This window comes from Paramormyrops kingsleyae, chromosome 10 (genome assembly GCF_048594095.1).
Source record: "Paramormyrops kingsleyae isolate MSU_618 chromosome 10, PKINGS_0.4, whole genome shotgun sequence".
Classification (NCBI taxonomy): domain Eukaryota; kingdom Metazoa; phylum Chordata; class Actinopteri; order Osteoglossiformes; family Mormyridae; genus Paramormyrops; species Paramormyrops kingsleyae.
In genome coordinates, this window is record NC_132806.1 from 33,589,660 (window position 1) to 33,661,748 (window position 72,089).

The window sequence follows — 72,089 nt, forward strand, 5'->3', positions numbered from 1 at the left end:
TTTATTATTTTATTACAGTGGTACCATAGAACTCGAAATTAATCCGTTCAGAACTCCAGACCGAATCCTAAAAAGTTCGAGTTCTGATGGGAATTTCCCCCATAAGAAATAATGGAAAACCAATTAATTGGTTCCTGGCCCCAAAAAATTACACCAAAATGTTTTTTTTAGCATTTAAACGTAAAATGAACTGGACAAAACAACAGGAGCATATACTGCACTAAACACATCTAAGCACATTTATCAAAACAGTAATTTTTAAAGTAAGAAAATAAATGTATCCAAACAATGTGTAAAGTTAAAAAAAAAAAAACCAAAACAGTGTATCATGCCCCGATCGTCCGCTCCTTCCGTGTGCCACGCCCCCTCGTTAACCCCGTGTGGGATCCCCGTGTGATCAGCTGTTTCTGGTTGTTGTCATTAGCCCTCTGTATTTAGTCCGCGTTTCAGTTTGTTTCCCCAGTCCGGTCATTGTATTGTCCGTCTGCGTTTTGCCTGCCTTACCTGTAATTAAACCCCGTATTCCCCGATACCCTGACGTCTGCGCCTTTGTCTCCGTTCTGTCCCCGCTCAGGATGACAATATTATTATAATTAAATGTATTAATGGTTTATTATTATAATAAGAAATCTATTTTAAAATGTATTTTATTATATAATTAGTTACTGTCTATCATTGTCTAAATGTGTTTTTACTGTCTAAATATATGTATTCAGCTAGTGTAAACATGCACGGTGCCATCACAGCGAATGTGAGGCTGAGACTGAAGCGTTACCCTTTGTTTCCGCTGAGAGACGTGCCGCGTGACTCATTTCCCCGCGCGTACAAGTTATCTTAGGTCGGCGTTCACGGTTTGACATCTGAGATTCAGATCGAATTCTAGGTATATTTTTTTTTCTCAAATTGGTTGCTCCAACTTTTAAGAAATTTGAGTTCTAATGAGTTTGAGAACTGAGGTACCACTGTATTTATTTTTTGTTTAACTCGATATCCTTTCAGTGACACATAAAAAGGCTTTCTCACCGCCTGAATCTGCCGTGAGTTGTTTCCAAGGATCCTATTAAATAAACCTTCTGTTTTAGGCTGCAAACCAAGGTGCCAAGTTCAAAGGTCGCAGTCTTCAGATGTCATGGTACAAGCCGAAGACTCCGTCCGTGTCCACGGAGCCGGAAGAGGAGGAGTCCAAGGAGGAACTGAATGTACGTGATCGGGGGCCAAACCGGGGACATGCCCAGCTTCTGTTGGCCCGAGAGTCGGTTGTTTTGGAGAATTTGGTGTAAGAGCCCCTTTGGCCAAAGGGAACAGGCCCCCAGCACGTTACAGCCATGGGCCCCCCCAAGCCATGAATATGTCCCCAGAGCTGAGCTGTTTAAAGCATTCAGGGCCAGGGACAGATTATGGGTTGTGTGGGCCCCTGGGCAAAAAGTTCGCGAGCCCCCCCCCACCACCACCACAACCACCACAATTCAAGGGCCCTTGGCAGCGAAACGCCCTCCCTCCATGTTTCCATCAGAGGCCCTATAGGGTCAGGGGCCCTTGTAGGCAGAGGATGAAAGAATGTAGGCCCTCTAAAATAGACAAACGAAAATACATTGTTGATAAGCGTTGCAAATTGTTTTGGGCTAGGGGCCCCACGGGCCCCCTGCACCCCAAGGGCCCCTGGGCAGCGGCCCTGCTGGCCCGGTCCGTAATCCGTCCCTGTCCAGGGCTCCATACTCTAAACCAGTATACACACTCATCAAATTTTTTTGGCCGTTTGGAGGTATGTGCTTTTTGGCACGGCGGGTTTCCCAGCGGCTGCGGATAAGGGAGTCGGCCCTGCCGAGCGTGATTAAGAACCAAGCGCCTGCTTTAAGCGCTTCAGGGGCGTGATGATGCCGTCGTCATGCCTTCTCAGTGTCTTAACCCTTCTGCCGTCTAACGAGCCGCTGCGTGACTCTGCCTCCACAGGAGGCCGAGAGCTCCCTGCTGCTCCCAGAGGAGGACGAGGAGGACGAAGACGAGGAGGACGAGGATGAGAGCCGCTCCTGGAGGAGATGAATTGGCTCTGAACGTCGACCTTTTTTGTGAAAAGGACTCGATTATTTTTTTAAAACTTTACCTGTATTTAATAAGGTGGAAATCACTTTTTAAAGTTTCAAGTTTTTTGAGACGCGAAGGGCGGGATATACTGTAACGGCTGAGTGCGTCTCCCGGAAGCGGCGCTTTAACTTCGTACTAAAGCAGTCTGCAAGTAACCTCCGAGTTTTTACTGTGTCCGCAGATACAGATAAAGCAGAACTTTTTTTATTTTAGTCTGGGTCCGAATTTTTCAGTTTACCCTCAGTTTTCAAAGAGCCCACGTTCCCTGTAGTTTGGTTTGAGTCTCACCCAACATCTGCCACTATTGTCACAGGTTTTATTTTAGAAATTAAAACTTGTTCAAATGTATATAAAGGTTAAATACACAAACTGAGTCGTGATATGTAGTTCTGACTGGATGTTCTATTGGGCCAGTTCCTTGTTGCCCTAGCAGTCGTGTAAGTGGAGCTGTGGATGATTCGTGGATCTTACATCCCGATCGACAGGCTGCATAAAACTGTAACCTGATGCTGTATCTAACGCGTTTGGGCCCCGACAGGAAATGAGGTCACTAGCGCGAGCCGTGGCAGCCTGAGACGGCTTTAAATACGTAAGCTAAACCCCGATGTGTACTGGAAATTTGAACCTTCTCCTGTTTAATTGTACTCGCCACTTTACATACATATCAAGACCTGATCCAAATGTGGGAGAGCTAGTTTTTTGCCAGTATTTTTAAACATTGAATGCATATGTCAATTGTATTCATTGTGACCCCTGAAATGTATGTTTCTATTAATAATCACCCAAAGAGAACTTTGGCCTTAGAAGCAAGTGGGCTTGATGAGGAGGGGGGGGTGGGCGGGGGGTGGGGTTGCTTTTTGGCCTTTCTTATGCCCCTGTTACAGAGACTGGAATACATTCCAGGGATTATCTTATACACATCTGCAGCATGCAGAGATTTGGATTATTATGGTTTTTTGTATATAGGTTTTGCCTTATTCCCAGTTTACCAGGAGTCAGTTGCTTTTTTTATATATATTTTTCCTGTATTTTTCTGTACAGACCTCTGCAATAAGAATAACTACATTGTAGATATGTTTTATTTTTAGACTAGCTTAGAATAATGTTGGATTTACATGACAGCAAGAAGAAATTTCCTTTCATGTGACCTGGGGGCTGAAGGTCTTGTTAAGGGTCTCTAGTGAACGGTGGGTCTTAAATGGGAGACTCCAGTGATGCCGGGTGTTGTGGGAGTGACAGGACCAGGTCGGACCCCCCCGCGGGACGCACTGGTTCCCCTCAAAGCCAAAGCATGCTTGGTGTTAATTTGCTCGCCTTGATATGATTTGAATATTAAGCTGGTTTTCCTTTTCTAAAGATTGGACAGTTGGAAAATCCCTTGCTGTGTCTGGCCAGATACAACAATACTTGTAGTTTGAGTTCCTTCCAGTTGATCTTAATGTTGCAATCTGGCTGACATTTTTTGATTAATGGAGAAAGAAATTTTCCACCTGGTATCCTGCGGTCCGGTGGTTGTTCCTCCCTAAGTTTGACCTTCTCTGACACCCCAAGTCACATGCGGTGATGTTTCTTCATTCATTTAATGGCAGGCTGTGCAAATGTGTGTTATTTGGTAGTGATGTGAAATCTAAGTGCTCAGATTTGTTACTGTTTATACACGGGGAGCTGTGGATGTAATTTTCTCTTTGATTTGTTGTTTATATTATCAATTTCTAACACAAGCATGTTGGCTTTTACCAATAAAGACAATGGAATGGCAGCAATGGGGGGGGGGAGGTAAAAAAAAATAATAATAATAATTTGAGGAAAGAACAGAGAAAAAGCAGACTAAAAAAATCTAATTTGGAAAAAAGGAACCATTCCAATATATATCCCACATTTTTGTCTTTCTGTTTTTTGTGTGTTCTTGGTGTGCAAGTTGTCGGGATTTCTGGATTTTGCTCAATTTAAATGTGATGAAGTGACCACCTGGGGGCGCCACAGTACCTGCATGTGTAATACAGGCTGACATGGGGTCGCAGGTTTGAATCCTGGCCCAGCTCTGCATGCATGTAATTCACATATTTATTAACCATTGCATATTTCCTCAGAGAAGTTACCACATGTATTTAGACACAATTGGTCTTCCATTGCAGTGCCTTTGTCCTACGTTGGACTGGCATCCTGCAAAAAGGTGCCATCTTGCCCATGTCCCTTGGGATGGGCATCTCAGCCAATCTCTACTGGCTAAGTGATTGGAAGGTGGATGAATGCTAACCAACCATCTTGCTGTGCTTGTTTAGCGCATGGTGATGCTCTTCAGTGTCAGTACCTGTTTTCCATATGCTGAGTTGTTAATGGGCAATTTTAAACTCGTATGACGACTCTCCAAATGTTTGTCCAGCTGATGGACTGATGCTGCAGTGCCGTCTCCTTGCACTGTTCCAGTATTTTTTATTGCTGGGGGGCTTGGAACTTGATGTATAACCCATCCTGGACATCCCCTGCATTGTGTCCTGTGATGGAAATAATTTGTTCGGGGCTTTTGTTAAAGGATTACAAAGTATCATGATAATGTGTGTTCGGGTACATTCGGTATTGCTGTAAATTGTCATCTATGATAGGGCTGGTGTATTATAGCTGCAGGTGAGTTTTTATAAGGAGCGTTCAGACAGGACTATGAGGGCTACTGCTGACCACAGATTATGTGCAGATGTTTGGTGAGGGAGAGGAGCTTGTTATAGGGCAGACAAATAGCCCAGGATGGCAAGTAAACATTTTTATGTGGAATTGCACCTTAGCCTTAAGCCAAGAAGCTGGAAGCATCCGTGTAACATCAGCTCTCACCCGGCGCATCTCAGTCCCGCTTCAGAAATTTAATTTGACTCCTTGAAATACTGCTAAATTGTGCATCTGTTCTACTTCGGTAAGTCATGTGAGAAACTCACTTCGGCTTAATGCGGTGCTCTCTGGCCCTCATGCAAAAAGACACGTCAACAAACAACTTTATCCGTTATCTCTTCTGTCTTCATTGTCACGTCATTGTCATTGTCACTCCTGCTGCCTAAGTCTGGCTTCAAACGATAAAACTCTGGAAGCATGGCAAACTGTGATCTCGACTTTTCTCCTGATTTGAGGACTGGGAAGGGGAACCATTTCAGCCGGAGATCAGGAATAGTGGGGCGATACTGGGTACGTCCTTGACCATAGATTACAGCCGGGAAAACCTGTCGGGTACCAGCACTCCAGGATCAGAGCGGCCTACCCCTCGTTTGCCCCCTGTCTTAGCAAGCCAGCCCCCCCTCTCCCATAATGTTACCATACCTTGGGGGGAGGGGGGTTTGCTTCCTTTCCTCTGCTGTCTTCTGGCTTTTTTTTTTTTTTCTTCCTCCCCTCCATCCCTCCATTTTCATATTATTCTGTCTTAATGATGTATCACAGTACAGCCATGTAAAGAGCTTTGGGGTGACTGCTGTCAAACACACTATATAACTATTAAGCGAATTGAATAAGTCAGATTTTGCAGTATGTTGTAACATTACATGTGATCCATCAGCCAGTGGCACCAGCTCCCCGAGTAACTGTGCTGTTCCTGCTCCTCTGCTGCATTCTTATGAAGAACTTCCCGATTGTCGATTTCTTTCTTTGACTGTCCAGTTACTTCAAAGGCATTGAGGTCTGGAGCCTTGGCAGGTCTGGTGACTCGTTTGACTCCTTTCTTTGGAGGTATGTTCTGACTCGTTATCCTGCTAAAGCATGAAGGAGTTGCCCAGTCAGGGGTAACCCTCCCGCGATGGCCCGCCTTTCGAACCTGCTGCAATAGCCATGCTTCTCAGTATCAACGTGGATTTGGTAAAACCATCAATGTATGAGAACCACATACGCAGAACCCAGGCTGGACTGGGATTAAAAGTGGCCCAGAACTTCATGTCCTCTGCAGTCCACGGTGATCATACGCTTGCATCCCGTTCAGGGAGTCCAGACCTGTGCAGGAAGTACATCACCCTCAGCATCTTACAGATACATGCAGGCCAGGCCGCAGGCAACCCTGAGTGTTCTGGCACCAGGTGAGATTCTGTGCCCCCCCCCCCCACTGCCCCCAATTTAAAAAATTTCAGTTGCAAAGGGTATTTGGCTGTTAACTAGCTTGTTGGTGTTTGTTTCACGAGAAAAGCAGTGAAATATTAACAATAGTGTAAATAGCTAATATCACATAATGCAATCACAGGGCATCCCCTCTGATTTTTTCCCCCACTCGCTCTTTCGTGCTCCCTAATGTCGCCGTAGGCGATCGCCTGTCACCTAAAGCAGCGTCGGCCCTGAGAGACTGAAAAATGCGTTTGTCCATAACACTGACTTCCACTCCAGTTAATAGACAATGTATACAGATTAGAGCACAGATAATCATCAGTAAGTGCACCCTATTATATAGTTATCTGAATATTTCACTTTATCTGACATCTGAATGAAGGTTTGTGCTGTTGCAGCTGCGTATACTGATGTCAGTAATCAGTTTGTATTCATTGGCCGCATGCCCAAAATCATGTAATTCCGTATGAGCTGTCAAAAGAAGAAGATATCCCTACAATATTATACCTTTTTTCGAAGTTCCCTAACATTCTCTCGTTTCTACTTAAATCTGTGTTCTTAGTAAACTTCAAAGGCCTTTGGCGTGTATATTGTGCGATATTTTTCAGCCCATGTATCCTGTTCAGATTCTCCGTGACGCGTGTGGTTGTTGTATACTGAATATATATTTTGTTTTATTTCAGCCAAAAACGAAAGCCGTAAAAGAACCAAAATCTCTTTCTCAGTGATGTGTGGTCTGTGTGTGATAGATTTTCTACTCGGCTAGAGTGCACCGGTTAATCTTCTTAACGAATATAGAAATTCTACAAGGTAACGGATGCCTGCCGCACTCGCGCTGAATTATTCAGCGTCTGGGTAACCAGAGAGTCCGACTGGATCAGATTTTGCAATGGAACAATCGTCACTGGCCTGACCGACATCTTCATCTGTGCAATTCAGCGAGCATGGAAACTGCAGGAGCAATGCAAACAGGTGGTCACCTGGGGTAGACAGTGGCTGACCACAAGCTCTCTGTTCCCTGAAAGAAATACGGGTGACGCCGATTAGCCAGCTTCTAGTGAGGAATTCCTCAGCCAAGTGTTCCTGGAAATCCCACGCTTTGCACGAGATGCGCGGGTTCTAACAGCCTAGATTAATTGTAGTAAATGTTATTAAAACTTTTTTGTAATCGGGGAAGCGCTATGTATGACTGTATGTAACCGAATGAAATATTTATAAATCAGCACACATACTTACAAAGCTGATTACCGCGATGAGTCCGACTGAATACGGTATTCAGCCTCATTAATCCTTCAATGAACATATCCAGGCATGTTTGTGGGTAAAATAGCAATAATACAGTTTTGAATATGGGTGTTCTTTCTCAGCAACTAAGCATTTAACAATGACTCTTCAAACAGATGCAGGGTGTGGATGGACGGTCTCTTGGTATGCATTCTCACTTGATTTTATACATTACTTTGCACATTGCATTAAGTAAACACAACTATAGACCACTTAGGTTTACTTTTTGCATAGAAAACCTTTTAACGAGCGATAATCGACATTCTTGGATATTGGCATAGCCGGAATTGCATTGAATTAATTATTCAAAGGAAAGCTAATACAATTTATACTCTAGTTAATTACCTCCGAGCAAAGGCGGGCTTTAAATATGGTACCACTTTAAATAAAACTTTTATAACACTATTTAGGCCGCGTGAAATATAAATGATTTACTGTAAATGTTTTATGGAAATCGGCGCGTGTATATGCGACAAGAAGCGGATTTCCTTCCTTAGTTGAAGCTTATTTCTTGTAAGATCAACTCCTGTTTTTTACCATTCGCGGCTCGTCCACTACTTTTTGCCCAGCTTTCACTTGGGATCTTATGAATACTCTGTTGTTACTTCGCGGGCTGAGGAAAATGGTCGAGATTCCACTTTCTGAGGACTGTGCGACTTAAAACGCGCTTCTTCAAAACGTGAGCTCTCCACGGTCCTGAACTAAAACCACCGTGATTAAAACGTTAAGGGTAATGAGACTGTATATTATCTATTTTGTATAACCGGGAAGGAGCACGTGTTGATTACTTATCTTTATCTGAAGCTATTGGTGGTACTATCTCTCATTGGAGTATTTATTATAGTTACAGGGTTGGGTTATGAATCATGAACTTTCTGGACACCTATTAATTAAATTCAAGCATATTACCAGAATTATCATCTTATTAAATAGCATTGTTAACAACTAGTAACTAAGATATTATAGTACAATTTTTCAAACTATCCTATTTTATATGGTTTACTAACCATTTATTTTAAATTTGTATTGAATGCTGGTTTTAAGTAGTTGTACATAAATTGCCAGCAAATACTGATGGGATCCCATCCAACTGTAAATATGGTAATAATTATGATCCCTAAATGTGAAATGTGCTAAAACCTACTCACTGCATATAAATTGCAACTGAATGTAATTAAATATTGGGCTAACAATTCATAGCCTACCTGCTACATGCACGGCCCATTGTTAGAAAATGTGCAAGGTGGTAGTTAGTTATATTTAATGCGAACTTAATGCGTTGCTCATTTTAACTAGGCAAGTCTGTTGAGACGAGTATCAGTACCTGGACTTTAGTTGTGCAAACGACCCGCAAACCACCCCCGCGACGTACTCTGAATGAAATCTAACAGGAATCGTTTGTTACGCGGTGTCATGTGCCTCACTGTCTCCCCATGCGTACCCTTGTGATTAAAACAGTGTGGCTTGTACAGAAGCCAAGCTGCACAAAATGCTTGAAGCTAAATGATCTCGCATCCCCCGGTTAATTTCCCTGCCTCGTCGCGCGCAGCACGCTTGCGCACAGCTCCCAGTCCTATTCCTGGCGCGCGGCTTGTAAGATGAGTAAAGAAGCAGGTGGGGAGAGATGCATACAGAGAGGCTCTGTCACTGGAAATAGCTCAGACTGACAGCGGCGAGCCAGGGAGTCGCCCCAGCGCCTACGTATGTCAGGTATACCTACCCGCAAGGTGTGTAAAGCAAGATGATGGCCATGAACGGCAAGCAGAATTTCTCAATGCACCCAGCTCTACAGGAGCCCAAGTACTCCGGTCTCCACTCAAGTTCGGAAGCTATGCGTAGAGTTTGCTTACCAGCCCCGCAGGTACGTAAATCTCCATAATTACTGCTTAAAGGCACTTTTTTGACGGACATTAGCTTAATGTTTTTTTCATGGCGGTAAAACAATCAAACTCCGCTCTACCTCTCTCTCGTGCTCTCGTTATTTCCCTCCCTCCCTCGCCCCCCCCCCCCCCCCCCGCCCCTCTCTCTCTCCTTCTCTCACCCTGTCTCCCTGTGATCCACATGCCTATTGAGGCAATGCCTCAGCCTTCATATTAATTTTTATGACCTGTGCTTTGAGGAGGTTTCTCTCTGTGCTTGGAAATGTTTTTTAATCCAGAGTTGACAGAATTCCCCCCTGACTCCGATATGCGCATTCCTGCTTGCAGCTCCAGGGCAATATATTCGGCGGCTTTGATGAGAGTCTGCTGGCCCGCGCCGAAGCTCTGGCGGCTGTTGACATTGTCTCCCACGGCAAGAGTCATCCTTTCAAGCCAGACGTGACCTACCATACCATGAGCAGTGTCCCCTGCACGTCTACCTCCTCCACAGTACCCATCTCTCACCCATCCACTCTGACCTCCCATCACCACGTGCATCAAACTCTGGAAGGAGATCTACTGGACCACATTTCCTCAAGTTTAACCGTGAATGGTATGGGGGCACCAGATCCGTCGGTGATGTCCGCTCAAGTGCATCAGCATCACCTACAGACCATGGGTCACCTTCACCAAGCAATGAGTATGAGTCACCCGCACCCTTTGTCCACGCATAGCGGGATGTCGTGCATCAACGATGTGGAATCGGATCCGCGAGAGCTGGAAGCCTTCGCTGAAAGGTTTAAACAAAGGAGGATCAAGCTTGGGGTCACTCAGGCTGACGTTGGGTCCGCCCTCGCCAACCTCAAGATACCTGGGGTCGGCTCCCTCAGTCAGAGCACCATCTGCAGGTTCGAGTCTCTCACTCTGTCTCATAATAACATGATTGCTCTCAAGCCCGTCCTTCAAGCTTGGCTGGAAGAAGCAGAAGCGGCATATCGAGAGAAAAACAGCAAGCCGGAACTTTTCAATGGAAACGAGCGGAAGCGAAAACGCACCTCGATAGCAGCACCTGAGAAACGATCTCTGGAGGCGTATTTTGCCATCCAGCCCCGTCCATCCTCGGAAAAAATCGCTGCCATCGCAGAAAAGTTGGACCTTAAAAAGAACGTAGTTAGAGTTTGGTTTTGTAATCAAAGACAAAAACAGAAAAGGATGAAATACTCAGCAGTACATTAGATAATTCATTGGTGTTACTCGTGTCTTACATGCCGATAGCAGGGATCTTCCATGACTTCTAAGGATTCTAGTTAATCAATTAATGGATTCGCGATCATTTGCATTTAAAGTTTTCGTTCCCTTTTGTTGATTTTGTTCCGCGTATCATTTATCAAATGAAAATAATATAAAGTAGCCTACGTGACGTTCACAAAGGTAAAATGTTTGTCACTTTGATGATGTTTGATGCTCATTATGGTATTTGATTGTCTTTTTTCCCTTACGATAAATTACATATATAGCCTACATTTTTTACAGTTTAATCCGATCGGTATGTACAGCTCACTATACATTCTGTTTGTGGAAAAAATCTTTAAAAAATGATAAATTTACATGCATTTCTTTATAATTGCTTTATAGGTTTTTTTCCGTTTAAGCATAATAAGCTTCGTTTTTAAATGTATGTATTTAATGTATGTGTGTCTCTTCGAAGGGAGCTGTAATTCAGTGAATCACATTTTAACGACAAATACTCTAATCCGTTATGAAAATAAACAAGGACATGTTTTACTCACCATTAAAAGCTTTCGCTTTAACTTATTGGGTTTGCACCGAATGCACCAAATGCAAATAGTATATAGTTTTAATAAAAGTGCATATTTGACGTTATTCTATAAGAATGAAGGTCTGTCATCTTACTCTATAAGAGTGTATATGTATATGCATACAGGCCTATAACATCGAACATTTTGTTATGTATATTGAGATTTCACATCGCAAATTATACTTGACCAAACATGTATTAGTTTTGATGTCAATCAATAAAATAATTTTTCAAAAGCTACAACGTATTTATTCCTGTGAAATTCTGTTTTTTTTCTTCAGCAATCAGCTATTAATATTTTATCAAAGTGAAAAAAGCAATTTCTTTTCGTAAAAAGAGATCTTTTTAAGATTTTGAAAGAAAAGATAAAGCTGTTTTTGAAAGTCTCATCGTTATATTGACGTGTCACATGTTCACCTTTGATAGAAAATATGATACACTTTGTTACGAACTGTGCATAAATTATGCTGAATGAAAGTGAGAAAAGCAAAACACATTATGATGTATTTTATTTATGAATTCCTCGAGCGACAAAGATAAAAGATTAACGAAAAGTGCATTTTTTAATATTTTACAGAGAGGTATAGACTTGACTGACACATTTTAACTACTTCCAAACGCTAAATAAAAGGATATCAAATAGTGTTTAATCGCTCTCTTTGCTGAGTAGTTTTATTGTATAATAACTTTGTGCCTCACAGTGTGAATTGTCGCCTTTTAGTGCATTGTGTGATGATGCATAATATACTGTAATATTCGTTTATTGAATTATAGAACGGGGTTGTTGAGACGACGAAAGAGACAACGGCTACTGCTACTATTACGGTTTTTCTATTTGAAACTATAAGATAAACACATGAATTTATAAAGCCACTTATAGATGGTTGTACAACAACTTTATATCCAGTTAGTTATATGTATCAAGGATGTCATATTGATGGATGGATGGGCGGTAATGTTTACCGGTTAGGCCTGTTAAATCGAATATCAATGTATGAAAACACTATTTTTAGATAATTCTAGGGTCACAACAAAGTCATCTTACATTAATCGTTGTCTTTAAAAGCATACACATATTGAAAATAAAATGAACGTTCTGAAATTGAAATAGCTTGACCGGCGCTTCGACGTACAATAGGGAATTTCTGTTCATCCTGATTTACGAATAAAAATGGTTAGTGACATGTGAACGGAATGCCACACACATGGCATGTGTCCTCGTGATTACTTTATATGAAATTTGTTTTTTTAAATAATTGTTAAAACGAGCAGAATATATATAGGCCAACCCATTTTTTAAATCATAAAACAGCATTAACAACAGAAGTAAAACCGTGTGGTGACATTTGTGTTGTCACCACAAACTATTGAAGGTGTGCTTTAAAACGTTTAATTCGCAATCTACTGTAATACACAAAAAACATTTCATAGATGGCATTTTTCTCCAGAGTATCTCAGACATCACCGAACAAATCGTTTCTCCTACAGGATCATTAATATGTTAAGCATATCTTGCTTTTGAGACCAAACGAACCTGGTTTATGAATTATTCTCTTTGAGGTGTGAAGGAACGATTCAAGAGTGATTATCTAAAACTTACAATCGGTTTAGGCTGACATGCAATACACGCATAAGGGAGAGCATTAAAGTCTCCCGCCTGTGAGCTTCAAAGGGTAAACAACCGCAACGGGTATTGTCACAGAAAACGCCTCGTAAATGTTTCTTCCCACTCTTTTGACCAAGCTTTCAAAATTAAAATACAAAGGGACGCTAAATGTTCTAAAGACGAGTGATAATCTAGTCTCACAGTAAAAGTGCGTGTGTTCTACGAAACAGAAGGTGGAACTATATCAGGAACCTCTGCGAGATTTGGAAGCAATAGCAACAAACATACGATATTCAACACCAAAGAATGCGCTCCGCGCTCGCTGCTGCTGATGGGCCGGCAGTCACTGACACTTTGCCTCGTGCAGGGCCTTATTCTGCTGCGACGCTAATAAAATATATTAGACGTACTCACACAAATTATTTCTACACAAAAGGTACTGTAAAGGCACCGTAAAAGGCACTGATGACAAAAAAGACATCAATAATGAATGCTACAAACGATTGGAGGTGATACCAATAGGAAACAGTTTCAGGAACGTCGCAGAGGGATGAAACGCATGGTGTATGGCGCAAGATAGCATCACAGCTATCACATGATAGCCAGTGAAAGGTTTCAGGTCCGATCGGGGATGTTTTTCATCAGCCGACACCTGTTGCTGCAGTCCCAGGGGATCCCGCTGTCTTTGAGACGCTCCCAACACACACACACATCCTCATGGCTCACACTCCTTGATGGTTGTTAGGAACTAAATGCCACAGATGTACCACTGCGAAAAACGTGCGAAAATAATAAGCGTGATCATTAAGGGAAAGTAATTCATAGATCGCCAGTCGGTCTTGAAGTCAAAATGCTCTATAACCAAGCTTTCTTCTTCTTCTTCTACTTCTTTTTCTTCTTCTTCTTCTTCTTCTTCTCATTATTATTATTATTATTATTATTATTATTATTATTACCATCATCATCATTATTTATTATTATTATTTATTCCCAGCATTCCCTATTAACGCTGTCATGTATCTTTAGTTTCTGGTAGCAACAGTTAGACCTACAGTAACATCATTATGTGGGAAACTGCCTCTGATGACCTGGAGAGTAAATTAAATTAGCAATACTATAAAGATGGATAAAATGGGCCATACATTAGGAAGTGCAGGGTACCAACAGTACGGGCAGCCCAGCCCTGCGACAAAGGCACAGGGTGTAAGTTCATAGGTGAAGGCTTCCATTCAGGGAGGCAGCTATGCATTATTGATTGGTGGAATGCCCAGTGTGTGCGATGCCATAACACACTTGTTATAAAGGTAAGTTGAGAAGATTCCCAGCACAGAAGAGCAGCATGCGGGGAGTGAGAGCTGATCCATTATTCATGTCTGATTGGAGGGGTTGCTTCTTCACGTAGGCCTGTGCTATCATGAGTCCACAGGCTTTGGCCAAAGGGAAGGTGTGCATCTTTCATTATATGAAAAACTATTGTTCATTAAACTATCGTTTACGGTGATTCCATGTGAGTTCATGGGCTCTGCTCCGGAAGCACAACAGCAGAGATGTAGCACAGATCGCTCTTACATCGGCCCGGCAAGCAGAGAGGGGAATATGCCCCATATGCAGGCCCTGAGATGCCCACACCAAGCCTTATCGTGAGACTTTGCTCAAAACTGGGCAGAAATCCTTGACAAGTCAATGCTCCTCTTTACACAGAGGAGTTAATAAGTAATGGGGTGTGTGATGACTTTTTCAAAGAGCATCACCATGGGACGGACTGAAGCAATAGGTGCTGTGAGACGGGAAGTTTGCTTGAGATGTTTCTGGAGTGGAAACCATGCCTGACAGATTGGGGATGAGAGCACAGCTTAATTGCCAGGAACTGTCTCCTGGACTCTGCTGCGGCTCTCTCTCTCTCTCTCTCTCAGACAGGGTGCGTGTTAAGGCACCAGGAGTCGCTGTGTGGGGGGAGGTGGGAGGGGGGCAGCAGAACCAAGACACAGCCGTCTCAATTATTCATAAAATGCCAGCAGCGATGAATGAAATTGTGACCAATATGGAGGCATCCAGCCACTGCTCTGCATTTTATTAGTCCTCTCCCATTACCGTCACTCGCTCAGTCGAAGTCCCTCACTAACGTACACCAAGCTGTTGAAAGGGCCGTGCAACTGGTGCTGCCACACCAGCCCCGTCCACCAGGGGGCCCCATCGTCTAGGAAGCCCCACCCAAAAGGGGAACTTGCCTATATAATGATGCCCTAAATAATTTTATTAGATAATCTAATTTTTTTCATTGATTATATGCAGCCACAATTCATCTGAATACGTCATTTTAGCTACATATTAGGGGTTATTTGTTTTGTACAGTTCTTGTTTAGTAAGCACAACGAAACAATTTAATACAATTTGCAATTCGTGCTCTCTGATTGGTGATTAAGTCGAGCACATGAATTAGTCACCTGAGATCATGAATTACTACGAAATAATATATATTTTTTGTACCATGACAAGGGGCTCTGTGAAAATACAAGCAAACATGCCAACTCATTCAAGACGACATCATCCAAATGTGTGACGACATCATCCGAATGTGTGATGACATCATCCGAATGTGTGTAGGACGGAATCAAAGCAGAAACCACCTGTGCAATTATAGTCTCCTTTTGGCATTTAGAGCACTTTTACCTGAAAATTCAGACCATGCTGATAAATAATTATAGGCTATGAGTGTTTATCGCTACAGATAACCCCTCAAACTCAGTTGCAGAGAACATGCGAATTAGTTAATTACGATTGTTATTTTATTAGGTTTTTGTACTACTCCATATTTTTCATAACTGTTTTTACAAAGTGCATATAAGCGTCTCTTAGATTTTGTTATTCAGACACATCTACAGATGCTTTGTCTTTCGACTGGAACTGTTCCTCATTGTGATTACAGTTTTAATAATAAATAATTTCAAAACAAACACTGTTTTCTGTTACGGACTTGGGGCATGACAGGCAGGAAGAAAGTGACAATCCACGTATAGCTCCAAGACAAAGGAGTTTATTAAAACAAAACAGATCACGCTAACAAAAAGCAAAAGCACGCAGAAACACAAACTGAAATGACTGACTGGAGAACAGAGCAGGGCAGACACGTAAATACACAGAAAACTGGAGCAAACAAGGAACGGGTGCAAGACATAATCAATTAACCAATCAACTGAGGCATAATCAATTAACCAATCAACTGAGGCATAATCAATTAACCAATCAACTGAGGCATAAGAACAAGGAGAAAGAGGTGTAAGCAGTATCACTAAATAAACAAAGAACTAAGAGACAAAGAAACTAAAACTAGGAACACTAATCATAGACTAGCAATTACTACACTTGGAAACTACAAAAATACACACAGGGAAAACCTTAGATGAAGGAAACCAAAACAGACCAAACGTGGGGGAAACAGAAACCCAAATAAATACTAATAATCAGATAAGGCTAGCCAGAGGCCAACCCTGAACCCATGACCAGCTAGGTACTCGATACTAATAATCAGATAAGGCTAGCCAGAGGCCAACCCTGAACCCATGACCAGCTAGGTACTTGGTTCTGAGCCGCACACTTGGCCCACTGAGTTATACAGCAATCTGGGTGGCAAAGGAAAACACACTAGGGGCTTCAGGGACAAGTGACAGGGAGGCGGACAGGATGACCAGTGACACCTGCTGGCCAAACGGGGAGGAGACACGAAGGGCAGGGAAATTGCACCGATCTGTGAACCGAAAACTGAGGTTTGTACCGAACTGTGAATTTCGCGTACCGTTACACCCCTATTAAATATGGACTGAAATATACACTTATTGTGAATCCTACCTTAGACATGTGATCACATAGCCTAGGCTAACATGACCTGTGTGGCTACGGTCCTGTTTGGTGCTGGCTGCTCCATAAAGTCCAGAAAGGTCACACTGTAGACTGTCACCCATTATTCTTCATTATAGTTGCATCTGTATTACAGTGACCAAACAGTAGTAGGCGCAGTGATGTCCGTTGCTTGGCTTATGTCGGCCTCAGCTGGCTCACCCTGGACCACAGCTCTCCTCAGACAGGCCTGAGGGTGCATCCCTACCCTTGAAAAGGTTGGTCCTTCTTGAATGAATGAATGTCACATTTATATAGCACTTTTCAAGATACCCAAAATATTTTACAGTACCGGGGGGAATCACTTCAACCCCCACCATGCACTATACAGTACAAGTACATACACTAATCCCCAGATCACCATCTGCAATGCTGATTTTTATTTGTTCACTGTGAGAAGCAGGAATGTTTTTAAAACTTATTTTTCTGACTTTCAGTCCTCAGGGATCTGCAGCAGTCCACGTTTTTGCTCCCTCCCAGCTCCCAATAGAGGAAAAAAATGTGGACTGTCTGGCAGGGAGCTGGCAGGGAGCAAAAACGTGGACCGGTTGTTGGTCCCCGAGGACCGGCTTGGGAAACACTGATCTGTCACTTTTGCTGCTCGCTACAATCAAGCTCTCTGGCTCAGTGCGATAAAGTGGGATCCCCTCATGAAAGATGGATAGAAGAGATGCAGGTAATTAGACACTGCATTGAAGTGCAAATACATTTTACTCGCCTTCTGCAGCGTGCAGATGCATGCCAGATACCTCTTCTTATCTAAATAATGGATGTTAACAAAGAGGACTGATGCCTTTAAATGTTTTCACCTCTTGCCAGCATTACCCCTTAGCGAAGCACCTGGTTTAGGGATGGCGCAGGAAGAGATGGGGGTGACTCAGCAGAGTCCTTTAGGGTCCTCTGGGTCAGTCCCCCATCTGCATTCACCAACTAACCATATACACATTTCAGACCCTGACAACCTCATTTGCTGTACCGAGCTTTGATCCATATTTCCTGGGAGTTTTTGATAATATAATTTATCAGAACGCATTTTTGGTGATGTGCTGGTAACTCTATTTGGGTAGAGTTATATATAAAAGGTTACCTCAAATTTTGAAATAGTACATTAAATCTACTATCAACTAAATTTATGACTGAAATAGACAGTGCTAAGCTGATAAAGTCCAATGTGAGGGCCATCTGTTTAATTCAATGCCTTGACGGACAGCATAATAGAATACATGCATAATTCAGGTATGCTGTACAATAAGAATACCTGGAGAGATAATGGGGAGACAGACAGCGGACTGACTACTTTAGGAGAATTTTTGAAGGACACACAAGGCTGATGATAATATCAATGTATGGAAGTTAATGTTTTCAGTCTTCTTCCGCTTAATTAGCTGACATTGTCTATTATGATTATGCTGTGAAATGACCTGAAAATAGTTATATACAGTCAAAAGTTCTTAAACACCACAGGTTTTTACCACTTTTCCATTTATTTCATAAACTGCAGATTTTTAATTTTAGTTAAGCACTGGAAAGTTGAGTGAACAACTATACATGAAAATAAAAATAAATAAAACAAGTTCCCTTTATAACACAGACAGGGTAACTAACAGTGCATGTCTGAAATCCTATTAACTGGCTGTGTTGTGATGGTAGTCAAATTCTGGGCAGTTCTTTAACTTTAAATGCGCTAGTTAACCATTTCATGCCATGAAACAGAGCAGTATTTAATGCCCCTTGTAGAAAGAATGCCTCACATTTTCTCTGCTGCTATAACTTCTAGAGGAGGCTATACTTTGTTGACTCAAAGATATGACATTTTCTTGTTAATAAAGGTACTCAAATGGCGAAAATACTGTACATTTATTTATTAGCAAAGAATATTGAGTGTATTTTTAGTAAATGTTAAGTGCGTAACATGCAAATGTAGCAAATCTCAGTGTGTGCAAAAAACCTTTGACTGGTAGTGTATGTATTTGCTGTCCTAATGCAATTTACTTATGGAACATAAAGGAAAACAGGAGACATATAGAAGACAGAAGATAGCAGGCCTAATATAATGTGGATGTTCAATATCTGCTCTTGATATCAATCAGTATTTATTATACAACTTCTATTGAGTGATAGCAGTACAAACATAAAACAAACACGTAATCAATTTAAGTTACTTTGGGAATGAACACGCCACTAAATTGCTTATTCAATTTAACAGGTTAAAATAATTTCCAAATTACAGTGGTATACAGTGATTTTGGTGCAAATGATGTCTGAATGATTTTATATTAACTTTATGGTGCTGATTAAGAATATGACTTCGGTTTTGCCAGACTGACACAAGTTTCTGATATGTTTAATAGTTAATTAATTAATTAACGCAACACGTTTGATCATCATCAAAATCATTCAGAATTGCAAGAATATTTTTATTTTAGTTACAACTAGTAAGTAAACAGTCTAACATCATACAAAAAAGAAATTAAAAATATCTAACAGTGACAAGAAAAAGTTATGTATGATTTGATTAATTAATACAGTATTAATTAGTTATTAATTGTTATTAATGTTAATGCTTCAAAAAAATGCTGTTTATGCGATTTCCTTTTATGTGTGTCATCACAATCACGTTGGAGACCCCAACAGTAGTCTGTCATCATGTGTATGTCCCATCTGCCTTGATATCTCTCCTCCATCACCTTCATATCCTGGTGGAACCTCTCGCCTTGTTCCTCGCTGAAGTCTCCAAGGTTATCTGGAAATCCGTTTAAATGGCTATGGAGATGGTGCATCTTTATGCTCTGAAGTTAGCAAGCATATCTTGCACCAATTCTTCATAATTGTCTGCTCTGCGATTACCCAAGTAGTTCTTCACAACAGAGACAAAACTCTTCCAGGCCAAAGCCTTAGTGTCATTCATGCATTTGGTAAAACTGTAATTGTTCATGAGTATATGAATCTGAGGACCATCAAAGATTCCAGCTTTTAGTTTTTCCATGCTCAGTCCAGGGAATGATCTACAAATGTACTTGAAGCAATTGCCCATTTTGTCCAAAGCCCTAACAAATTGCTTCATAAATCCTAGCTTAATATCAAGCGGTGGGAGAATGATTTTGTTCTTGTCCACCAGCGGCTCGTGGATGATATTCGGAGCGGCAACAATCATTTCTTCCCGGTAGCCATGACACTTTTGTCCAGTGATCTTGCTTTGCCCTGCTATCCCAGAGGCACATGAAGCATGGATATTCTGTGTATCCAGATTGCTGTCCAAGCAACAAGTTCACCATCTTCAGATCAACACAGATCGACCACTGATGTTCATGATAATGGATTTTCTGTAATACGATTTTTACATTTTCATATTCTTCTTTAAGTTTTGTTGAGCGAAAAATGGGAAGAGACGCATAACGGTTACCACTGTGCAAGAGAACACATTTCAAGCTACAAATTGAAATACACAATAATTATATGGGATATGTCATTACCTAAGACACTGTTAAAGAGTCAAAAGACAGACCAAAAGCTATTGCATTTATCACACACAAGTCACATTGGGGGAATGGATTATGTTCATGGATGTCCATTATCTCAAAAATTTCAGCAAAAGTAATGGAATTTTTTAATTCAGCACCCTCAAAATACCCTAAATCCATTGAAAAAACCTCGGCACCTGATAATTTTTAATTAATTTTTTGTAGAGCTGTTCGCAGTTCATTTTACAGAACAGTGCCATCTATTGGCATCAAAACAAGCAAAGTCCGCGAGACATTAAACCTGTAGTACTTATTAGCACTATTTATCCTAGTTGGTATTACTGAAGTAATGCCATTTGTCTATAAATTGTATAGCCATATGCTGTCAGACTTTACACTTAGGCCTATTGGATGGCCATTCAAGTTCACTTTTAGAAATATATATATTTATGTTACATCTTAAGACAGCCAAGGCCAGAAAAAGGTGGCATGCAAGCCACGCAGAGAAGCTGGTGTATACATTCATTACCTTAAGACCAAGTTATAATGTCTTACTTTCATAATACATCAATGAACTACTGCACATCAGATCTATTCATTTTAATATAACTATGAATGCTTTTGTTATAAATAAATGAAGGGTTCCCCAATATATATAATCCACATAAAATAATCCAATAAAACGTTAAACGAAATATTTCCATTTCAATTCACGATCTGTATTGAAATATAGCTAGAAAACATATTAAATTTACATCAAACAAAACAACAAATGATTAAACAGAAATACTAATGCGGGGAATGGGGATTGAGCTCATTAGCAGTGAAATAATTTGCCTGACACCAGTTGGTCAGACAGAGGATATGCGGTAATAAAAATCAGGAGCAAACCCACAAAAGCCGGAACCCATATTCCCCTATACCCCCTAAAATAGCAACACTATAAAAAATATAACACTGGAAAATGGGCCCGACTTCGGCGTGATGTCATAGTCCCAGCTACGTGCGGTATGATTGGCTCGCTGAGGGTGCGACGTCGCAAAGTCCCCTCCTGTGATTGACTACGTTCTGCGTCCGTCAGATGGTTACGAACCAACAAAACAGCGCGCATGCGCAGACGTTTGTGTCAGTGTAAATGATCAGGTAGTAATGGAGCTAAGCCACGATTTTTCCGGATAACGTTCAGTGCGCTGTTTTATTAGTACCGACATATTTCGTCATTTAGAATATTTCTGACCTCTTAATAACTGTAGAAGATGCCGGTAAGTTATTTTCTTCATTAAGAGGACTGTTGTTCTCGCGTAGATACTGTAACTAGCCTACCTGCTCGATATTGCTGTAATGTACTCATGGTGAGTGTCAGTTCATAGCTGAATAAGGCGGTTTCCTGCTCGTTTTTTAATATTAGTGTTATCTTAGTGTCATTTTAGTCGTATTATTTTTCCAGTTATAACTAGCTGAATGGACGCTGATCGTATGAATTGCCACGTACATTACTGTGCATGTTTGCGTTTGGCATGACATTTCCAGATGTGTTCCCCGTTTGCCATCTATCCCTCTAAGATCTAATGGAAACCCGCATTTATAACGATTTGAACGCATTTTCATTGTTGGCCATCTCACCAGATGTCTTCCATACCCCGACAGGGTCACAGGGCTGAGAGAGGGGAGAAGGTAGAGGTCAGTGACAACGTGAAGGTGGTGGTGCGGTGTCGCCCCCTCAACCAGAAAGAGAAAGTCATGGGCTTCAAGCAGGCGGTTTTGGTTGACGAGATCCGGGGCAGCATCACCGTCAACAGGGCAGACACCCCCAACGAGCCCCCAAAGACCTTCACGTTTGACACCGTCTTCGGGCCTGACAGCAAGCAGCTTGACGTTTATAATCTGACGGCCAGACCCATCATCGACTCGGTCTTGGAAGGTTATAATGGTAAATGACTCTTGTTGTGATGCTGATGTGGCTAAAACTGGTATCTGGGCCCTTTTTTGATTGAGTTCTGATAAGGCCACTTAAAATTAATAAATTGTTTTACATGGCCGCCCGCCTCAATTTTTTGGTGCCGCCTCGATTTTTTAAATATTTTATATTTTTCAAAAAATCCGTTTTTTTCACCTCAAAAACTGTCAGAGATCGTCAATGTGCCAAATCCTGATATCCTGAGCACTGTGAGCAAGTAGTCTCTTGTAGGGTGGTCCAATAATAGTGACCCTCATTGAGGTCAAACAACAGCACTTCTATTGTTTGAAACAATGGAAGTGCTGTTGTTTTGCTATTGTCAGGAGGACGCTTTTATTGGGCCATTCTGTGGCAAGACCATTAAACACTTAGACTAGGCATTTGTTTTGAAGGTTTCTCTTTTCTTGTAATTGTTTGAACTGTTGAGAGTTTAAAATGTTGAGATACTGACAAATTAAAGTTTAATTTTCTAGTTTTAGTATATCTCTGTTGCCGATCGTCTTTTCGCTAAAAATATAAAATATAAAATATAAAATTCCCTACTCACCAATATTTTAGAAGTTTGAGTCATGTAAAACAATTTTAAGTAAATGTATTGCATACTTGAAAGTAAATGTATTGCATAATTGTTTACCTGGTTTTTATTTCAGGAACCATCTTTGCTTATGGTCAGACGGGGACCGGGAAGACGTTCACCATGGAGGGTGTCAGAGCAGTGCCTGAGCTCAGGGGCATTATTCCAAACTCATTTGCTCACATTTTTGGCCACATTGCCAAAGCAGAAGGAGATACCAGGTACTGGGGGGGTGTGGGGGGGGAAGGGTAATCTCTGAGACCTGGCCACCCTTTAAGGGCCCTTTACTGGTCATTTGCAAAGGTATGAGTACAGGTATACTGGAATGCTTTGTACATCCTTTCTTGTTCTCCTTGCACAGCTGAGAGCAAAGCTTGGGGCTGAGTCAGTCAGACCACATATTCAGGGTAATGTGAACATTCTGCCAGGGTCAGGGCTCAAACTGGCCCACAGGCACGGGGGTGCAACCTGCTAAGCCACCCCCCACCCCCCATTTCAGCAGTTCTCTATTGATCATTTTTAATAAGACTGCAGTTTTGTATTTTATTTGGGAATATTATCATGTTATATAGAAATGTATTGTATATACAGTGGTACGTCAGTTCTCGAACTCATTAGAACTCGAATTTCTTAAAAGTCGAACCAACCAGTTTGGAAAAACAATACCTAGTACTCGATCTGAATCTCAGAAGTCAAACCGTGAACGCCGACCTAAGATATCTTGTACGCGCGGGGAAATGAGTCACGCGGCACGTCTCTCAGCAGAAACAAAGGGTAACGCTTCAGTCTCAGCCTCACATTCGCTGTGATAGCACCGTGCATGTTTACACTAGCTGAATACATATATTTAGACAGTAAAAACACATTTAGACAATGATAGACCATAACAGTAATTATTATTATATAATAAAATACATAAAAAAAAAAAAATCTTAATGATTTTAATATTAATAATAAACCATTAATACATTTAATTATAATAATATTGTCATCCTGAGCGGGGACGGAATGGAGACAAAGGCGAAGACGTCAGGGTATCGGGGAATACGGGGTTTAATTACAGGTAAGGCAGGCAAAACGCAGACAGACAATACAATGACCGGACTGGGGAAACAAACTGAAACGCGAACGAAATACAGAGGGCTAATGACAACAACCAGAAACAGCTGATCACACGGGGTTAACGAGGGGGCGTGGCACACAGAAGGAGCGGACAATCGGGGCATGACACATTGTTTTTTTTTTTTACTTTACACATTGTTTGGATACATTTATTTTCTTACTTTAAAAATTACTTTTTTGATAAATGTGCTTAGATGTGTTTAGTACAGTATATGCTCCTGTTGTTTTATCTGGTTCATTTTGTGTTTAAATGCTAAAAAAAAAAACATATTTAGGTGTCATTTTTTGGGACCGGGAGCCAATTAATTGGTTTTCCATTATTTCTTATGGGGAAAACTCGATCAGAACCCGAACTTTTTAGGATTCGATCCGCAGTTCTGAACGGATTAAGTTCGAGTTCTGAGGTACCACTGTACTTTGTTTTGTTTTTGGGTTTTTGGCAAAAAATTAGTCACTCTTACTCTCGGTATATGTCATGGCTCCTTGTGCTTCAGGTTCTTGGTTCGAGTTTCCTACTTGGAAATCTACAATGAAGAAGTTCGAGACTTACTGGGAAAGGACCAGTTGCAGAGGTTAGAGGTGAGATCACTTTGATATCCTTCTATCACTTAGAAGTTGGAAGACATCAGCCGAAGATGTCGTGCTTCATAACATTCACAGTGGAAATTTTACTTTTGGTGTTCAAAGTGAACCTAGAATTCTGGAGGAATTCACAGTGCAACTTCTGCAGCATATCTGCATTCTGTTTTTTTGTAATATTTACTTAGATATCTGGTCCTATATCAGCATTGTCTGGCTCTAAGCTTAAGGTGAACTTTTTATGCATTTTGGCATGTTTTAATAATAATGCACATGTATGTCCATGTTTACATCGATATTTTGACCTTGTAGGTAAAGGAAAGGCCGGATGTGGGCGTGTACATTAAGGATTTGTCGGGCTATGTGGTCAACAATGCTGATGACATGGACAGGATCATGACACTTGGGCACAAGAACCGTGAGTCCCAAAGGGGTGCAAAACGTGTGGCACTTTGTTAGTTGAGCTGTCCCAAGGACTCTGTTTGGGTCAGTGGGAGGAACGGCTCTTGTTGTTTGTGGGAGGAGTCAGCCCAGCCTTGGTGCTTTAGAGAAATGCTTCTTCCATGTTTTCAGGTGGTCATTTCAAAATGGATTAAAAGTTGTTTATATACAAAGGTTCTGTTGGAGCCACAAATATGAACGAGCACAGCTCACGCTCCCACGCCATCTTTACCATCACGATCGAGTGCAGCGAGAAGGGCGTTGACGGCAACCAGCACGTGCGCATGGGCAAACTCCATCTTGTAGACTTGGCTGTGAGTCCCTCCGTGCTGCTGATGTCACACATGTGAATCTCTGGCTTGAATCTGGCTTTCTTGTTGAGATATCCTTAGAGGCAGCTCTGATCTCCCGTGTCTGTGGCGTCAGGGATCTGAGAGGCAGGGGAAGACTGGAGCCACTGGACAGCGACTGAAGGAGGCCACAAAAATCAACCTGTCCCTGTCCACCCTGGGAAACGTAATTTCAGCCCTGGTGGATGGCAAGAGCACTCACGTTCCGTACAGGAACTCCAAACTCACCCGGCTGCTGCAGGACTCTTTGGGCGGGAATTCAAAGACAATGATGGTAACGGGAAAGTCCTTGATATGACTGTAATCAAACCCATTACTGTTATAGTGTGATTTTTTTTTTTTTTTTGATGAATATCTCTCTGAAGGGTCTTCTGCTTGTCAAAATAACATTGAATAAATTATATATTTTTTCTATTATTGAGGTCATGCAGTACCAGTCAGAAGTCTCGACACACCTGCTTTTAATGCATTTGTCTCCATTTTAGCTACATTATTCACCTTAAAGTAAAAGGACTTGAGGCAATTAAGTAATACACATCAAATATTTCACTGACCAAGAGAAATGTTCAACATCTTAATTTTCCGCTTCAGAATAGCACCCGTTTGCTTTGATGACAGCACTGCAGCTTTTCCAGATGTAGCCCCCTGGAATGCTTCTCCAGTCCTGAAGTTTCCCTAAGTTCTGGGCACAATTTGGCCTCCTTGCTCTTACTCTTCCATCCAACTCATCCCAGACCTCTGCGGGGTTTAGGTCGGGTGGATAATGGGGGCCAGGCCATTGTACTTATTACATAACCTCGAGGGGGCTTAAAGTTATTATTTTGTTGAGAAATAAATGATTTTAAGTGGATGGGTCCAGACTATTGAACTGTATCTGAATACAGACTGATATATAGATTTAAATGCTTTAATATGTAATACATTTCACTTCAGATGGTGAAACAGCTTTTTACACTCTTCTTTAGTGTGCCAACATCGGGCCAGCAGACTACAACTACGACGAGACCATCAGTACCTTGCGCTACGCCAACCGTGCCAAGAACATCAAGAATAAAGCCAGAATCAATGAGGACCCCAAGGATGCCCTCCTGCGCCAGTTCCAGAAGGAAATTGAGGATCTGAAGAGGAAGTTGCTAGAGGGTATGACCCACTTTCACTTTTCCCTTTGTGGTCAACTTTGGTCCGAAAGGTCAGGATGTCAGGCTTCTCGCTGCAGTGGCTGATGCTCGGAAGCCTCAGCCCGCTGCAGTGGCTGATGCTCGGAAGCCTCAGCCCGCTGCAGTGGCTGATGCTCGGAAGCCTCAGCCCGCTGCAGTGGCTGATGCTCGGAAGCCTCAGCCCGCTGCAGTGGCTGATGCTCGGAAGCCTCAGCCCGCTGCAGTGGCTGATGCTCGGATTTGGAATGTGCTTTGGACCTCCGTTGTCTTGGTTGTCTCTCCCCCAGCTGCTTCTGTACCACTTCTAATTGGCAGCATAAAATGTTAGTGTTATAAGCCAAATCACATTAGGGTACAAGCCATTTTTAAACCACAGTTGCGATCACCATTATATGGTGCTGCTTCACTAACTCCGTGAAGCCATATGTGCTGTGTTTTGAATGAAAACAAACTTTGAAAGCGAGAGAGAGAGAGAGAGAGAGAGAGAGTACTATTGCATGAAGCACACCTGAGTAAGGCTGCACAATTCTGGGTGAAATATGAATCGCAATTTGTTTTACACTCAGAAACAACATTGTGATTTTCTCTCATGATTCATAAGTATTATTATTATTGTTATTATGAGCAGCAGTGAATGTGGCCCATAAGGGGATTGCTGGGATGAGCCCGACCTCAGCAGACCAGTCGTGTCCATGGGCCACTTATTCTTATTATATTTAGGGTTACATACTGTCTCTAAGAAGCTGGAACAAACAGTTTGTAAAATATATTGACTGACATATTGACATTGTTATCTGAGAAAGAATGGTGATGATTACATTTGGGGCGATCAGCCATTTTTTGTGCTGGGGGGTGATGTCTAACACTACCGCCCCCCAAAATGTTTATTATCCATCAGTAAATCGGACCCGTAGATCCACCTTTAATTTTTCACTTCAATTCCACTAATCTCAGCCAGAAAGCCTGGCAAGTTTCCCTGCTATTTTTGAATAAAAAGAAAATATGCAACTCTGTTTTCTTTAATGTGCTGCACTGTAAATGCTATGTTCAAACCTGTATTGAGTGCATTTAAAAGGATACATTGCTTTTGTATTTTTTTAATAGTTAATTTATTTTAATATTTTTTTACTTTACTAGGGTATTATTTCACTGGATAACTTTTACCCGAGTAACATTTTGGTATGCTCTCTGTACTTTGAGTACTTTTCCCACCACTGCCTATAGTAGCCAGGTGGCAGCATTGAGTCGTGGAAAAAGCACAAAAAGGATAAAATATGTTATTGAAAAATTTAAGGCTGCATTTTTAAAGTTATTAGGTGACAGTCTTCAGGAATAATAATTTTTTTTATATAAAAGCCTATAATAACGTTCTTCGGTTAACCCGTGTGTACGTGGGACTTTCAGGAAATGCTATTACTTTACTAAGGATAAAAACAGCGGTCGAGCGATGTCTGCAAATGCACCACTTAAATACAATCACTTTACCATGTTTGGTTTGCTTTGCTAATTGCAGTAAATTGTTGCGAATAAATAGTCTGTGGCATGATCTGAGAACAGCGTCCAACCTGAGTCCTATGACCATCGTCGTCAATGTAATCAACAATGTAAAAACCTCAACTTGTTCAAAAACTGTTCTTAGTCTTCAGGATTCAGGTATTTAATAATTTGTACAGTTATGGTTATTTGTGGCTTGATTTTAAATATATGGCAGATCACTAAAGACCTGAGGTATGTACACAAGGGCTTAAAAAGTAATAAGTACATATTGGAAGCAAATCATATCTTGAAATGTTCATCCTTGCATCAGAATATAGACCATTTAATATTTTGATGGTATCTCATGTGGTAATGCTGCGTCATGTGTTTTAAATTGATTATATCCCGAATTGAGCAAATCAAATCACAATCCTGTATCTGTCAGAAAAATCGCATTTAGATTTTTTCCCCAGATCGGTCAGACCTACATCTCTGAAACTTGGCTAGTTTTTTTTAGTGTCTTTCGAACCACAAAATTGAAACAACCATGGCGATTCAGTTTTAGTCCTAAATGAGATTCAGACTAGTGTTCTTAAAACAAATTAAACATAATTTGTATCAAATTCTGTTATTTGTTAATATTTGTTTATATGGCAGTATCCACAGTGCCAGTTACTTCTCTTTGGGTTTTAACCTGCATCCATCTGTGATGGATCCCCACCCTGGTGCAGCGGCGGATCCCCGCCCTGGTGCAGCGGCGGATCCCCGCCCTGGTGCAGCGGCGGATCCCCGCCCTGGTGCAGCGGCGGATCCCCGCCATGGGGCAGCGGCGGATCCCCGCCCTGGGGCAGCGGCGGATCCCCGCCCTGGGGCAGCGGCGGATCCCCGCCATGGGGCAGCGGCGGATCCCCGCCCTGGGGCAGCGGCGGATCCCCGCCCTGGTGCAGCGGCGGATCCCCGCCCTGGGGCAGCGGCGGATCCCCCCATGGGGCAGCGGCGGATCCCCGCCCTGGGGCAGCGGCGGATCCCCGCCCTGGGGCAGCGGCGGATCCCCGCCCTGGGGCAGCGGCGGATCCCCGCCATGGGGCAGCGGCGGATCCCCGCCTTGATGCTGTGTTTGCTTTTCTAGGGGATGAGATCTCTGGGTCTGAGGGCAGCGCCTCGGAAGAGATGGACGATTCCGCTGTGGACCCTGGTGAGAGTGGGGAGCAGCTCAGGAAACGCAGAGGTATGGCTTTCCGTCATCATGACCCAGGAACTGCCGATAATTCTTTTGGTTACAAATGAATGGGTTGGAATGGGCTAACTGGTTATGGAGACATTTATATATCACTTAGGATGTGGAATCTGTGAGCATGCAGGTATCTGCCTGCAAGTTTCCTCTTCTGCCCTTGGGTCACCTGCTCCTCTCTCAAACTCAGCTGGAGTCGGTGTGACTCTGCCAGGGGCTCCCAGGTGAGGGAAGCACCTGGCAGAGTCACACGGCTGTCATCACTCGGTCGCTACTCCCTTGATAGGCGGGGAACTTCCCAGCCACCATGATAGGGTGGTGCCGCTGTGATGACACGTGTGCTAAGTTTAGTGGAATTGCCCACTCAGCTGATGAACTTGGCTGACCTTCAGAGCGGGCTGCTCTTTGAGTTTTTTTTCCTGTTCAGTTGTTTGGCTTCATGGCCTGGTTTCAGCAGTGTGTGAGTAAGGGATGGAAACGAGTACTCGAGCACTTGAGTACCCAAAAGTGTACTTGCGTACTTGAAAGCGTACCTGTGTAGCTGGCGGTGAAAGCAGAGATTAAAATTAAAACGACAAAACGACAATAATTCTGTCAATTTTGTTTGAAGTATGCATCCATCTACAGCATACTATCTAACCCCCCTATCCCCAGTCAGCGGGATGACTGGTTAGCAGATCTTTTAAAGTGACCCTTAAGTCCCTTCTCTGAATCTGCCCAGCAAAAAGCACATAATTTGACCAAAGGTGCTTCAGTCAGAAAGGCCGAGTAGGATGTTACCCCTCAGCCTGTCTGCTTTCAGTCAGAGCTGAAACCTTCATTTGAGCATTTCTGATCGAAAATATCATTTAATATGATGCGCACTCAACTCTGAGTAATTTTCACCCCTGCATTTTGAGCAGACATTGTGTTTGGTACCTGGTAGGGGGACATTGAGGGTATTTAATTGAGCCAGTGCTGCATCTTGATCTGGTAACCCGGTTTAACCCCGAGTTTACTGTAAGCAGTAATTGCCTTGTCAGGTGGTTTCACTGTAAATATCTAATAATCAGTGTCTTTCATATCCGCGCCGGTCGAGGAGTTGAACGGCTTGGCAGGCGAGCCGCTGAATGCTGCTTTGGCTCTTTAGCAAGCTCTGCTCCTTATCTCTGCTCTGTCACATTCCTCCATCTGCAGAAGCGTCCTTTGTCGCTGCTGTTAATCAGTGTTGTGGTTTAACTTTTGCTGGTACCGAGAAATGCGTTCTGCCTTCAGCAAATTTTAATTGATTTTTTCATCCTTTCTTCAGCATGCCGTTCTTGGTTAAAGAATCATGATCACACAGTTCTCACGGTGTATGAACATAAATGCTGAAAAGGCCAGGCTCTGGGCTGGCGAGCTGTCCTGCACCGCTGCCCGTCCTTCATGGGCTTCTTGGTGTCTTGTCCAGTCACACTGGTCATGCCCGTCCTTCATGGGCGTCTTGGTGTCTTGTCCAGTCACACTGGTCATGCCCGTCCTTCATGGGCATCTTGGTGTCTTGTCCCGTCACACTGGTCATGCCCGTCCTTCATGGGCGTCTTGGTGTCTTGTCCGGTCACACTGGTCATGCCCGTCCTTCATGGGCGTCTTGGTGTCTTGTCCGGTCACACTGGTCATGCCCGTCCTTCATGGGCGTCTTGGTGTCTTGTCCGGTCACACTGGTCATGCCCGTCCTTCATGGGCGTCTTGTTGTCTTGTCCCGTCACACTGGTCATGCCAGTCCTTCATGGGCGTCTTGGTGTCTTGTCCGGTCACACTGGTCATGCCCGTCCTTCATGGGCGTCTTGTTGTCTTGTCCCGTCACACTGGTCATACCAGTCCTTCATGGGCGTCTTGGTGTCTTGTCCAGTCACACTGGTCATGCCCGTCCTTCATGGGCGTCTTGGTGTCTTGTCCAGTCACGCTGGGCATGCCCGTCCTTCATGGGCGTCTTGGTGTCTTGTCCCATCACACTGGTCATGCCCGTCCTTCATGGGCGTCTTGGTGTCTTGTCCGGTCACACTGGTCATGCCAGTCCTTCATGGGCGTCTTGGTGTCTTGTCCGGTCACACTGGTCATGCCCGTCCTTCATGGGCGTCTTGGTGTCTTGTCCGGTCACACTGGTCATGCCCGTCCTTCATGGGCGTCTTGGTGTCTTGTCCCGTCACACTGGTCATACCCGTCCTTCATGGGCGTCTTGGTGTCTTGTCCGGTCACACTGGTCATGCCCGTCCTTCATGGGCGTCTTGGTGTCTTGTCCGGTCACACTGGTCATGCCCGTCCTTCATGGGCGTCTTGGTGTCTTGTCCCGTCACACTGGTCATGCCCGTCCTTCATGGGCGTCTTGGTGTCTTGTCCGGTCACACTGGTCATGCCCGTCCTTCATGGGCGTCTTGGTGTCTTGTCCCGTCACACTGGTCATGCCCGTCCTTCATGGGCGTCTTTGTGTCTTGTCCCGTCACACTGGTCATGCCCGTCCTTCATGGGCGTCTTGTTGTCTTGTCCCGTCACACTGGTCATGCCCGTCCTTCATGGGCGTCTTGGTGTCTTGTCCCGTCACACTGGTCATGCCCGTCCTTCATGGGCGTCTTGGTGTCTTGTCCCGTCACACTGGTCATGCCCGTCCTTCATGGGCGTCTTGGTGTCTTGTCCTGTCACACTGGTCATGCCCGTCCTTCATGGGCGTCTTGGTGTCTTGTCCGGTCACACTGGTCATGCCCGTCCTTCATGGGCGTCTTGGTGTCTTGTCCGGTCACACTGGCCATGCCCGTCCTTCATGGGCGTCTTGGTGTCTTGTCCGGTCACACTGGTCATGCCCGTCCTTCATGGGCATCTTGGTGTCTTGTCCGGTCACACTGGTCATGCCCGTCCTTCTCACAGGTGATGATAGCAGCTACACCCTCTTCTGTTCCTCAAAACTAGCTTTTAAAATGTTGGTTCCATCTCTCTGCAATCTTCAGAAGCTGTTCTCTTGACATGTATGATTGATATTTTGTGAAAGGAGATATGCTTATTAAGCATAAATGTAGTAATATTTCCCTGCCAATCTAGTTTAACCTAAAAGTTTCTTACCACATAAACTGGATAAACGTGTTGTCATGGTTGCCTGAGGCCTCAGAATATGAATGTGAGCCTGCACCTGGGCTCATGGGCTCCTGTAACACCATGTTTGTCTCCAACACGTTCAGAGGTACCTGTGACACACCTGCAGGATTACCTTTCTGTGTCAGATAATAGCATGAGGGTTCTGGGATGGTGATACTGTGGCTGCCATGGCGACTCACTCCGTTTAAAGTGGGAATCACACACTGAAACAGAAAATAAATGAGACTGAAGCCAGCCTAGCAGGGAAAGAATACAATAACAAGATGCCTGTATCTAAAACTCGATGTCACTGGATGCTATTAATTCTGATTTCTTTTTCATATATGGTAATGCGAATATAGCTGGAGATGAAGACTTTGTTCTTTTTAGGAAAGAAGAAGGTGTCCCCTGAAAAGATGGTGGAGATGCAGGCCAAGATTGAGGAGGAGAGGAGGGCTCTGGAGGCCAAGCTGGACATGGAGGAAGAGGAGAGGAATAAGGCTCGAGCCGAGCTGGAGAAGAGGGAGAAGGATCTCCTTAAAGCCCAGTTGGTCTCCTTCATGTTTACTTGATGACCTTGCCCTTTCCTCCATCTGTCTGGTATCCTAAATCCCGCGGTTTTTCTCCGCCCCCATTCCCCCGTCAGGCATGAACACCTCTTGCTGCTGGAGAAACTGTCTGCCCTCGAGAAGAAGGTCATTGTCGGGGGAGTGGACCTGCTGGCCAAGGCTGAGGAGCAGGAGAGGCTACTGGAGGAGTCCAACAATGAGCTGGAGGAGAGGCGTCGGCGGGCGGAGCGGCTCCACCGGGAGCTGGAGGAGAAGGAGGTTGGGGCTGCCAGGGGAGAGGGCTGGGTCCCGAACTTTGGTACTTTTGTGGTATCGACTGAAATACTCCAGTCCTGTCGAGGACTGAAAAATTAATTTGATTCTTTATTTAATCTTTTGGCACCAAATTCCGATACCCAAAGTAAATCTGTGAGCTTAAAAGCATTCTGAGTAAAGATCTCAAGCCGCTGGTGATTGGCTGTCTAAACGTCACACATTATAGAGGCAGGAAAAAGTTTGTCCAGAGACAAAGCTGTGGGCTGGCACACACACACACGTGTGTGTGTGTGTGTGTGTGTGTGTGTGTGTGTGTGTGTGTGTGTGTGTGTGTGTGTGTGTGTGTGTGTGTGTGTGTGTGTGTGTGTGTGTGTGTGTGAGAGAGCGACATCATCGGAACTGGGTCCGGTTGCAGTTCCTCAGAGACACTTCTGTGAAGGTGCTTACAGTAATTAGTTGCTGGTTGTCGCTGACATGGAACTTATACGGAAGTGCAGAGACAGAGCAGATGGAATTATTTTTGTACCTGAATCCCCATATATTGCCGGTGCCAGTGACAACATGGGGACCTTGTTTCTTCTTTAAAAAAAAAAAAAAAACAGCAAGAGCGCCTTGACATTGAGGAGAAGTACACCAGCTTGCAGGAGGAAGCGCAAGGAAAAACCAAGAAGCTGAAGAGGGTCTGGACCATGCTTATGGCTGCCAAGTCAGAGGTGAGTAGAGCCAGGGAAAAGACCCAGTTCCCCAGGGTGGTGAGATGTTTGTGCTTCTGCTCTGGAGTAAATCCAACCTGAAGCTGGCGGAGCCAGGCCTTAAAGGGGCCTTGGCGGGTCACACATTCTTCATGTCCATCCCACAGATGGCAGATCTGCAGCAGGAGCACCAACGGGAGATCGAGGGGCTTCTGGAGAACATCCGTCAGCTCAGCCGTGAGCTTCGGCTCCAGATGCTGATCATCGACAACTTCATCCCGCAGGAATACCAGGTGAGGGATCCAGGCAGGTGGCCCGAGAGTCTCTTCCTTATTCCCCTGAAAGGACACGTGCCAACCAAAGAATTAGCCTGCTAAGCTGGAAAAACCCACCAAAGTAATCAGTGCTTGCTGAATGAAACCCTCTGGTTTTTGATGCTGTATCGTAATCCTGTGAAAGATCATCTTCCGAAGGTAGCATGTTGCTCGTGGTCGAAGCCCTTGTTATGGCACACCTGTCATTTTATGTGTTTTTAATTCATAGGCATGTAAAATGTTCACTTCGTAGGGTAGGTGTCATGCAGTGACGTGCTAACAGGGCATGGTAGGTGTCGTGCAGTGACGTGCTAACAGGGCATGGTAGGTGTCGTGCAGTGACGTGCTAACAGGGCATGGTAGGTGTCGTGCAGTGAAGTGCTAACAGGGCATGGTAGGTGTCGTGCAGTGACGTGCTAACAGGGCATGGTCTCGCCTCACAGGAGATGATTGAGAATTATGTGCACTGGAACGAAGACATTGGGGAGTGGCAGCTGGTGAGTAGATGGTGAGATGGGGAGCCCTCAAGGCGAGAGGAGACCTTTCTCACAGCTGCTACGCGCAGCAGGACCCTCTTGGGCTGTTTCTATCTCAGCTTTCTGGTGGCAGACTCACAGCAGATTTTGTTCCTTCTCAGAAATGTGTGGCCTACACCGGAAACAACATGAGGAAGCAGACCCCAGGCCAGGATAAGAAGGAATCCGATGTAAGTTCTCCGTGAAGCCTCCTTCCTGAGGTCGCCCCCTTCCTGAGGTCGCCCCCTTCCTGAGGTCGCCCCCTTCCTGAGGTCGCCCCCTTCCTGAGGTCGCCCCCTTCCTGCGGTCGCCCGCCGCTTTCCCCTGGCCTCTGAGCATCAGTCTCACTGGGAACTGTTCTCCCCTCACAGCCCTTGGAAGTGGACCTGTCCCACGTGTACCTGGCCTACACAGAGGAGAGTATGAGGCAGTCCATCATGAAGCAGGAGCGACCGCGGGCTCCAAGGAGTGGGAAGTCCAGGCCGAAGACCAGCAGGCGGTAATGCCTGAGGGCCACACAGCACACGCCCCCAGCTACCTCTCTTCAGCTCTCTGCATGATCTCTTCTTTTCTCCTCCTTATAGGAAACGACCCACTAAACCAGAGACTGCGATTGAGTCCCTTCTGCAGTAACGGGAGAACACCTCAGCTCTGTGGGATGAGTACATGGGAAAGGCCTTCACTACTTCAGGGGACGATAGAGGCATCGGACTGTGAACCATGGGCATCTGTGCTTTAAAATGGACTGTGAAAAAGACCAAGCACCTTGTACAAAAACTGTGTGTTGCGTCATACTGAATGTGTAGGTCCTACAGTATATTAATGGTTATATGTAGAGATGAAGCAGTGCTTCCCCTTTCCTACGCAGTAACACTATTACCAGCCAGTCTATGCATGTTGTTTGCCCTCTGAATTCACTTTTATTTACTTTACCACTAAGCACTCCCTTTTACGTGTCAGCCTTTGAATCGTCTGTTCAAACGTGGTTGGAGATGACAGGACCTTCCAGATGATGGTCATTCTCTTCATGAGTCTAAGGGTAGTAAGGGCAGTAGGTGTTTCCTTGGGTATTGTGTACTGTTTCCCTGTTAATGTACGCTGGCTACGTAGCAGAATGTGTGGTTACATGTTGGTGATGTATATCCATGTCATTCTCAGCATTTCTATTATTTCGACACACAAACTTATTTTGTTTTTCTTTAAAATTGTCTGAGTTTAACATTTGAGTTGTATGCAGTTGAGTTGCAAAGTTAGGTATTTTGAATGAGTTTATTATTGAAATGATATATATATAATGTGTGTATAGACAAAGATAATTAGCATGTTCGCTGTGGTCAGGAGACCTCGCAGCTGCCGCTTGTCCCATATAGCCTGATCAATCAAGGGCATCTGGAAAGTGCTGCAGAAGTGACTCATTCTGTCCAGGCCAGTTCACGTCAGATCACTGCAACCTAGATTAAAATTTTGTTTAGGCTCTGTATTTTCACTGATTGTTAAAAGACAAGTGAGTTTTGGGAGGAAGAGGTCAGCGCTCTTAACGCGTTTGCAGTGCAGGAACAGAAACATCTTCAGAGCTCAGAGGTCAACTGCTGTCCTTTATTTATGATTCTTAATAATTATGAAAACAAACATTCCAACAATATCATATTTTAAATAACTTAAAATATAAATTATACATAAATAGTGGAGAAATTAGGGTTTTGAGTAGATCTGCTGAGCGCAGCGATGGGCCTTGATCAGAAAGTGTTTCAGCTGAAGCTCATTCCCGGTCTCGAAGATGGGACAATTTTTTATCTGAATGGGGACAGATTGTTCTGGTTAGGTGAAAGGTCATTCTGCCAGTGGGACCCCCACCATCCTCACTAGGGTGGGTGTCATGTTTGACAATTAAACTCAGTGTTGACAATAAGACTCAGTCCCTGAGTGGTTAATCTAGAATCACTTAGCTTACATTAAGTTAGTTACGAAAATCCCAAGTACTCAAAGTGTGCTCTATTTTAATATCAGATCCGCAGTCTCCTGTTGTGCCTGAGTAAAATCCAGTACTGACACTTCCCCTGCCCTGAACATTCCTTCCAAACTTACTTTGTGGTAGGTCTGCAGGGCCCGGTTGATGTTCCATTTCTGCATGAAGTCATGCTTGATTTTCTTCAGAGCTGCTTGCACTTGACAAAAGTACTGTTTCTGTATGGGGAATAGTGAAGTTCTTCCTTCATGAGTGTATGCACAAGCAACAAACAGGCGTTTGTAGTGCAATGAGAGTATCAAGGCGTGATGCGCAATACTCACCGAACACTTTTCAAAAATATCAGGTACCCATTCGTTTTGCAGGTCCTGAACAGCGAATGATGAGAGTTAACTATTGTTTAAAAACACACACACACAGGTTTGTAATTATATCTGTGGAGACACTCCATTAATTTCTATTGAGAAAATTCTAACCCCAACATGACGACCTTAAGAAATCAGCCCTAAGCTTATTCATAAGTAACCAAACAAAACGTGAAACTTTTGGCATTTTTAGTTTTTTGATTGCATACACAGATCTTTGTGGGGACCTGAAAAATGGTCCCCACAACGTCAAAAGAACAGGCTTTTATTTACTTCGTGGGGGACATTTGGATTTGGTCCCCACAATGTGATACAAACATACTCCACATACTCACAGACAGACAGACCGACCCTGCAGCGCTCTCACACTGAGTCAGCATATCTTATCATCTTTTTGTTGGCTTACCTCAGGGATTGAGGTGTTCAGCTCCTTCATCACATCCTCCAGAATCAAATGTTGTTTATGTGGTGCTGAGTTCACAAGCAGTAATGTCACACTGAGAAGTACAACCTTGATCATGTCTGTAGACGCTGGGAGCTTCACCTGAGGGCTAATGGTGAGTTCTGTGTCTCTCCGGTGTGTGTGACAGACATTTATATGGTCTGTGAGTTCCGGATGTCAGCACAACGCACACATGTGGCTCAGTTGTGCCTAATCATTACTTCTTCGTTATACTTGAGATTCTTCTGATTACACTAAAATGTCATGAGCCTATGAAACTGATTTCTTGGTAATCAAAATGAAAAGCATGATTCCCAAAAGTGCAACACAATAAAAATTGACATGGTTGTGGACAAATAGGTTTCCTTTGAATTTATCTTTATCTTATTTTAACTATTTTAACTAATTAATTATTTTATCTAATTACTTTAAAACTAATTTTTGAATTATGTTATCAAGTTTGTTTTATCATAGATATTATGTAAAATTCCCTTTAGTTCTTGTTGTACCCATTTGTAGTTTAATTAGATGTAACTCCAGCTGCATATAATATATATAATTTTTTATCATTATTACCTTTAATTATTTATAACATATATCACATTTGACCTTTGGCTTCTGCTTGAATCCACAGGGAATTCATGAGTGTCTAAGAAGAACATCCATCCATCCGTCCGTCCGTCCATCCATCCGTCCATCCATTCACCCACCTGGAGCTGGAGCATTTCCCAGCAGTGCCAGGCACATGGTGGGCATAAGCTGGCATGTGAGATGCCTTTCCACAGGGCACATACACAGTCACACACTATGTGCAAATTAGAGACACCAAAACTGAACTTGTTTGTCCTACCATAGACTGACTGTAAAATCCATATAATGCCTCTTAGTCAGAGACTAGAGCTAATTAAATAAACCCTTTTATACTGTACAGTGATGCATCCATGTGCTGCTTCTCATGCACACTCATTTGTCTCCTGTGCTGCCTGTATTATAACTAATGGCTTGACCTGTGCCGTTTATGACTCTCTATATGACTACGGAGTCAGGCTCTGGTTAACACTTTCTACATTTCGGTGGCTTCCGTATCGTATATTTGGTTTTGCCGCTGTTTCTGTTAATCCCGCTTCCTGATTGTAGGAAGCAGATGCCATCTTGCACACTTTCGGTGCCTGCAGGGGCAGATCTAGGGGAGGGCCAGTGCCCCCATGACTACATGCACAGGTGACCCCCCCCCCCCCCTAAATAGATATGCTACTTACATATTTGTAAGAACTATAAAATGTAACTTCAAAGCATTGCATAAAAACTTATTGGTTTTCAAAATTGTCTTTAGCTTCTTAATATAGTGTAATTAATACATGGTGGACGTTAAGGTCAAATGAATCTGGCCCCCCGAACTGAGCAACTGGCCTCAGTCTGGCCCCCCAGTTGGAATGGTCTAGAACTGCCACGGCATTTTCGTTTGTATGGGCGAAGTTTACGTCAGATGCTGAATGTTCAACTCTGATCTTGCTTATATATCTAGCCACAGCAAATATGACAGTGGAAAGAATTTCCCCAAGTCTTTAAGAGAGATAACCATCTATACTCTCATTCTGTCACAGCTCAACCCTAGACTGAACTGTAACTATGATAAACATTCGGAAGTGCTGAACATTTTTAACTGGGCACCCCTCTGGACAGTGTCGGGGTGGCTGATCAGGAGAATTCTCAGTGGGCCGCCCTGGCTGTGAGCTGGTGACAACGGTCTGGAAATGCGATGATCTTGTAATTTTATGAATTATTTATTTTGCAGGCTGGTCTGGAGTGTGACATTCCTGGCACGACCCTCCCACTGCAGTGCTAGCTGGGGACACCTAATTTTCTAACAATTCCATTGTGACAATACTGGTTCCTTACTAGTGTTGAATCAGTGAGATACATCAATTACTTCTGAGTGGCCCTACAGAGTTGTCTGATTAACAGGAAGCATTGCATAAAAACTTATTGGTTTTCAAAATTGTCTTTAGCTTCTTAATATAGTGTAAGTAATACATGGAGGACATTAAGGTCAAATGCGCCTGCCCCCCCCCAACAGACCAACTGGCCTTAGTCCAGCCGCTCACCTGGAATGGTCTAGAACTACCGTTGCATTTTCGTTTGTATGAGCGAAGTTTACGTCATAATTCCTGGCAGAACACTAAAAAAAGATGATAAGTGATAGGGCAGCTGTGAAGCATTCTGGGAATTATTATTATTTATCACTGACTTTGCAGAGAGCGATCTGACGGGTGGATGTGGTCAGCTGCTGGAGCTGGGGGTGTCTGCTGCACTTTCTGCAGCAGCTGAAATGGGACAGGAACCCCCAGCCATCCTCACTGCGTTATACTGGGGAAGCACAGACAGAACCCAACAAGCTGCATTTCTGCCGGCGACGGCTCATGCAGCTCCATCTACATTTGGTCACTGCAGCAGATCCAACGAACTGCAGAACGTATCGTCCCTTCTCACTGCCATCCAGGAAATCTACAAAAACCACTGCACCCATAGAGCCATCAAAAAGGTCAAAGATTGTTCCCATACCTCTCACAGTCTTTTTGACCCCCTACCATTACAAAGGAGGTTCTGCAGTCTGCAGGCCAGAACCACCACGATCAGGAAGAGCTTTTTCCCTCCGGCTGTTCAGCTCCTCAACACTCTGCTGCCTCCAATCATACCCCAGGGATTAATAGGAGTCCTGCCACTCTACTGCCCCAAGCCTGCCTCCTCAACTTCCCTGCAATGGTCCTCTGGAACAACACCTCTCCCTCTCTGATTTATGCATATTTATGTATATTCTGTAGGCATTCGGTGGCCATTGTGGCTTCTTGTGCAACATGTATGTGTGTATATATGCAGGGGTGCCGTAAAGAGGGGAGTCAGGGTGAGGCCAAGGGTCTCTGAGTGACAGGGGCCGTGAAAAATTTGGAAGATAATTGGATTTGTCTGGGTTGGGGGTCCAGCATCCCCAGCGGTGCTCCTGCATTTTTACATAAACTGTATGGCTACGATATGCATGTATACAAACAGGCTGTTAGAAATGGCTGAGAAGCCAGAGGCGTAGGAACCAGGGAAGGAGCTGCAGAAGGTGCAAACTTGTATTCTACTCTCCCAAAGAAGTGCACAACTACAAAACACTAGCAAGCAAAAATCATCACCTAAAACAGGCTATATGCTGGCAGACCTGCATCGATAGCCTCCTCCCCCCTTCAGCACCCTCCCCAGGGCTTATATAGATTTTAACCCCTCCCCTTAGAGCAATTAATCCAACAATTAACATCCTCCATGCAATACATCCCACATACACAGTTCTAAAATATACTATTTAAAACCACAATTTTATTCAAATTTATTCCTAAAACCAACAAAAACTAAAAATATCAATTTTATTATAATGTGCAAAAATACCTCCCCAGCCACTTTTTTTTGTTTTACCCAACAAATTGCAAACACCCCCCCCCCCCCACACAATTGTTAATTTTACAAATACAACCGGAAGGACACTTAATATCCAGAGACAAAGCTGGACAATCCGGGATAGAATCCATATTACAAACAACGTTACATCAGGGTGGAAGGAAAATACCTAAATTTAAAGTTATCTGCAACATCATAATTATGTTTACAACTAAATATTAATTGGGCAACATTTTATAAACATAACATGTGGTCACTTGTAACAATATTGTCACGATCCAATCCATGACACAGGTGTACAGTATAAAGTTAATTTACTAGTACATATGTAAGGTCAATATACACATCTACCATCTTCAAAGTAAATCTATTATGTAATCATTTATGTTACGTTAGATTAGATGAACCCCTTGGACCATGTCAGCAATGAACAGTTCATAGAGAAATACAGGCTGGCCTGGGGTGAAATAATGAGCCTCCTGGTTGGTGCAGGATAAATCGAGAAGAGGAACAGACCGGAATTGTGTTCTGACAGTTCTGACAGCTCTCAGCTCTCAGCTTCTACGCCACCGGTGGATTGCTGCAGACCTACAGAGGCACATGGCAAGGCCGCTGTGTCCTGCATCTGCGCATTGATCACATCTCTCTTACACTGTGTGCACAACTACATACACTGTCAGCAAGGCCGCTGTGTCCTGCATCTGCACATTGATCACATCTCTCTTACACTGTGTGCACAACTACATACACTGTCAGCAAGGCCGCTGTGTCCTGCATCTGCGCATTGATCACATCTCTCTTACACTGTGTGCACCACTACATACACTGTCAGCAAGGCCGCTGTGTCCTGCATCTGCGCATTGATCACATCTCTCTTACACTGTGTGCACAACTACATACACTGTCAGCAAGGCCGCTGTGTCCTGCATCTGCGCATTGATCACATCTCTCTTACACTGTGTGCACAACTACATACACTGTCAGCAAGGCCGCTGTGTCCTGCATCTGCGCATTGATCACATCTCTCTTACACTGTGTGCACAACTACATACACTGTCAGCAAGGCCGCTGTGTCCTGCATCTGCGCATTGATCACATCTCTCTTACACTGTGTGCACAACTACATACACTGTCAGCAAGGCCGCTGTGTCCTGCATCTGCGCATTGATCACATCTCTCTTACACTGTGTGCACAACTACATACACTGTCAGCAAGGCCGCTGTGTCCTGCATCTGCGCATTGATCACATCTCTCTTACACTGTGCACAACTACATACACTGTCAGCAAGGCCGCTGTGTCCTGCATCTGCGCATTGATCACATCTCTCTTACACTGTGCACAACTACATACACTGTCAGCAAGGCCGCTGTGTCCTGCATCTGCGCATTGATCACATCTCTCTTACACTGTGTGCACAACTACATACACTGTCAGCAAGGCCGCTGTGTCCTGCATCTGCGCATTGATCACATCTCTCTTACACTGTGTGCACAACTACATACACTGTCCAGCAGGAGGGGATGCCTTGCAGGCCCCTGGACCTGGTTTTCATGTGCAGGTGCAGTGGACGGAGCCCTCAGCCCTATTCATACTTGCAGCCCCTTGAATTCCACCTGTGCCTGTTGAAAAGGGGTCAGTCACTAAGTGCTTGTTATCCATTTGTCCCATTTTTAATTTGAGCACAAAATTGGAAATTGGAAAATGACTCGTTTTGGTTTTGGAAACAATGAAAAAGTTTCTTTTTATTTTTTGTTATTTGACATTCGGATTTATTTAGAAAAACAAATGAACAAATGATACACAGATTCTGCCAGAGCAGGATTCATGTCTGCTGGAACTGGGCAGGAAGGGGAGCCCAAAGTCAGCTGATTGACAACTTGTCCCTTAAGGGAGTTTTGGGAGCAAGAGGTCAGCGCTCTTAATGTGTTCGCAGTGCAGGAACAGAAACATCTCCAGGGCTCAGAGGTCAGCTGCTGTCCTTTATTTATGATTGTTTATAATTATGAAAACAAACATTCCAAAAATATCATATTTTAAATAACTTTAAATATTAATTACACATAAATACTGGAGAATTTAAGGTCTTGCGTAGAGCTGTTGAGCGCAGTGACGGACCTTGGTCAGAAAGTATTTCAGCCGAAGCTCATTCCCGGTCTCAAAGGTGGGACATTCAGTGACCTGAATGGGGACAGATTGTTCTGGTTAGGTGAAAGGTCATTCTGCCAGTGGGACCCCCACTATCCTCACTAGGGTGGGTGTCATGTTTGACAATTAAACTCAGTGTTGACAATAAGACTCAGTCCCTGAGTGGTTAATCTGGAATCACTTAGTTTACATTAAGTTAGTTATGAAAATCCCAAGTACTCAAAGTCTCCTGTTGTGTCTGAGTAAATTCCAGTACTGACACTTCCCCTGCCCTGAACATTCCTTCCAAACTTACTTTGTGGTAGCCCTGCAGGGCACGGTTGATGTTCCATTTCTGCATGAAGTCATGCTTGATTTTCTTCAGAACTGCTTGCACTTGACAAAAGTACTGTTTCTGTATGGGGAATAGTGAAGTTCTTCCTTCATGAGTGTATGCACAAGCAACAAATAGGCTTTCGTAGTGCAATGAGAGTATCAAGGCGTGATGCGCAATACTCACCGAACAACAACTTGTTGGGTTGAAAGAATCTGGTACCAATTCGTTTTCCAGGTCCTGAACAGGGAAAGATGAAAATTAACGTTTAAACACATGCACACGCACACACACACACACACACAGGTTTGTAATTATATCTGTGGAGACACTCCATTAATTTCTATTGAGAAAATTCTAACCCCAACATGACGACCTTAAGAAATCAGCCCTAAGCTTATTCAAAAGTAACCAAACAAAACATGAGACTTTTGGCATTTTTAGTTTTTTGATTGCATACACAGATCTTTGTGGGGACCTGAAAAATGGTCCCCACAACGTCAAAAGAACAGGCTTTTATTTACTTCGTGGGGGACATTTGGATTTGGTCCCCACAATGTGATACAAACATACTCCACATACTCACAGACAGACAGACCGACCCTGCAGCGCTCTCACACTGAGTCAGCATGTCTTATCATCTTTTTGTTGGCTTACCTCAGGGATCGAGGTGTTCAGCTCCTTCATCACATCCTCCAGAATCAAATGTTGTTTATGTGGTGCTGAGTTCACAAGCAGTAATGTCACACTGAGAAGTACAACCTTGATCATGTCTGTAGACGCTGGGAGCTTCACCTGAGGGCTAATGGTGAGTTCTGTGTCTCGCCGGTGTGTGTGACAGACATTTATATGGTCTGTGAGTTCCGGATGTCAGCACAACGCACACATGTGGCTCAGTTGTGCCTAATCATTACTTTTTCGTTATACTTGATATTCCTCTGATTACGTTAAAACATCATGAGCCTATGAAACTGATTTCTTGGTAATCAACATGAAAACCATGATTTCCTTTGAATTTATTTTTTAACTAATTTGTTTAAAACTAATTTTCGAATTATGTTATCAAGTTTGTTTTATCATAGATATTATTATGTAAAATTCCCTTTAGTTCTTGTTGTACCCATTTGTAGTTAAATTAATTAGATGTAACTCCAGCTGCATGCTGTATAATTTTTGATCATTATTACCTTTAATTATGTATAACATTATGATGATAATCGACCTTAGTCAATATTCACAATTCTAAAACTGATAACAGTGTTGTCATTATTAATGTTTCCACACTGGCTTTGTGAGTCATTCTTTGAATAAGTCAAACGTAGTACATAAACACGTATTCTTCAATGACCTAAATTCTGTGTTTGGGTATCTGTGGAAGACAGACCAAATGGGGACTGAATTTTAATAGAAAATTTCTGAGAATGTTTAGAACTTATTTCTCCAAATAGCCTTTTCATTAGATTTGTACCCTTTTTGCTGACATATACCATGTTGCTCATTTTGCTATGACATCACATTTGACCTTTGGCTTCTGCTTGAATCCACAGGGAATTCATGAGTGTCTAAGAAGAACATCCATCCATCCGTCTGTCCATCCATCCATCCATCCATCCATCCATCCATTCATCCATTCACCCACCTGGAGCTGGAGCATTTCCCAGCAGTGCCAGGCACATGGTGGGCATAAGCTGGCATGTGAGATGCAGGATAAATCGAGAAGAGGAACAGACCGGAATTGTGTTCTGACAGCTCTCAGCTTCTACGCCACCGGTGGATTGCTGCAGACCTACAGAGGCACATGGCAAGGCCGCTGTGTCCTGCATCTGCGCATTGATCACATCTCTCTTACACTGTGTGCACAACTACATACACTGTCAGCAAGGCCGCTGTGTCCTGCATCTGCGCATTGATCACATCTCTCTTACACTGTGTGCACAACTACATACACTGTCCAGCAGGAGGGGATGCCTTGCAGGCCCCTGGACCTGGTTTTCATGTGCAGGTGCAGTGGACGGAGCCCTCAGCCCTATTCATACTTGCAGCCCCTTGAATTCCACCTGTGCCTGTTGAAAAGGGGTCAGTCACTAAGTGCTTGTTATCCGTTTGTCCCATTTTTAATTTGAGCACAAAATTGGAAATTGGAAAATGACTCGTTTTGGTTTTGGAAACAATGAAAAAGTATCTTTTTCTTTTTTGTTATTTGACATTTGGATTTATTTAGAAAAACAAATGAACAAATGATACACAGATTCTGCCAGAGCAGGATTCATGTCTGCTGGAACTGGGCAGGAAGGGGAGCCCAAAGTCAGCTGATTGACAACTTGTCCCTTAAGGGAGTTTTGGGAGCAAGAGGTCAGCGCTCTTAATGTGTTCGCAGTGCAGGAACAGAAACATCTCCAGGGCTCAGAGGTCAGCTGCTGTCCTTTATTTATGATTGTTTATAATTATGAAAACAAACATGCCAAAAATATCATATTTTAAATAACTTTAAATAATAATTACACATAAATACTGGAGAATTTAAGGTCTTGCGTAGAGCTGTTGAGCGCAGTGACGGACCTTGGTCAGAAAGTATTTCAGCTGAAGCTCATTACCCATCTTGTTGATGTGACATTCAGTGACCTGAATGGGGACAGATTGTTCTGGTTAGGTGAAAGGTCATTCTGCCAGTGGGACCCCCACCGTCCTCACTAGGGTGGGTGTCATGTTTGACAATTAAACTCGGTGTTGACAATAAGACTCAGTCCCTGAGTGGTTAATCTGGAATCACTTAGCTTACATTAAGTTAGTTATGAAAATCCCAAGTACTCAAGGTGTGCTCTATGTTAATATCAGATCCGCAGTCTCCTGTTGTGCCTGAGTAAAATCCAGTACTGACACTTCCCCTGCCCTGAACATTCCTTCCAAACTTACTTTGTGGTAGGCCTGCAGGGCCCGGTTGATGTTCCATTTCTGCATGAAGTCATGCTTGATTTCCTTCAGAACTGCTTGCACTTGACAAAAGTACTGTTTCTGTATGGGGAATAGTGAAGTTCTTCCTTCATGAGTGTATGCACAAGCAACAAACAGGCTTTCGTAGTGCAATGAGAGTATCAAGGCGTGATGCGCAATACTCACCGAACAACTTGTTGTGTTGAAAGAATCTGGTACCAATTTGTTTTCCAGGTCCTGAACAGGGAATGATGAAAATTAACTATCGTTTAAACACATACACACACACACACACACACACACACACACAGGTTTGTAATTATATCTGTGGAGACACTCCATTAATTTCTATTGAGAAAATTCTAACCCCAACACGACGACCTTAAGAAATCAGCCCTAAGCTTATTCAAAAGTAACCAAACAAAACATGAGACTTTTGGCATTTTTAGTTTTTTGATTGCATACACAGATCTTTGTGGGGACCTGAAAAATGGTCCCCACAACGTCAAAAGAACAGGCTTTTATTTACTTCGTGGGGGACATTTGGATTTGGTCCCCACAATGTGATACAAACATACTCCACATACTCACAGACAGACAGACCGACCCTGCAGCGCTCTCACACTGAGTCAGCATGTCTTATCATCTTTTTGTTGGCTTACCTCAGGGATCGAGGTGTTCAGCTCCTTCATCACATCCTCCAGAATCAAATGTTGTTTATGTGGTGCTGAGTTCACAAGCAGTAATGTCACACTGAGAAGTACAACCTTGATCATGTCTGTAGACGCTGGGAGCTTCACCTGAGGGCTAATGGTGAGTTCTGTGTCTCGCCGGTGTGTGTGACAGACATTTATATGGTTTGTGAGTTCCGGATGTCAGCACAACGCACACATGTGGCTCAGTTGTGCCTAATCATTACTTTTTCGTTATACTTGAGATTCCTCTGATTACGTTAAAACATCATGAGCCTATGAAACTGATTTCTTGGTAATCAACAAGAAAACCATGATTTCCTTTGAATTTATTTTTTAACTAATTTGTTTAAAACTAATTTTCGAGTTATGTTATCAAGTTTGTTTTATCATAGATATTATTATGTAAAATTCCCTTTAGTTCTTGTCGTACCCATTTGTAGTTAAATTAATTAGATGTAACTCCAGCTGCATGCTGTATAATTTTTGATCATTATTACCTTTAATTATGTATAACATTATGATGATAATCGACCTTAGTCAATATTCACAATTCTAAAACTGATAACAGTGTTGTCATTATTAATGTTTCCACACTGGCTTTGTGAGTCATTCTTTGAATAAGTCAAACGTAGTACATAAACACGTATTCTTCAATGACCTAAATTCTGTGTTTGGGTATCTGTGGAAGACAGACCAAATGGGGACTGAATTTTAATAGAAAATTTCTGAGAATGTTTAGAACTTATTTCTCCAAATAGCCTTTTCATTAGATTTGTACCCTTTTTGCTGACATATACCATGTTGCTCATTTTGCTATGACATCACATTTGACCTTTGGCTTCTGCTTGAATCCACAGGGAATTCATGAGTGTCTAAGAAGAACATCCATCCATCCGTCCGTCCGTCCATCCATCCGTCCATCCATTCACCCACCTGGAGCTGGAGCATTTCCCAGCAGTGCCAGGCACATGGTGGGCATAAGCTGGCATGTGAGATGCCTTTCCACAGGGCACATACACAGTCACACACTATGTGCAAATTAGAGACACCAAAACTGAACTTGTTTGTCCTACCATAGACTGACTGTAAAATCCATATAATGCCTCTTAGTCAGAGACTAGAGCTAATTAAATAAACCCTTTTATACTGTACAGTGATGCATCTATGAGCTGCTTCTCATGCACACTCATTTGTCTCCTGTGCTGCCTGTATTATAACTAATGGCTTGACCTGTGCCGTTTATGACTCTCTATATGACTACGGAGTCAGGCTCTGGTTAACACTTTCTACATTTCGGTGGCTTCCGTATTGTATATTTGGTTTTGCCGCTGTTTCTGTTAATCCCGCTTCCTGATTGTAGGAAGCAGATGCCATCTTGCACAATTTCGGTGCCTGCAGGGGCAGATCTAGGGGAGGGCCAGTGCCCCCGTGACCACATGCACGCCCCCCCCTCCCCCTGTGACCCCCCTAAATAGGTATGCTACTCACATATTTGTAAGAACTATAAAATGTAACTTCAAAACATTGCATAAAAACTTATTGGTTTTCAAAATTGTCTTTAGCTTTTTAATATAGTGTAAGTATACAGTAACAGAGCAACTGGCCTTAATCCAGCCCCTCAGCTGGAATAGTCTAGAAGCACTGTTGCATTTTCGTTTGTATGAGCGAAGTTTACGTCATAATTCCTGGCAGAACACTAAAAAAAGATGATAAGTGATAGGGCAGCTGTGAAGCATTCTGGGAATTATTATTATTTATCACTGACTTTGCAGAGAGCAATCTGACGGGTGGATGTGGTCAGCTGCTGGAGCTGGGGGTGTCTGCTGCACTTTCTGCAGCAGCTGAAATGGGACAGGAACCCCCAGCCATCCTCACTGCGTTATACTGGGGAAGCACAGACAGAACCCAACAAGCTGCATTTCTGCCGGCGACGGCTCATGCAGCTCCATCTACATTTGGTCACTGCAGCAGATCCAACGAACTGCAGAACGTATCGTCCCTTCTCACTGCCATCCAGGAAATCTACAAAAACCACTGCACCCATAGAGCCATCAAAAAGGTCAAAGATTGTTCCCATACCTCTCACAGTCTTTTTGACCCCCTACCATTACAAAGGAGGTTCTGCAGTCTGCAGGCCAGAACCACCACGATCAGGAAGAGCTTTTTCCCTCCGGCTGTTCAGCTCCTCAACACTCTGCTGCCTCCAATCATACCCCAGGGATTAATAGGAGTCCTGCCACTCTACTGCCCCAAGCCTGCCTCCTCAACTTCCCTGCAATGGTCCTCTGGAACAACACCTCTCCCTCTCTGATTTATGCATATTTATGTATATTCTGTAGGCATTCGGTGGCCATTGTGGCTTCTTGTGCAACATGTATGTGTGTATATATGCAGGGGTGCCGTAAAGAGGGGAGTCAGGGCGAGGCCAACGGTCTCTGAGTGACAGGGGCCGTGAAAAATTTGGAAGATAATTGGATTTGTCTGGACTGGGGGTCCAGCATGATATGATTTTACAGGGTCCCAACCCAACACAGGGCACTTTCACATACACCGTTGACTCACACCTACGGGCAATTTGGTAACTCCAGTTAATCTCAGGGAGAGCATGCAAACTTGACATACATGGAACCATGGCAGAGACTCAAACCCAGTTCCCAGATGTGTGATGCAAGAGTGCTAACTACCATGCCGCCGTAATGCGACGCCCCCATCATTCTTGGGCAGTAAAGCGGCACCACCATCATTCTTGGGCAGTAATGCGGCGCCCCCATCATTCTTGGGCAGTAAAGCGGCGCCCCCATCATTCTTGGGCAATAAAGTGGCGCCCCCATCATTCTTGGGCAGTAATGCGACGCCCCAATCATTTTTGGGCAGTAAAGCGGCGCCCCCATCATTCTTGGGCAGTAATGCGGAGCCCCCATCATTCTTGGGCAGTAAAGCGACGCCCCCATCATTCTTGGGCAGTAATGCGAAGCCCCCATAATTCTTTGGCAGTAAAACGGCGCCCCAATCATTTTTGGGCAGTAATGCGGTGCCCCCATCATTCTTGGGCAGTAAAGCGGCGCCCCCATCATTCTTGGGCAATAAAGTGGCGCCCCCATCATTCTTGGGCAGTAATGCGACGCCCCAATCATTTTTGGGCAGTAAAGCGGCGCCCCCATCATTCTTGGGCAGTAATGCGGAGCCCCCATCATTCTTGGGCAGTAAAGCGACGCCCCCATCATTCTTGGGCAGTAATGCGAAGCCCCCATCATTCTTGGGCAGTAATGCGGCGCCCCCATCATTCTTGGGCAGTAATGCGACGCCCCCATCATTCTTGGGCAGTAATGCGGCGCCCCCATCATTCTTGGGCAGTAATGCGGCGACCCCATCCTTCTTGGGCAGTAATGCGAAGCCCTCATCATTCTTGGGCAGTAATGCGGCGCCCCCATCATTCTTGGGCAGTAAAGCGGTGCCCCCATCATTCTTGGGCAGTAATGCGGCGCCCTCATTATTCTTGGGCAGTAATGCGGCGCCCCCATCATTCTTGGGCAGTAATGCGACGCCCCCATCATTCTTGGGCAGTAATGCGGCGCCCCCATCATTCTTGGGCAGTAATGCGACGCCCCCATCATTCTTGGGCAGTAATGCGACGCCCCCATCATTCTTGGGCAGTAATGCGGCGACCCCATCCTTCTTGGGCAGTAATGCGAAGCCCTCATCATTCTTGGGCAGTAATGCGGCGCCCCCATCATTCTTGGGCAGTAAAGCGGTGCCCCCATCCTTCTTGGGCAGTAATGCGAAGCCCTCATCATTCTTGGGCAGTAATGCGGCGCCCCCATCATTCTTGGGCAGTAAAGCGGTGCCCCCATCATTCTTGGGCAGTAATGCGGCGCCCTCATTATTCTTGGGCAGTAATGCGGCGCCCCAATCATTTTTGGGCAGTAATGCGGCGCCCCCATCATTCTTGGGCAGTAATGCGGTGCCCTCATTATTCTTGGGCAGTAAAGCGGTGCCCCCATCATTCTTGGGCAGTAAAGTGGCGCCCCCATCATTCTTGGGCAATAAAGTGGCGCCCCCATCATTCTTGGGCAGTAATGCGGCGCCCTCATTATTCTTGGGCAGTAATGCGACGCCCCAATCATTTTTGGGCAGTAAAGTGGCGCCCCCATCATTCTTGGGCAATAAAGTGGCGCCCCCATCATTCTTGGGCAGTGATGCGATGCCCCCATCATTCTTGGGCAGTAATGCGACGCCCCAATCATTTTTGGGCAGTAAAGCGGCGCCCCCATCATTCTTGGGCAGTGAAGCAGTGCCCCATGTGACAGAACATTGCTCCAATAGCACTAGAGAGCATCAAGTTAGTCTCTGCTACAATGTCTCTCTTTGAAGAGCAGTGATTCCCTTCCTGGTAGCTTCTCATGAACACCACTTTGCCGGCTCAGTATTTTTCCTAACTTTAGACACAGATGTTGAGAAGTTCAAGGGCATTAGATGTCATTTCTGGTTATTAGCTGCTCCCTGAGAGTTTGCCATCGCCTCATCTTCAAGACGGCTGCGCCCAAGGAGAGTACAGCACTTCTTAGTGCATTGGTTTGATATATAACTATAGGTTAATGTACCACTAGCTTGTGTTTTTATGACTTTGAATTAAGATCAGAGCAAATTTATCAATAAGTGGGAGTCAGTGTGTGGCTGAACAGGTTAGGACCTGTGTCCTGTGACCTGTGACCTGTGTCCTGTGACCTGTGTTCTGTGACCTGTGTCCTGTGACCTGTGTCCAGAAGGTCACCAGCTAAAATCCTTGGGCCAGCAGACCAGTTGTTGCTGCCTCTGTTGGGCCCCTGAGCAACGTCCTAAACCCCCATTTCCAGGGGCATTGAATGCTGCCTGACCCTGCACTGTAGACCCCCCCCCACCCACAAACTTGCTCTTACTTGTTGTCTCATGGAGCACAACATCTCTTGGTAAGAGAGATACATGTACGTTGTTAGTCTCCTATATGTGGCTAAAAACATGCACTTAATATAAAAATATACTTGTATAGATACCAAGCCCGTTATGTAATATAATATGATGCTAATTTAAACACAAGGGGGTGCCATTCAGTCCACTGTCATATTCAAAAACTTACTCTTCTGTTAAAGTTCAATGAATAATTTAGATTTTTCTTTTTGCAAACTATTTGTCCATTTATCTCCAGTAACTGTCCTATCCAGGGTTGCAGGGGGTCAAGCAGGGAACAACCTAGGATGGGGCACCAACCCATCACAGGGAACGCTCAGACACCATTCACACCCATGGGCAATTTGGTAACTCCAGTTAACCCCAGTGTGTTTTTGGACTGTGGGGAGGGACCACAGGAAGCCCCCTGATAACAGGGGGAGGAACAAGGAGATTCCACACACATGGAGCCACGGCGGAGACATGAGACACCAGTGTGCCACCTGTTTTTAAGTAGAGTTCATTATAAATAGGTATTCATTTGCATTTAAAACTATTAATTAAACATGAAATCACCATGACCACAATCAAAAGCCGGGGGGAAACAAAATGTACACAATCCGCTATATGCACAAAGGGGTGCTGACGTATTTCCGGTAAAATCTCAGCCAGCTACATCACTTCTGCTGTGCATACTGTTGCTGTATTTTCATAAAAAAAAGTCTCAGAAAAATAAGTTTAAGTCTACCGTTACTTTAAGTAAGTCACAGCCCTGTCCAGTTGGTGGCTAGTGTGCATATTAATGTCATATTGATGTCGTGGGATTAATGCAGTGGAGGATGTAGGACAAGCAAGTTATACTGATAATGTTTATCAGCCAATGGCAGCTAATGTTACCGTATTTTAACTATAATTGACAAATTTTGTAAAATTGCATTGCTAATATTTGCCTATTAGGCACAACAGCCAGAGTTTTTAGTGGCCTCTGCTGCCACTGTCAGAAAAACAAGGACAATGTCTGGGATTCTCAGAAACAGTGAACAAGCATGGATCTAATCGAGCACGGTCCTGGCCAATCACAAGACAGCTCACCAGTCTTTTGGGAGGCGATTTACAAACATAGATCTAATCGAGCACGGTCCTGGCCAATCACAAGACAGCTCACTAGTCTTTTGGGAGGCGATTTACAAACATAGATCTAATCGAGCACGGTCCTGGCCAATCACAAGACAGCTCACCAGTCTTTTGGGAGGAGATTTACAAACATAGATCTAATCGAGCACGGTCCTGGCCAATCACAAGACAGCTCACCAGTCTTTTGGGAGGCGATTTACAAACATAGATCTAATCGAGCACGGTCCTGGCCAATCACAAGACAGCTCACCAGTCTTTTGGGAGGCGATTTACAAACATAGATCTAATCGAGCACGGTCCTGGCCAATCACAAGACAACTCACCAGTCTTTTGGGAGGGGATTTACAAACATAGATCTAATCGAGCACGGTCCTGGCCAATCACAAGACAGCTCACCAGTCTTTTGGGAGGAGATTTACAAACATAGATCTAATCGAGCACGGTCCTGGCCAATCACAAGACAGCTCACCAGTCTTTTGGGAGGGGATTTACAAGCATGGATCTAATTGAGCACAATCCTGGCCAATCACAAGACAACTCACCAGTCTTTTGGGAGGGGATTTACAAGCATGGATCTAATCGAGCACGATCCTGGCCAATCACAAGACAGCTCACCAGTCTTTTGGGAGGGGATTTTCTACATCCACCACCTTAACATGGTGGCTGAGAAGACGCTGCAAACTCAGAAAACACTTACAAATTGTTTTCCCTGTTCTTCTGAATCTCTACCGGAATCTTATAACCCAAATTTTCAAGACCTGAATTTTACAACCTGAACTTGATTTCTCATTAACACACAAGCAACATAAATTTGGGTAATGAATTCAAATTCGGTATCTTTCATTGAAGTTCAGGTAAACATATTCAAACTCAGGTTGTGGTATTCAGGTAATTAAATTCAAATTCAGGTTGTGGTGAGTCTGATTTGACACCATTGAGCTGCTCCTGTTAAACTGCAGTTGCTTGTCTCCTTCGATAACTGGGTCTGCTGGTTATTACAACATGATAGGCTGAACTCAGCTAAGCTGGGCCAGATTTTATCTAATGAGCAGGGATACCGTCAAAACCTTGAATGATGCCACACACATACAACAATGTACTAATATTAATTATTACTAATAAGTACTCACATAACAATACAATATTTTCTATGGATTCCTGATAATTACATCAAACTGAAAGACAGATTCATCTTATTAGACAAGTGTAATCATGGTCTAGAAGGTAACAACTTATTTCTGCGTGCGTGTAGTGCAGATTTTCCCTATTCAACTGAAAAGTCAGATAAACAAAACATGCTATAAAAATATCCTGCTATTTTACGCTAAACCATATCACTTATTTAACAGCAAAATGCAGTGATCGTTTTATTGTTTAGCGACAACTGCTGTTAAAGATTCCACTGAGTGAAAAAAATGTGTGTTCTTCGCTTGTCATTTGAAGTGTTCACTCCGATCGTCTATTTCCAGCTTTTGGATAAACACTGTTACCTTAATATCCCATATCTTAAATATTAGTGTATACCTCCATCAGTTTAAATTGCTGCAGTCCAGCGACATGGTGTTGTGGTAACACTGTGGTGACCTTTGATTCACTCTGAACTGAAATAAGTTTGGGGTCTTTTGCATTTCTTACAGCTATATTAATGTCACTCCAAATCAGTGTGATCAGATAAAAATTAAAAATAAAATAACATATAAAATTAACCTAATGCCATTAAAAGGAATATTAATGGTGTCAGTGCAAGATCTTGTAAAAAAAGATGGAGTGTTATGACATCCCGGTCTGCAGGAAGTGCTGATCAGCAGTAAGTTCAAAAGGGGCTTTAGTGCTTGTTATCTTTACACTACACAGTTACACTATTTTGAGTGTAATTCACGTGCCAAAAAGAAACAAAAACAAAATAATCAAATTTGAAGATGAATTTTACTGGTAGCATTCATATAATTATTTTGTTCAAATGATCTATAGTCATTGCGATTATATTGTTATCGTGAATTTTTTAGGCCACGATAACCATGTAGTTTAAATCTCATATTGTGACAACCCTAATATCAATGTATTTTTAAAACGAGATGTAGGTTGACTCTTTTCATTTTTACATTTCTATTGTGCATTAAAAATAGGTGTCACGTCCAGCTCTGTCCGATCCTCGTGTGTGCCACGCCCACCTCGTTACCTCCTGTTTCTGCCTGACTGTTCTCACCTGTTGCTCATTACCCTTAGCTTGTCTTTTGTATTTAGTCAACGTCTTGGTTAGTTTCCCCATTTCTAGCATTGATGTTGTTTTGCGTAGTGCCTGATCCTGTCCTGTTCTACCCGTCTGTGACCAATAAATCCCTGTTTATTGGACTTCACTACTCCGCTTGCCTGCTTCCCCGTTTGCCTGCACGCCATTCATGACAATAGGGCTCAATTAAACATTTATAACAGATACCAGAAGCTGCAGCTAAAATCAGAGCAGCTTAGTCCGCTGTGTCTCACAGAGACGCTGATGGAGGGGAAAGGTCGGGGCCTGTTTCACAAAGCAGGATTACTTGCTTACCCAGATAACTTGCCAGATTTAAGGTAGTCTGGGCTAAATGTAAGTTGATGAAAATAAGGTCTATTTAGTCCCAGACTACCTTAAATCTAAGCAAGTAATCCTGCTTCGTGAAACAGGCCCCAGGAATTGTTACCAGTGGCCTGTACTACGAAGCGGGGTTACTAGCTTATCGGGGTAACTTGTTGGATTTAAGGTAGTCTGGGCAAAATGTAAGTGAGCGAATATGAAGTCCATTTAAACTGTGGTACCTTAAATCCGACAAGTTACCCCGATAAGCCAGTAACCCCGCTTCGTAGTACAGGCCACTGGTTCATTTCGTTTTAAAACATTGGCAAACAGCTCACATGTAAAAAATATTGTAATTTGAAATATTTGTTTTATTAATAGTAATAACTTAAAATGAGGGTCTTTCCAGTTATGAAGCACATATTTCCTGGATTTTAGAGCTGGTTGCCAAATAGGAAACAATTTCGTTATTCTGCCTCTAATTATTGAGGCATGTTTTTGGTCCAAATCACTGAGGCCTATGTGTGTCACCACTCTACGCCTGCCGCCCCCCCATGAAAATCTTGGGGCTACCTGTTCTGGCTACTCAATGGAAGATAAAAGTTGGTGATGCGACAATACTGAAATTCCCGACTTTCAAGAACAGCGATCACACTATTATTGCAAAGGGCAATGCTTGTGGAACACTGTAAAAATCACTATGCTTAATATAGGAGCTATTATAGACAAATGAAATTGTCAGGGTCAGCCCCTGTTGTCACTCTGTGTCCCTTCCCCGTTTGGCCAGCAGGTGTCGCTGGTCATCCCGTCCTTCATGTTAGTCTTTGTTTGCCCCTGTTACCTGTCTGGTCACATGGCTCAATGTGTTGAGCATATGGCTGCTTGTGATCCTTCTCCTGTGTTTGAATCCCACCTCCTCTGTTTTGGTATTTTGCTCCCTAGTGTTTCATTTGAGTTTCTTTAGTTCTTGTGTCTGATTTTGTAGTTGGTGTTTGTTTTGTTCCTTGTGCCCCTGCTTGTGTCTTTACCTGTCTGTAATTCCCTAGTGTTGGTTTCTTATTCCTTGGTTAGTTCTTAGTTTCCCTGTTTTGTTCCTTTGAGTTTATTAGTTTCACCTGTGCCCTGTTTTCCTGGTCTCTGTTAATTAGTCTCACCTGTCCTGTGTTAGTCTCATTACCCAGTTTGGTTTCTGTATTTAAGTCCCTGTATCTGTTCTGTTCCCTAGTGGTTCGTTGATTGTTGTTTGATGATTGATGCTGCTGCTAGATCCTGAAGGTTTTGTTGTAGTTAAGTATTGGATACTTTGTTTGTTGCCTATTTTCCTGATTCCCCTTTGTACATTTAGTCTTTATTTTTCCTCTTTAGTTTTTGACCAATTGTGGTTGTTTTGTTTTTATGTTCATAGTGTTTTCTGTTTTACTTAATAAACCCCGTTTTTGTGTTCATAGTGTTTTCTATTTTACTTAATAAACCCCGTTTTTGTGTTCATAGTGTTTTCTGTTTTACTTAATAAACCCCGTTTTTGTGTTCATAGTGTTTTCTGTTTTACTTAATAAACCCCGTTTTTGTGTTCATAGTGTTTTCTATTTTACTTAATAAACCCCGTTTTTGTGTTCATAGTGTTTTCTGTTTTACTTAATAAACCCCGTTTTTGTGTTCATAGTGTTTTCTGTTTTACTTAATAAACCCCGTTTTTGTGTTCTTGTAGCCGCCAGTGGGTCGTCCACCTTTTGTATTCTTGCGCCGTGCCACGTCCCCGCGTCCGAGCTGCCCGGATCCCTGACAGAAATGTTATAAGCCAGGTCACTTAGCACAGGTTTTATATAGTATGAATATTTGCTGTGGGTCATGTTTTCAATAACTCAGGCGCGCTATTTTATGAAAAGAAGGACGTTCCCATGATTAATAGTACAGTACTAAGGACAATTACCAGAAGCAATGACAAGGACACTATTTATAACATAAATACACACATTAATTTACAATTTTTATTACAATCAAAGTGCGGCAGAAGGCATGTTGGTATGAGAAAAATTTATGCTTCTCTTTGCTGACCCCGTGGGGTCACAATACCAATCAAAACTATTGAGACATGTGAAGAGCAGTTATAACAAACACTGTGAGCTACTTTTCCGAGATGAGCTATTCAAATGTAAAGCGGAAAGACACTCCAAGCTTGTCTGGCTTTGACTGATGGCCCAATTTAGCCGACTTTACTATATCTTAAAGGCAGAAGCTTGCATTGTTGCAGGGTTTGTGTGCTGAATGTGGGAGAAAGGAAGGCGTCATGATCGCAAGACTTTGTGTGAGGTTTTGGTAAGTTCACATATGAAAAGGAAATTTATAGGACTCCTGTTTTAGGTGATATTAATAATGGCCAGTCGTGCATAATGAACGTTGTTCACGTCCCACGCAGTTTTTTTTTTTGAAGGGGACACTTTAAGGTTCAGCATTTCTCATTCTGACGTCATAACTGCAAAGGCACTGATGTTTATCTCTAGTCTTGAAATAAGTCAAACTGTCATTTCCTGTATGTATACCTTGCCGTCAATCTTCCTTCCGAGCAGGTTGACTCCTCGACTTCATTTTTTTGTGTGACAATGAATCTGTGGGCATAAATAAATCAAAATAACACAGATGACACAACTGAAACGCAAATGTTTTTTACATGCTATATATTAATAAAAAAACAACAGTGTGTTTACGGCATATGACCTTTTCTGGTCTGGTCTGTAATATTTGAAATTTATATTCTAAGAGGACCGCTGGTCCTAGATTTTTTTTTCAAAGCCTTTTGCGGTTAAAGAAAGAAAAAAACTTCCGGAATAACAAAAAGTCATACTTGCCTGTCTGTGGCTTGGAAAATACTTTGTTGAATCTTGTAATCAATCATGAAATCACTGATAAGACTGATTAACGGTAGCCTGCTTGTTTCGCACAATGCGCTGAATTCTGTGCAACTGTGCTGCTGTGATTAAGGTGTGTTACAGGCAGTAACAGCTATTACTAAATCCGTCTGAATTAACACATATAATAATATAACACCATGGTATCTATGTGAACTAGGTTTTAAAAGTTTTAAAAATTGTACTCTCTTTGGAAAGCACACAGACGCACACACATGCGCACGCACCTAATACCATTTATGGTCACTTCCTGTAGAAACGTCCTTAAATGTTTACTTTTCACTGCTATGCATCTAGTATAACTTAGTATAACTAAGTTCAAGCTTATTACTACTGTAACGTTAATGTTCTTGCAAGCAGATCTACTTGAAATATCCATTAAAAACACGCAAATAGACTTTTGATGTTATCGTTTAGGCTAGCAGACTGTTACGGGTCAATGTTAGAGGTGCCCAAGTATTATTCGCCCAGGTTTCATTTTCGCGGGGATCATCCACCCCTAATCCTTGTGAATGTGAAGGAGCTACTGTAATACAATTGGTGCGAGACAGGAACCAACCCTGAATGGGGAGTGAGCCCACTGCAGGGTGCTCTGTCAATCACACATAGTCAATTTAGGCACTGCCAACTCCCTTATGGTGCTTTTCCACTGCCACCAAGGCTCGAGCCGTACCCTGGCTGCACTGCAAACTGGCTGTTTTTCCCTTGCAAAGTATGCAAGCTGTACCCAAGTCATACCCGAGCCATAGCCATGCTGACATGGCCCTGCTTACCTCTATGGGCAAACCAAGTGTTTGCATCACCTCCATCTGATTGGTCGAAAAGATACCAATGATCTGCGTTGATATGCATGGATTATCTGAAGTAAAAAAAGGAATATTCTGCATATTATTCCATTCCGGACTGCATTGTGTCAACCGGCCCAGTCCCGTGGGCCTTTTCCCCGTTTGGCTTGCAGTTCCTGCTGGTGCTTCTCTTTGTCCTGGGGTGCTGTGTGTGGCCCCGAGGTGGACATCCCTTCCATCATGAGCTCAAAGCCTGAGGCCCATCTCATCTTCAGTAAATTTTTTTGGTTTTATTTTATCCCCTAGTTTCAGTACGGTTAATTTATGTCTTGTTTAAGGTTACTCTGCCCGTGGCTTGTTTATGTTCTGTTTTACTTCTGTTCCTTGACCTCTCCAAGTGTTGATAGCCCTCAGTGTTTGTTACTGTTTCCTAGTCTCCAGTGCCTGTTAATTGTAATGTACCCACCTGTTCCTTGTTGCCCCGAGCCCTCAGTGTTTGGTTGGTTGGTTATGGTTCTCACATGTCCTGCGTTGTGTCTTGTTGGTAGTGTACTTCAGTGTCTGCTTTTGTTATGTTCCTCAGTGATCCACTGTGGCTATTTCCCTGTGCTGCTGTGTGACTATTAGTTGTAGTTACCCTGTGTTAGTTATTGTAGCTTCTGTGTTCCTCCCTGCCTTTAGTATTGAGGTTCCAGGTGTTGCTCCATGCCTTAGCCAGTTTTGTTTTGACCCGTTGTGGTCCCTTTACTTTGTGGTTCTTCTTTTGTTCTTAAATAAACCCCTTTTGTTGAGAGCAGCTATATGGATTGTCTCTCCTTTGTGATGCCCTACCGTAATAGGCATGGGGGTGTTTTTCAGGGGTTGGGCTGGGCCCCTTAGGTCCAGTGAAGGGAACCCTTAATGCTTCAGCATACCAAGACATTTTGGACAATTCTTCCAACTTTGTAGGAACAGTTTGGGGAAGGCGGCCCTTTTCTGTTCCAGCATGACTGTGCCTCAGTGCACAAAGTAAGGTCCATAAAAACATGATTTGGTGAGTTTGGTGTGGAAGAACTTCACTGGCCCACACAGAGCCTTGACCTCAACCTCATCAAACACCTTTGGGATGAACTAGAATGGAGACTGAGACCCAGGCCTTCCTATCCCACAGCAGTGCCTGACCTCACAAATGCTCTTCTGTATGAATGGGTAAAAATTCTCACAGACACACTCCAAAATCTCACGGAAAGCCTTTCCAGAAGACTGGCAGCTGCTATAGCTGCACAGGGGGAACCAGCTCCATATTGACGCCTATGGAGTTAGAATGGGATGTCATGAAAGGTCCTGTGGGTGTAATGGCCAGGTGTCCCAGTACTTTGGTCTGTGTAGTGTATTAATTCATTCCCCATAACTCGGAATTTGAAAATTTCCAACCGCCTACATAAAGTACTACAGAACAGCTGAAAGGAACAGATGCGTAATGCAAATTTATGCAAGTGAATGCTTTTTTTTTATGGTAGCATAACCTGGCAATTCTCACAGACCTGTTAGTGGAAATAACCAGATAGTAAATTGTGATGTACAACATTGTGAACAGCAAATAAGCGTCTCTTCAGTTTTATGTCACTGTCGCTCTCCAAACCCGGCAGCGTTTTTACCAAATATGTTTTTTTTTTTTGCACAGTGGGAGGAAATGGGGGGATCTGCGCGCACCCACAGGGTGAACATGCGAACTTCACATGCGGGGATCTGCGCGCACCCACAGGGTGAACATGCGAACTTCACATGCGGGGATCTGCGCGCACCCACAGGGTGAACATGCGAACTTCACATGCGGGGATCTGCGCGCACCCACAGGGTGAACATGCGAACTTCACATGCGGGGATCTGCGCGCACCCACAGGGTGAACATGCGAACTTCACATGCGGGGATCTGCGCGCACCCACAGGGTGAACATGCGAACTTCACATGCGGGGATCTGCGCGCACCCACAGGGTGAACATGCGAACTTCACATGCGGGGATCTGCGCGCACCCACAGGGTGAACATGCGAACTTCACATGCGGGGATCTGCGCGCACCCACAGGGTGAACATGGGAACTTCACATGCGGGGATCTGCGCGCACCCACAGGGTGAACATGCGAACTTCACATGCGGGGATCTGCGCGCACCCACAGGGTGAACATGCGAACTTCACATGCGGGGATCTGCGTGCACCCACAGGGTGAACATGCGAACTTCACATGCGGGGATCTGCGCGCACCCACAGGGTGAACATGCGAACTTCACATGCGGGGATCTGCGCGCACCCACAGGGTGAACATGCGAACTTCACATGCGGGGATCTGCGCGCACCCACAGGGTGAACATGCGAACTTCACATGCGGGGATCTGCGCGCACCCACAGGGTGAACATGCGAACTTCACATGCGGGGATCTGCGCGCACCCACAGGGTGAACATGCGAACTTCACATGCGGGGATCTGCGCGCACCCACAGGGTGAACATGCGAACTTCACATGCGGGGATCTGCGCGCACCCACAGGGTGAACATGCGAACTTCACATGCGGGGATCTGCGCGCACCCACAGGGTGAACATGCGAACTTCACATGCGGGGATCTGCACGCACCCACAGGGTGAACATGCGAACTTCACATGCGGGGATCTGCGCGCACCCACAGGGTGAACATGCGAACTTCACATGCGGGGATCTGCGCGCACCCACAGGGTGAACATGCGAACTTCACATGCGGGGATCTGCGCGCACCCACAGGGTGAACATGCGAACTTCACATGCGGGGATCTGCGCGCACCCACAGGGTGAACATGCGAACTTCACATGCGGGGATCTGCGCGCACCCACAGGGTGAACATGCGAACTTCACATGCGGGGATCTGCGCGCACCCACAGGGTGAACATGCGAACTTCACATGCGGGGATCTGCGCGCACCCACAGGGTGAACATGCGAACTTCACATGCGGGGATCTGCGCGCACCCACAGGGTGAACATGCGAACTTCACATGCGGGGATCTGCGCGCACCCACAGGGTGAACATGCGAACTTCACATGCGGGGATCTGCGCGCACCCACAGGGTGAACATGCGAACTTCACATGCGGGGATCTGCGCGCACCCACAGGGTGAACATGCGAACTTCACATGCTGGCAACATGGCTGCCCACTGCACCGCAGTTTGCTTGCACAATGTGCAGTGCTAATATCACATGACGTTATGCACATGCAACCAGTGGCATCGGAAGGAGTTTGACATGGGGTGGGGTGGCGTGGCTCGTATGAAATGGTGACATCATGTGTGTGATGTACTGTAAGAAAGATTTTTAAATAATTTTAGAATAAGTAAGATCCTTTAAAATAAGACTAACACTAACAAATAAAACTAATCCATATGATAAAATGAGTTTGTGTGATACAGGACTATAATCATTTTTAGGTACATGCAGGGGCGTTGCTAGAGATTTTGGGCCCCATGAAAGCATATCATATTAGGCCAAACCAATCCAGTTATTTTCCTAATTTTTTAGGGCCCCTGTCACTCAGGGGCTCTTGGAATCGTCCTAGCTTTCCTCCCCCTTACGGCGCCCCTGGGTACATGTTCTGTCCTCACTGCATGCATAGTGAATCGACCTCAGTAACGAGCGGATTCATAATAAAAAGAACATGTCTCCCCCTGCTGGGGCGCAGAGGAATTGCAGTGGGCGCGGGTAAAGGGACAACAGAGTAGTGTGAGGGCAGACCTATTTCGAAACTGCAACCTATAGAAATATAAATAATAAGAACACTTTATCTGCCTGACCACATTATTTAATATATACTGTATCCGTGTGTGTTGGTGGGGGTAGGGAGAATCAGAATAAATATGTCAAGCCTAGAAGGGCTGTTTGAATGCTGCTGCATCACTGCATTATGCAGTATAATTTGATAGTTGGGATACAACAACGGAGAACTGATTGTATTTCAAGCAAAGCAAGTCAGTACTTTTCAAATTATGGCCAGATTCTGTTGTAATTCTGTTACTGTTACTGTTGAACTAGCCAGTAGCCCATTGACCTTAATCTTGTCCAAAATTCTGTCTGGCAGAGCAAAGCACTTATTGGGGTCTGTTAAAGTAGACAAAGTACCTCTGTATGTCACGTGTAGTTTCGCAGCATATAATAGCCAAACTTTGTATTAGGCTGATTCCATATTAGTGATCTGGCAGCTCAGTGCCTAACAGCCACGGCAGGTAAGTCATGGAAAATCTGAATCGTCTTTCCCTGGAAGGAAAACTTGATTTTGCCTGTGGCCCTTTGCATGATGTTCTCCAGAGCATGGCGATAGTATATGTGGTGGATGAGATACCTGTGGGGCAGCGTGTGGCTCAGCAGGCAGAGCTGCTCTTCCTGTGATCAGAAGGTCACTGCTCCAAGCCCAGCCTTGAAAAATTTTCATGAGTGTGGGTCCTTGATCAAGGCCCTTAGCCCCCAGCTCCATGGGCGCCGTTGCAGGTGGCTGCCCTTCACTGACAAGCTTACTCTCACCTACGTGTGTCTGTGTTATGGAGACCATGATGGAGTAGGTGAGGAGAGAAATTCCCCTCAGAGATCAATAAAGTATCATTATTATTATGTGCCTGACAAGGACAAAGGTTTGGGTTCAGCATTCGAAGGAACAAAATCAGCCCTGACTCCCCCCTGCCCCCTAAACACACATGCTACTCTCACAAACCCAAATCTACACCCTTGGTGCCTGATCAATCAAAGGCTTTTCCTCCAGTTCCAGCACTTGTTGATGACCTCTTAATCACTCAATAACAGTGAGTCCAGAGGACCGCTGCTTTATTGTCATCCCAAAAAGCTGCAGCCACACCGGATCAGGCCCCGCAAAGAGATCTCGACCTTTTGATGACCGTGCAAAAATTTCACGGACCGCTTTAACTTCGGTCGGTGGGAATTGTGAAAACTTTAAGAAAACCAAAGTGCCAAAGTTTAATTTTATTCTTTGCAGGTTACTGCCATCTACTGGAAATTTGGCTAAACTTCACCTTTGTCGAGCAGGATTGCGGCCTCAGGCGAACTACGGGAAATGTGAGTGTATAATATAATATAATTTATAATTATATGATAAAATGGAGGAGAAAGATCTTCCGGTGTGTTAATACGATATATACTGCATCTTTCATCAAATAGCTCCACTCACTAGTCCTAGGGGTCATCCTAGACAAGGGGCGGGATGAGTATGTAATCAGGGTTGCACTTAATTGGTATGCAAGTGTGGATAAACCTGTAAAAGTGATACGTGCGGCAATCGATTGTTGTAAAAGCGCAAATGTGTATGTATTTTACGTGCATTTGCGCTGCTATGACAAGAAATTACCGTGCATTTTAAACTTTTATACCGCAAATGAAGTAGCATATGGAACTTAAAATGGACGGTAATGTCTTGTCATAGCAGCGCAAATGCGTATTTTATGTGCATTACGACAACCGATTTCAGTTTAAAGGTGAAAGCGTACTTGCGTTCCAGTCATGTTCATACCAGTATATAATTGTTATTGCACCTTTGTACTATTTTTTAAATGATTGTTTATATGGCTGTTGTTTTTCAGTGCTTGTTTAGCGTCAACTAAGGCTAAAACCTAAAACTCTGCTTAACAGAAGAAAATAGGAAAGTATCAGTGTGACCAAAAATGTAGGGCTTGCAGAATCTCTCGGTCTTGATATCACCACACCATCAGGCTTGTCTCCGCCCCAACAGCCGCACATCTGCTACAGCCCTGGTGGCATTTTTCTATAAGACTGTGCGGAGGAGCTTCTGTCATTCATAGACACATTTTCTCATCTTCGACATGTAGGCTGGTTGAATGTGTCTCTACAAGGCCCCCCGTCTGCGTAAGAAGGGCCTCTTTGGGAGAATGGAGACAGAATATGTATCTCTAATGGGACAGGGACAGACCCAATGGAACAGGCCTAAGCATATGTTAATTTTTGCTTCTTCTTGGAAAGATTTGCTGTTTGCTTAAATTGGCATGTTCTGCTGAATGTTTTATTATAAATTTTGCTCAGTGTGAAGAAAAGGTTTCTCACATTGATCTGAAGAGTTGTCACCTTTGTTTAGGAACTGTGGCATTCTTACGGCCCAGAAGTAGCCAGTCAGACCAGCTTCTGACTACGATTATATTCCCACGATAGATAAAGCAGCCTGAATGAGGCTGTTCTAGTCTGTCCACGACTTGCAATTAAGCTGTTTATATTGTGTGACGTTCATTATGCAATTGTTTTCTAAATATGTAATTGCTTTCTGTAACTATCACAGAAACAAGTGGTCTGCTGTGGCAGCTATATTAGGACTAACCTTGAGATAACATTGTGTTCAGAAATAAACTGTTGTAACACACTGAAAGATCTAAAAGATCTCACTCTAGTATTGTACCAGGGTTGTGGTTTCTAAAAAAGATATTCGGCAGTGTGGCTTAACCTGCGGAGCATAATGCAGATACCAAGGAAGTCACTGCTATGATGTTTTTTAAACTGAAATGCATCCAAAAAACAGCCCTATAAAATATATCATTTTCAGATAAGTGAGGTGATTAAATCTTATAGCTGCTTTAGCTTTTCTGTTACACTGTGCGGGCCTCTATGTTATAGTGCTGTACTACAAACTCAGATCATAAATAATAATTATGATTACCTCGTTATGGTATGTTTTAGCATTACTGTGAATATACTGCATCCATATTTATTTTCATTAGTCTGCAGTTCATTCATAAACTGGTAAAATTAACACACAGGTATATCAGTTGATTTTACAAAGTGACTAATTTCTGTTTTTGCAGATGCACCCAGAAACTAATTTAAAAATTAGGCTGTAATCAGCTGTTGGGCTGTACCCAACAGGTGTATTTCCAAAGAACCAAAATTTTATTGTAATTTTGCACTAACGGAAGGAGGGGAGGGGGAATTATCGTAAGGTTAGCCACTCTGTCTCACTAAGAGCAGCCGACCTCGAGGTTCCCGACAAGGACACGAGAAGGTGATTCATGGTGGACTGGTTCCATTTCAATTCACACTGGTTTCTTTCCTGCCTCAGGTGTGAGTCAGGCCTCTTGTTCCAGCTTTGAGGTGCAATTCACCAGTGATGATTAAGCATTAACCCAAGTCTCCAGAGGCAGCAGAATAAAAGATGTTTAAAAATGATGTGTTTCACCTGAATAATAGAGCTGGATTCAGAAACCACAAATCATTTCATTCAATAAGCATGTTGATCACCTCTCCTGACAGGAGGTGTTGAATAAGTTGTTGATCAGATGTGGCAATAGAGGAGCTTACTTGACAGAGCTGGGTTCTTAGTCTGTGCTTCAATGCATTGGCAGTGACAAATTTAGCATGGCGGGTAGAGGGGTTTGTGATGGGAGATCGGTAAACCACAGGGAGACGGGTACTGGGACAGAAGGCAGATCAAGGAGTCGGGATGGGGAACTGGGAAACTACCAGGAGATAGGTACTGGGACAGAAGGCAGATCAAGGACTTGGGATGGGGAACTGGGAAACTACCAGGGGATAGGTACTGGGACAGAAGGCAGATCAAGGACTTGGGATGGGGAACTGGGAAACTACCAGGAGGTAGGTACTGGGACAGAAGGCAGATCAAGGAGTCGGGATGGGGAACTGGGAAACTACCAGGAGATAGGTACTGGGACAGAAGGCAGATCAAGGAGTCGGGATGGGGAACTGGGAAAATACAAGGGGATAGGTACTGGGACAGAAGGCAGATCAAGGACTTGGGATGGGGAACTGGGAAACTACCAGAAGATAGGTACTGGGACAGAAGGCAGATCAAGGACTTGGGATGGGGAACTGGGAAACTACCAGGAGATAGGTACTGGGATAGAAGGCAGATCAAGGAGTCGGGATGGGGAACTGGGAAACTACCAGGAGATAGGTACTGGGACAGAAGGCAGATCAAGGACTTGGGATGGGGAACTGGGAAACTACAAGGGGATAGGTACTGGGACAGAAGGCAGATCAAGGACTTGGGATGGGGAACTGGGAAACTACCAGGAGATAGGTACTGGGACAGAAGGCAGATCAAGGAGTTGGGATGGGGAACTGGGAAACTACCAGGAGATAGGTACTGGGACAGAAGGCAGATCAAGGAGTTGGGATGGGGAACTGGGAAACTACCAGGAGATAGGTACTGGGACAGAAGGCAGATCAAGGACTTGGGATGGGGAACTGGGAAACTACCAGGGGATAGGTACTGGGACAGAAGGCAGATCAAGGAATTGGGATGGGGAACTGGGAAACTACCAGGAGATAGGTACTGGGACAGAAGGCAGATCAAGGAGTCTGGATGGGGAACTGGGAAACTACCAGGAGATAGGTACTGGGACAGAAGGCAGATCAAGGACTTGGGATGGGGAACTGGGAAACTACCAGGAGATAGGTACTGGGACAGAAGGCAGATCAAGGACTTGGGATGGGGAACTGGGAAACTACCAGGAGATAGGTACTGGGACAGAAGGCAGATCACGGAGTCGGGATGGGGAACTGGGAAACTACCAGGGGATAGGTACTGGGACAGAAGGCAGATCAAGGACTTGGGATGGGGAACTGGGAAACTACAAGGGGATAGGTACTGGGACAGAAGGCAGATCAAGGAGTCGGGATGGGGAACTGGGAAACTACAAGGGGATAGGTACTGGGACAGAAGGCAGATCAAGGAGTCGGGATGGGGAACTGGGAAACTACAAGGGGATAGGTACTGGGACAGAAGGCAGATCAAGGACTTGGGATGGGGAACTGGGAAACTACAAGGGGATAGGTACTGGGACAGAAGGCAGATCAAGGAGTCGGGATGGGGAACTGGGAAACTACAAGGGGATAGGTACTGGGACAGAAGGCAGATCAAGGACTTGGGATGGGGAACTGGGAAACTACAAGGGGATAGGTACGGATCATGGAGGAAGTCCATGGTAACTGCAGACAGTCTTTACCGAGGCATGAAGAAGTCAGGAACATTCCTACTTACCATATCACATTTTGCGTAAGTGTGTCAATATGTTACAGTAAGCTAAGAATCAGAAAACGTGGCGTCTGCATGGGAATGACTTTCCTCCATGAATTAGCTGCACAGACAAGTTTTCTTCTGCACTCCGCATCATATCGTACCTTCGGTCTCTTCATGCGAATAGACATGAGTTTATTGTGTAGGTCTATGATGTAGGTTGAGGATCTTGGTTTAGATGATTGCCAGTTTGCTCACATGTGATGGGGTTTCCCCAGTTTTTCTTGACCACAGATAGTATGTTCTATTTCAGGTTACCTGGTGGATTCCTAATGGCCACACTGCGAATACAGTGAATCCCCCGACATTCCTCTAATGGTGTTTGGTGGTGAAACAATCTCAGATAAGTTCGAAAGTCAAAAAAAATCCTCCCTACAGTTCAAAATCCCCCCTGTCGCCACCCACTAAAATGTCGAAAAAAAGCCCCACTAGAGGCTCTTCGGTAGCAGAAAAGGACACTGAAGAGTGTGGTACTGCTCAACAGATTCAAAACTCCTCTGTTGGTTTCTCACTCAGCTCATTTCCTTTTTCTTCGTACTGATGGTGTAAGACAAAGTGGTTCAGCCGAGGGAACCGTCATCAGCAGTTTTCCATTTGAGTCAGTAATGATGAAGACGAATATTGAGTTATATGTTCAAAATGCTTTTCCATTTTTGCACTTTTCCCCCTTTAAATTCCAGCAGACTACCAGATTCACGGGTAGTGAAGGACTTGAGAGCACTATACTAAAAGAAAATTTTTGATAAACATTTTCTCACTTGGCGGTCTGCGGGTCGGAAAAGCCACCCGAGAATCACCTGTTCAGCGTGTTGTTGCCTTGGCATCTTTCTGGAACCGTTTTGAAGAAGAAAAAAAACGACGTGCTTCGCAGGTCTGGTACTTGCTAGGGTTAATCTCTGGTATAAGAAGATGTAGGTCTGCATCCATCCCTTAATATAAAATATATCTCATATTAGGAATTGAGAAATACATAATTTGTGAAGACATTTTTATTGGGCATTTGGTTGCATTATTCAAAATACACCTATCAAACATCCATGTACTTCCTGTTCATGTCCAGGATATCTGCTGTGCTGAGCCCCTTACACAGCTCCGTTCTGCCAATGACAAGACCCCCCCCCCCCCAACTGAATGCTTAGCTCTAATAGCTTGTATGATGAAGTCCAGTATATGTACAGTAATGTTCAGTTTTGTGTTTATTGTAGACTTGACTCAAGAATGCTATTAAAAATATGTCGTTGCTGTTGAAGTTTCATGATTTGTTGTCCGACAATGAAAGAGCTTGTGCTGATGTTTGGTATGAAATGTTTAGTCAAAGTATCATATTTCTGTGCTTGCTGCCTCATCATGAGAGTCACACGTGTGAAATGGTACTAGCTGGCAGAGGCTCTATCTAGGAAGATACTGAGAGCTTTTTCTTCTCACTGTGCCCTTTTCTGGTTCTATGAAACGTTTAGCAGAACTTATATTTCCATGTTCTAAAAATGACTAACCAGTCCATAGAAAGTCAGTAAGGCCCAGTGCAGCTCCTCAAGAGGGGCAAACCAGCTAAGAAAAGTGGATAAGTACTCAGATCCCACTAAGGGGCCTAAAGTGTGCCAAGAAAACATCCCCCACACCATTACACCACCACCACCAGCCTGCACAGTGGTAACAAGGCATGATGGATCCATGTTCTCATTCTGTTTACGCCAAATTCTGACTCTACCATTTGAATGTCTCAACAGATATCGAGACTCATCAGACCAGGCAACATTTTTCCAGTCTTCAACTGTCCAATTTTGGTGAGCTCGTGCAAATTGTAGCCTTTTTTTCCTATTTGTAGTGGAGATGAGTGGTACCCGGTGGGGTCTTCTGCTGTTGTAGCCCATCCGCCTCAAGGTTGTGCGTGTTGTGGCTTCACAAATGCTTTGCTGCATACCTCGGTTGTAACGAGTGGTTATTTCAGTCAAAGTTGCTCTTCTATCAGCTTGAATCAGTCGGCCCATTCTCCTCTGACCTCTAGCATCAACAAGGCATTTTCACCCACAGGACTGCCGCAAACTGGATGTTTTTCCCTTTGAACACCATTCTTTGTAAACCCTAGAAATGGTTGTGTGTGAAAATCCCAGTAACTGAGCAGATTGTGAAATACTCAGACTGGCCCGTCTGGCACCAACAACCATGCCACGCTCAAAATTGCTTAAATCACCTTTCTTTCCCATTCTGACATTCAGTTTGGAGTTCAGGAGATTGTCTTGACCAGGACCACACCCCTAAATGCATTGAAGCAACTGCCATGTGATTGGTTGATTAGATAATTGCATTAATGAGAAATTGAACAGGTGTTCCTAATAATCCTTTAGGTGAGTGTATATATAAATATATGTATATATTTATGGCTCATTACATGACTCATTACAAATGTATCTTTGAAATGGTGAATTTGACTCCACCATTGGGAATAGTGAGGAAAACTCACATTGGGGTCTTCAGATTTCATCCTTAAAGCTATTCATAAGTAGATTAAAAAAAACACACACACATAGAAACATTCTTTTTTCTTCTCTGCCACTTCTTTATTTAATTTTATGATTGTAAAGTCTCATTAAGTTATTCTGGCCGTGTCTTTTATCCACAAATGCAGACTTGAAGAATATAATGCTGCCTGACTGCATTTAAAAATTAACTGTAATTGTTCTTGATGTATAAATAGTGAAGGAATGCAGAAGTGACTCTGTGTCGCAGTTAGGGTTAGGGTTAGGGTTAGGGGTAGGGGTAGGGTGACCAGATACTCCATGTCAGGTACAGGTTAGGGTTAGGGGTAGGGTGACCAGATAATCCATGTCAGGTACAGGTTAGGGTTAGGGGTAGGGTGACCAGATAATCCATGTCAGGAAGGGTTAGGGTTAGGGGTTAGGGTGACCAGATACTCCATGTCAGGAAGGACACTCTGAGCTAGGACAGGAATTGTAAATTACCATTTCAATTAAAAGGACCCGGATTTCACTTGAGCACTGAGTTCTTGCTGTGTGCTGATTGGTCAGTCTCCTATAATCATGCATGTGTCACTAATGCTAATGTGAAACAGCTGGATGAGTCTTTCAGTCAAGGAAACAAACCAGTCAAAGCACAAGAAGAGCTGAACTATTTAGCCGAGCACAGGAGCCTTTCAGTTTGAAAGTAGTTTGTAAAACCTGAAGTAGCTCAAAGTGTCTCCCTGACATGGATTATCTGGTCACCCTAGTTGCAATCAATGTAATGAAATCTCTATCTATGGATTATCTGCTCCTGCTCTTTCCCGCTGTTATTTCACTTTACTTTGTATCGTACCTTGCTCAGCCTTTTTCCCGTCTATCCCTTAAACAGAAAGTTATAGTAATTAACAACTTCCACCACCATTATATGAGAAGGAGGAGCGCACTTACTCACTTAGTAATTTTGTGTTATTACATTTTGGCAATAATCTTTTTTTTCTGTAGAACATAATGTATTTTCAACACATTGTAACACTATTGAATATCATGTGATTAATCACTGTCTATGCAATTCATTGTGATTAAAAATATTAATCAACTGACAGCTCTTATACACATATAACTGTATATATATACACTATGTACATACACTATATATACACACACTGTATTTTGAGAAAGTATGGTACCTGGTATAGTGGAAAAGCGGCCTAATAAAGTCTAACGAGAGACTCTAACAAGCAATGCCTGGTGCTCATTTGTCTTAGCTCTCATTCCTGCCCTTGTGTTAATCTCATCCAGCTGCCTCTTGTTTGCTCCCTCATTAGTCATGTATTTAAGTGCTTCCCAGACCTATGTGTCCCAGATCCATCATTGAAGTTGTACACTTGTGTAGCTACTTGGCTGCCTTTTCTGTTACCCTGTTCTGATCTACCAAGATTATGTTTATTTTCAGTTTTATACTTGTACTTAATACATCCTTTCTTGTTCATTCATTCCACTTGTACTGGCATCCTTCGTCCTGCCATATATGACAGAATGATGGATCTCAATAACATATGTAGCAGCTTTCTCAAGAAGCCCCTCACACGCTGCATTTCTG

General features: G+C 43.7%; 3 protein-coding genes across 5 annotated transcripts in view; all 3 read left to right on the plus strand.

The window, feature by feature from the left end:
* Nucleotides 1-3,960, plus strand: part of LOC111859590 (RNA-binding protein 27) — a 13,112-nt gene extending 9,152 nt beyond the window's left edge. For all 3 annotated transcript variants that reach the window (XM_072717732.1, XM_023842408.2, XM_023842406.2), the window contains exons 20-21: nucleotides 1,083-1,199; nucleotides 1,951-3,960. In XM_072717732.1, the coding sequence (XP_072573833.1) occupies nucleotides 1,083-1,199; nucleotides 1,951-2,040 (207 nt within the window). In that variant the 3' untranslated portion in view covers nucleotides 2,041-3,960. The remainder of the gene's footprint in view (nucleotides 1-1,082; nucleotides 1,200-1,950) is intronic.
* A 5,215-nt stretch (nucleotides 3,961-9,175) lies between these two features.
* LOC111859592 (POU domain, class 4, transcription factor 3) lies at nucleotides 9,176-10,969 on the plus strand. Its single transcript, XM_023842409.2, has 2 exons — nucleotides 9,176-9,295; nucleotides 9,642-10,969. The coding sequence occupies exons 1-2, from the start codon at nucleotides 9,176-9,178 to the stop codon at nucleotides 10,527-10,529; spliced, it is 1,008 nt and encodes a 335-aa protein (XP_023698177.1). The 3' UTR covers nucleotides 10,530-10,969.
* Nucleotides 10,970-21,191: 10,222 nt separating this feature from the next.
* kif3a (kinesin family member 3A) lies at nucleotides 21,192-36,298 on the plus strand. Its single transcript, XM_072717733.1, has 17 exons — nucleotides 21,192-21,335; nucleotides 21,721-22,003; nucleotides 22,681-22,825; nucleotides 24,221-24,305; nucleotides 24,618-24,723; nucleotides 24,921-25,060; nucleotides 25,173-25,370; nucleotides 26,062-26,236; nucleotides 28,859-28,957; nucleotides 32,435-32,591; nucleotides 32,691-32,871; nucleotides 33,471-33,581; nucleotides 33,728-33,853; nucleotides 34,318-34,371; nucleotides 34,512-34,580; nucleotides 34,761-34,888; nucleotides 34,974-36,298. Exons 1-17 carry the CDS (start codon nucleotides 21,330-21,332, stop codon nucleotides 35,020-35,022), a joined length of 2,112 nt encoding a protein of 703 aa, XP_072573834.1. The 5' UTR covers nucleotides 21,192-21,329; the 3' UTR covers nucleotides 35,023-36,298.
* The last annotated feature ends 35,791 nt before the right edge of the window (nucleotides 36,299-72,089 follow it).

Coding starts and splice junctions, on each gene's coding strand:
- LOC111859592 (XM_023842409.2), top strand. CDS start 9,176: ATGATGGCCATGAACGGCAAGCAGAATTTCTCAATGCACCCAGCTCTA. Junction 9,296..9,641: donor TTTGCTTACCAGCCCCGCAG/GTACGTAAATCT, acceptor TCCTGCTTGCAG/CTCCAGGGCAATATATTCGG.
- kif3a (XM_072717733.1), top strand. Junction 22,004..22,680: donor GGTCTTGGAAGGTTATAATG/GTAAATGACTCT, acceptor TTTTTATTTCAG/GAACCATCTTTGCTTATGGT. Junction 34,581..34,760: donor AGGATAAGAAGGAATCCGAT/GTAAGTTCTCCG, acceptor CTCCCCTCACAG/CCCTTGGAAGTGGACCTGTC.